The following is a 72,089-nucleotide window of genomic DNA, read 5'->3' as shown; positions in this document are numbered from 1 at the left end:
ATAATAATAGGAAAAGAACAATGTAGAATTGTCGTTTTGTTCAAATTTGTAACGTACCAAAAATTCCCGAACACAAAAATGGTTCAGCTGTAAAAATCCTGACAAAATGTTCCACTATTATACGTTAAAAGAATAGTATTTTAACTTATTGCACAACTTATTACTATCGTATTGAGACTTAGAGAGAATTTGTTAACTTTCAATATGTGGATAAATTCAACATTCAGCGGTGTTAGCCCATAACCATTGCCTTTGTGGCGAAAGTCTTGTGTTTAATAAACAAACAACGTGCACAAGTTGCTAATTTTTAAGCAGTTTATCCTGTTAAGATATCTGCAGCGGTAAATCTCTGCAGTTACTGTATTCTAGTGCTAGATGTAGCGATATTCCTTTGAGTGAAACATCTTCAAATTCCAGGAGATTCTCTTCCTTAAGTTGATGATTAATATTTCTGCCTTTGCATTTCTACTCATCGATATAATCCTCTAAATTACGCGCCGAGTGATGAAATCCGAATAGATTCGATTCCTACGTAACCTTCTGATGCAAGAAGAGGCTACAGCTGTGTGAAATGACGTAAGCGCGGTGAAAATTATAATTGGCGTGATAAGGGGTGATGTAGCCGTGTAGGGATATAGCATTATATTTTACCAACTTCTCGTGGAACGTTGACATACTTTTCTTTGGTGGAAACTTGGTTCAAGATGAAGATGTAACCGCCAATGTCTGTCTGTCAGATTCAATAGGGCAAAGACTAAAGAATACTAATCGCGAAGATGTGTATGAGTGATGATATGATGAAATTGATGAAATCGTAGCGCGCTGTTCTAACACCACTTCACCGCAGAGGTCGACACCATCACTTCACGCGTAATATTTATTTATTATAAAGTAAAGTAGGGATGTGAAGAAGCTGAAAATTTACCGATGCCGATGTACTCACCGATAATTTTTAGAACCGATGCCGATGCTGATATTTAATCGATTCCGATACATAAGATTATGAAACAAAAATGGAATGTTATTTTCAGCATGACAAAAATAAATTTCCTATGTACATTTCTATTGTTTGTCATATGTATATATACATATATATTCTCAAGAGATGCAAATGTACATTTGCATCTACAAAAAGTGGTTATGTGAACCTTTAAGAAGAACATGCATACTCAAGAGATTTAACATTAGTACACAAGCAGTTCTTTGAAATGCAAAATTAATTCCTGTTCTCAATGTTGGAAATTTACTGCTGCCAGATTCAACTTCAGAAACACGAGTTTTGGAAGCACTTCAGGAAGTAACCTACTTCTTCTCTTATCGCAAATCTGTTCAGCAACACTGAACACTCATTCACTGAATACTGTTGCAGCAGGTATGCCCAAGTATTTTCTCAGCACTTGCTTCAGGATTGAATACTCTTTTTGAATGTTCAATACAACTGCAGATCCTGGTCACGTGGACTAGTTGGTTCAGCAATGTACTGTTTTATTTCGGATTTTGAGTTAGGTTGATCCTCTGAATGAGTTTGCAATAATTTTATTACAAAAACTCTACAATGATGAAGAATCATAACCTAATTTTCAAAATATCTTACAAAACTAAAATATAAAACTTATTAGGAGGTAAAACTCTAGTATAATCTGTATCGGTTTAAATATCGGATTTTTGCCGATGCCGATGCCGATATGGCAATTTCTGCCGATTTTCATACATCTGTAATCGGCTTCGGCACATCCCTAAAGTAAAGCTTAAATAGAGAAAGAAGTCTGCGTCATTTTCACCAACAGAACGCATTTGTGAAGTTAGTTCTTCAATCTTTGATCTTCTTAAAAGTTGGTTCACTAGAAAATTAACTGTGACTAGAGCAACCAACTTATTTCAAGATGGTGACGGCGGTCACTAACTACACATGTGAGTGGTGTAGATTGAGTGTGAAACGTTTGGTGTTTAAATCCCGTTAAAATTCTCTTCGGATCTTCTGTTTGGAGCAACAAAACGAATTGATATAGCATTCAGATATTATCTATTTGGATAATTATAAACCTTTTCGAGCAGGCCTGATCTCCAGGAAGGTATCAACTCGGGGCAAGCCCCAGCACCTAGCGACCTGTTGGGTGAGATGAGTCAAGACAAATGGATAATAAACCTTTTCCTTCTTCCACAAAAATAGGCAATAATTAGGCTGGAGAGTTCAAATGAACTAACCGATCTCTAACTACACACTGGTTAAACAATTTGCCTCAAACCTCTTTATATTCAAGCAATGGATGATAAAAACATCATTAATACTTCTAAACTGTTAACAAGAATTTTACCTTTGTAGTTAACAATCCTCCACAGTTTGAAGTAAGTTTTCTTGAACCTATAATTACGCTTATATAAGGAAAGTTTTCATCGAGAAACCTGCATAGTTTTTAAATAACTTTTGAAAGTACTAAGAAACTAAGGTCAGAGTCCTCTGTTGATCATTTTGTCAACCATTTCGGCAGGGTTCATTGCCATCAAATGAAGATGTTCAAGACCAGCAGTTCGATTGATATCTACACAGAACGATTATGTCTATAAACATAAAATCTTTGGCGCTTTCCAAGATTCCATTCGCAGAACAGACACAATGTTGTTCATATATGCCTTTCAGTTACGTTTGAGTTCACGTTCGCTTCTCTGCAAGAGAAATGATGATATCTTGGTTTCAAACGGTCGATGGGGACGAGATTATCTGTCTTTCTGCGGTTGAGCAGCGTGTCTGGAAAGTTTCGCTCAAGGTCAAGGGAAAAAAGGAACCTCCCTTTCATCTCAAAGTGAGTAAGAAAGTCAGCGTTCATTTTTATATATTTGTCCAATAAATTTTTCTCTCCCGTTTGCAGCTTCATTGAATCAACATCGTGGAAAGGTCGCGATGAAAAGCCAAGTAAAATCCCTTTTGAATAAGTGCGTCCGTAAGAAAAGGAGGGGGGGATTCTTGCTACTTCTTCCTCTATGATGAACAAGAGAATTGATCATTTTGGGGGGGAAGGGGAGAACCTATTGCAATTCGCTTCGGCATTATTAAAATGAAAAACTTGGAAAAACTTTCATTTCCAAGAACCACAATTTACCAATTACTCAGTGGCGTCCTGTGGCCTCAAATTTGGCCGGGGCTTATTTTTTAAAGAATTTAAAATATAATGACAATTCACATGAATTACAAAAAATAGGTATTTTTCTTCTTTTAGACTACAAAACTGGACTTATTTTTAAAAAAATGTATGTAAAAGGTAATAACAATTCATATGAATTATAAAAGAGCGTGATTGTAATTTGTGTTTTTGTATGAATGTAACACTCGGATGGTCAGGACCTAATTGTTTAACAACAAGTTTTTCTTGGTCATTCAATGTCTGAAATGGTGTTGCCAACAAGAAATCCACTTTGTTCATAGCGAATAAAAGCCACCACAACGCTACAGTACAACACGCGGTATCGAACGAACGCGACTTGACGGAACTAGCCCCGAATCAACACCCAAACCCATTGCACTCCCCCCTTCGCTCTCTCTGCTAGCACGTGACCTTCACTGTAGCGTGTAGCGTAGACCACGCCTTCCTCTGCGACGAGCCCCGAGACCGATAACTGACATCAATGCCGCTAGGAGCGCTGTCGTATCCATTGCAGCAGACGATGAACTTACGTGGGTAAAAATCGCCTTTTATAAGATTGTGTGATGTTATGTATTATGGTGATTGAAAATTACGTCAATACGTCCGTTTTTCTTTAGGGGCTAAGCCCCGGAAGCCCCAAGGGACGAGACGCCACTTGAATTACTTATGCCCTCTCAAGAAAGCAACCGAAAATGTATTGTCTCGTTCATGTTTAGCGTTATACCACGGTCATTTTTTTCCAATAGATTACGGAATGGGAAAAGAATGTAAATAACACACAAAAAGTAAACAGAACTCATTACCAACGGAACTACAGTGTGGCCCAAATAAATGTAACCGAAAGTGTTGTTATCAAAGTATTTTTGTTACCTTTTTGGCCCATCCTGTATTTATACACAGACAATAAAGTTTGTATTTTAAATTGCCTAAATTCCTTTTAAGGGTTAAATCTCCTTTTTCTATTGATTTTGATAGTCCAATTGTGCTTTTCCAAGTCTTAAATATTTTTTTATTGTGATTTCAGGGCTTATTTTAACCTTTTTATTTCAAGGATACCACCTATATACTTTACATTACATTTTTACAGAATTTAACTTTCATGTCTTTATCCATTTTGTTCTTTGTAGTTTAATGTCTTATATACCTCTTCAGTTTAAGGTAACATGCAATTAGAAAAATTAGTTGTTTGTTTCCATCTGCTTAAAAACGGATTTTTTTATTCTAAGTAAATTACGCGTAATTTACGTAAAAAACGTAACGAGTTAAATTACATTTCCAACCCTGCCCAGGATACAGTTGAAACCTTATATGGATTAAAATTCTACTCTTCTACTCTCCAGAGTCTGAGATCACCTGATTGACGTAAGGTCTTAATAAGAGAAATGCATATAACAGTATAAATAAGATTATAACTTCATTTTCAGTAGCGAGTACATTGATGGCAAGGGTAGGCAAGAGAGGGCGGCACATGCACAAATATTTATGTAAAGTATTGACGAGTTAAATAACTATTTTTCTACGATATTGTTAAGGAGGTAATGTGAACTTAAAGTGTTTATCAAGATTTTTAAGAACAGAATGTCTTGTATAAGTGCATATGTGCAATTTTGGGTAACAGTTTCATACATCGGAGACACATTTCTTCAATTTTACACAAGAAACTACTTACGGAAATGCGTTTCTCCAAGGTTTACAACCTTCAACGATATATATTCTTCCTAAAACTTCATCGTACAATGCAGCAGAACAATAAATAATCACTTTTCATGTAATAATATTGCGCATTTTGTGAAAATCGACATCATGCCGTTGTTTCCAAGATGTACCTGCAGATGGCTCTAGCGTCGGAAGTCACGCGATCTCGCTAGTGGAATCAGGGTTTCCAAACGTGCAATTTTTTTCGAGAAACACGCATTTTTTTAATTATTTTTTTCGAGAAACGCGCGGTTTTTTGTCGAGAAAGGAAAATGGTTTTTCGATGACTTTAGGGCTGAAATGAGTGCTAATGGAACCTAACCTAACAGGCCTAACCTAATCTCGTGTGAATGGTTCGTGGGGCTACCCGTGGATGGTTTTTGGGGCTAACGTCAATGGTTTGTGGGGCTACCCGTGGATGGTTTTTGGGGCTAACGAACAATGTTTCATGAAAATGTACAATTTCCAGACATGACCCCCGGTTTTTTACAACTTTCATGCACAATAGAGTTGGAAATTCGAAAACAAAAGAAGTGTTATCATTTGCAAACCAAGCGATATCGCACCGTGACGTGCTTTCCGTAGCATTAAGGAAAATGGTTTATTTTAGCAGAAAAAGTGTTTGTTTTCGTGCAAAAAGCATAATGGCACCTTCCACTATGCTCCGCAATACATAATTGGTAAGTACTAACCACGAGAAAGACAAAATATCCGATTTAAATGTGTCTCCGATGTATGAAACTGTTACCCAATTTTGAAACTACGTGTTTCCTTTTGTAAATCAAGTGTTGAAGTTCGTTCAATATCAGCCCGACCCTGTGGCCGAGTGGTTAGCACATCGCGCTGCGACGCCAAGGGTCCCGGGTTCGAATCCCGGTCGGGCTTGGTTGTTTGTGAATGTCCATTCATCAATTTCATCATTTCATCACTCATCCCCATCTTCGCAAATTAGCCAAGAGGCACAAAACGCGAAGTAAAATAAACTATATCAAATCAAAAAAAAAAAATCGTTCAATATCAAACAAGAACGGATATGTTGGCTAAGGTCTAAATTCCACTGAAAGCACGGTTCCCTAGTTGGAACTATTATTCAGAGCAGCGTATGTTGACGTGTGACAAATGTTTGGACAAGTATACTGCGACGATTTCATTCCAATTATGAGTGGACTTTGGGAGACCTACGACATGGACAAGTTTCAATTGAGTCTGTAGCAATTCACACGTATTCACATTAGATAATTGTCACATTAACCAAACAGACTGCGAGTATAAATTTTAGGCAGTAAATCTAATTATTGAAGTTCTTGCACAAAGATCTTGTAGGCAGTTCATTTATCATCATGCCTGCCAGCAAGCATCCTGCTACCCTATTCTACGCATGCTGTCCTACCCAACTCCTACTGTAACATTTCTAGCTGTGCGTAGCCTATAGATATATTCCTCACACGTGTATTAAGTTCTTAGTGTGTCACCGTTCATGTCACATTAGTTTTATATATACGAGGGTGAATCAATAATCGTATGAAGTGCTGTTAATTGAGTTTTGATGGCGGCACTGTCGTTTTTTTACGGCGTTGGTTCTGCCACTTAGGCAGTTTGAGTGCGCATTCTCGCTGCCTATCTATTGTCCTTGCACTTTCTTTTTGCACCAGAGAAGATCCCTTTTTGTGGATTGAAGATGTATCAGGGAGCCGAAATTAACCGAAGACTTTCAGCACACAATGGGAACAACGTTCTGCTGCGACGAAGTGTGTACTAACAAAGAGAAAAGTTCAAAAATGGTTGCACAAGTGTTACGCATGGAGAAGGAGACTGACGCAGTGATGTGCGTCTACGTGTAAACAACGATAGTCTACATTCTACACGTAGACTAACTATTTTATGCACGTAGAGTACGTAATCTATGTAAACAACATGGCGAAAGGTGAGAACTTAGGAAAGGGCGCCGTGGAATTAAAAGAAAATTATACTGCGTATCAGTTGCTGATGTGTGAGGAGAACTTTTCATACTCTTTCTTCCAAATTCGAACAATTTCTCACCTAGGAAGAAAACTAATATAGGAAATATTCTAGTGTTGTATGGGTAAAATAACACTTTTGCCTCACGACTGCCATCTGTTGTTGTTTTTTGCATATTATTTATCTTCTTCCATAGTTGATAATAGAAAAGAAGATAAATTTTGTTGTAAATAGGATTCTTTTCATGTCGTTAGAAGCCAATATAGTTGAAAATGTCACTTTCCTTTCGTGAAAACCTTGCAAATTATTTCTAATGGACTTTAGATTGTCTACGTAGTCTATGTAAACTACAACTCAATGTAATTTACGCGTAGATTAATTGTAGACAACGCATGTAGACGTAAACTTATAGTCTACGGCACATCGCTGGACTGACGTCATCCACAATCACCAATCATAAACAGGATCAGATATTTGGCGGCAGGCTGAAGCAAAATGTCCCAATATGACTCGCTTTGCCAAGTTCCTTTACGTTTAGGTGAGTATGAACAATAAAATTGCTTACCTTAACGTGGATTCCAACCTATGACCCCTGGCATCTTAGCGTGTTGACTCTGCCACAAATTCCTGGAATTAAATAACAATTAGTTACAAGATGGTCTCAGAAGTAATAAAAAGCAATTAATATATAAAACAAATATTTTTTTTTGTTTGGAATAGCCATTGTTTGGGAGTTCACATCATGAAACAAATTCTCTTTTGGAAAGGGCACAGCTGAAAGAGTGCACTTTGAGGAAAAAATTCTCATTCCCCCTTTCCTTTGATAGGATTTACTGATCTAACTAATTGGAGTTTCAATACTCTGTATAAGCTGATCATTAATTTCATAATGAGATTCGTATGATAGGGGACTCCCCTACTCGGCATTAATATTTTCCCGTTCACTCTTGACCAATTAATTCATGTATCACGAAAGAAACATCAAAGTGATTTATCATATTACTTCAGGATTCAGTCAGATCAAGGCTACTATTGGTAACTCTAGACGACTCAGTGGCCGACTCGGCACCGAGGTTCCAGGTTCGAGCTCTGACCTGCACATGGGTGTTCATTGTGACTATAGCTTCATAAATCTGAGCTAACTATCACTCATCGTCGCGGTTAGCCAAAGGTAGAAGGAAAGCGACGTTAAATAACAATAACACGAAATACAAATATAAGTCTATTTTGTAATTAATGGAGTGGTAGTCCCTTCAACTCAAATATGATGTACAGTCGCGGTCATTTATGAGTTGTAACGACTCCATTGAAAGTCAATGGGGGTATAATAACGCAGGCTGGTGCGCGACTGTACCATGTAACGTTAATGCAATAATTATAAATATGATATATATACACCTAAGGACTGTATTTTGCAGTAGCGAGTCTCTGGCGTATGGGCTCACAACCAGTACAATTTTCTGTGGGGTTCCTGTTGTGTCGTCCGCGTATGTTTGTGATTGTCCCTTCATGCATCTTATCATCACTCATCCTCATCGTTGCGATTAGCCACAAATAAACAAATTAAATCAAGTTAGAAACCAAAATGTGTTAATTGACACAAACATGCCGACTCCAGCAACACATTGGGCCTCACCGATGGTGTAGGGGTAAAAGTAGTCGCGTTGTAATCTAGATGTCCTGGGTGGTTCGGATACCACACTAAACTGCAGATGCAGTCCCGATTAGCCAATCTGTGCATAAAGTGAACTTAAAACACACAACTCGAACTCCAGTAAAGAGCATAACTTGCTACTCATGCACTTTTTATGCATCAAAATACAAACATAAATGAATATTTTCTTTCAGTTACTAAAATGCACCAATTGAGATTATTTCAAAGAAACCAGATTTACACGTTGAACTGTGTCAATTGAAGCTCCAAATGTACATCAGCATTGATTTGACCAATTTCGATCCCTGTGTATACAAGCTAGCTGTACATTAATTACTGATAGTGTTGGAGGAGTGTGCATTTTTGATAGCGGGAATCCTCTCTGCACCACTTAGCCTAATGGATCTGAAAACTTCCGTTCCCTAGCAACTCTTACCAAATTGCCACCCCCACGACACTCGCACCAGGCATTTTGGTAATTGGTGCATGGCGCAAAATTAAATTGGTCTGTTCCGAAAAAGTACAAGAAAGGAAAAAACATTGGAGAACAGATTAAGTGATGTAACGGTTCTCTTCTCCTGATCTCTTCTTTCTCTTGACTTTGGCGACACACCTTCTGGAAATATTTGTTTAGTGGAGTGATTGCTTAGACTCTGCCGCGTCAGCATTTTCGAACAGCAACTTTGGAAGAGGCAAATGTGGATATATCTTCTCAGTCTTCCTTAATCGAGACGCCATGTTGAAGTAACTTAATTTGTCTCAGCGATTTCCTTCTGCTGCTCAAGGGTTTTACCCTTCGAAGTTCATCCGGAAAGTGTGGAAGAACTTGCAATTGAGGTATTTTCTTACTTAGCTTGAAGATACTATTTCGTTTTTTAATTTCAAGCAGTAAAGAGGAACTAAATTGAAACTCCAAATCTCTACTCGGGCGTCGGTATGGGAGGGGGTGGGGGGAAGTCGAACCTGTCCGACGAAACCCCCTTTGGAAATTGGGATCGTTCATTTCTAGTTACAAATAAGAAACAGAGCTTGTTATTTTTATCGTTAATAACATAAATAAAGATGAATTAGTATTCGAACAGAAATACTACGAGGTGCATTCAAGTTCTAAGGCCTTATAAATTATTTTGAAAAATATACTCACCTCAGAAATCTTAAACTGCCATCACTTCTCAACATAATCACCGTCTAGACGTTCACATTTTTCACAACGCTGACGTCACGATAGCATGGCCGCAGCAAACGCTTTTTTTAGGAGTCTGTTTTGTATACTGAATAATCGCTGATGCAAGAGAGGAACTACTGGAAAATGTGCGACCACGGAGACAGTGCTTGAGCGTTTGAAAGAGCCAAAAATTGCTAGGTGCAAGGTCAGGTGAGTATGGACGGAGCATGTGATTCACTTTAAATTTGTTTTCCATGAAGAGCGTCTGAGCAATGGCCGCCTGATGAGGAGGTGCGTTGTCCTGATGAAAGAACACAGCTGCAGCCATTTCCGGTCGTTTCTTTCGCAATGCTGGAAGCAACTTGGTCCTCAAATCAGTTTCATAGCTTGTACCCATCATTGTGGTACCCTTAGGATAGCAATGCGCGAGTATAACGCCTTCGCTGTCCCAAAACATCACTTTTCTTAGCAATGGAGTAACTGGCGGCTGGATCGTGGGCGAGGCTCCTTTGGTTTGTTTTCATACGACGTTCGACATTCCTTGAACTATCAGACCCACGAACGCACATTGCTCACGTCCATGACACCACCAGAGCATGTCTCAGTCAATTTAAGATGAATATCGATGGGTGTTACTCCACGCAGGTGAATAAAATGGATAACAACACGCTGTTCTTTTGATGTAAATTATGTCATTCCCAGTATCAAAAACATGTCTGTCGTTAGATGACTCCACTAGCTTCCTATGGGCCGTATCGCGCTGTAATCTGACCTCGTCAACCTTCAAGAATGGATGTACTACAAAATTGCAGTACTCGCCTCAGTAGATCTCAATGTGAGATCCTTTGGTGGCTCGACAGACATCAAGCTGGTACTCATACTCAATCCATACGTTACACAACGTTTGACGTGTCACAGACGCACATGCATTGATAATTCTTTCTCATAGATCGTCCAACCCTTGCACAGGTGTTCGGTAGAAAATAGTCTTGACGTTTCCCCACAGAAAAAGTCCAGAAGAGGCAAGTCGGGTGACCTTGGAGGCCATTTAAGAGGACCCCCTCCCAATCCAATTGTCAGAGAAGTGGTTATGAAGGAAGTTCTTGACACAACGGGCATAATGGGGTGGGGGGGGCGTCTTGTTGGAACATGTATCCATGAGGTATACAAGGTATAGCATACTGTGCTAACATTTCAAGGCAACTTGCTTCCGTAACTGTAGCCCTTTCAAAGAAGAAAGGTCCAATTACAGAATCTCGTGTCAAAGCACACCACTCATTTAACTTTGGGCTGTCGCGTTCATGTTCAATAACTGCATGTGGATTTTGGGTATGGCAAGACTATTGTCTACCGAACACCTGTGCAAGGGTTGGACGATCTATGAGAAAGAATTATCAATGCATGTGCGTCTGTGACACGTAAAACGTTGCGCAACGTAAGGATTGAGGTTGAGTACCGACTTGATGTTTGTCGAGCCACCAAAGGATCTCACATTGAGATCTACTGAGGTGAGTACTGCAATTTTCTTTTGCTTATCATAAAATTATATGATTCCCTCTTCCAAATAAACGTAACCCTAAATTTATATCACTAAAGGTTGCCGAGTTCTTCAAATTTCTTACTGGTATATTTTCAACCGGACACACTGTATTTCCATATTCTACTATTTAATTCAAGGATCAAATAGTTACACAGTTTTCCAAATTCTAAAAAGTAGAGTCTTGCATGAGAGGTCACATAATATAAATATTAGGACTAAAATTTACCCCCTAACTGTTGTGTGGAAATGTTAGTAACAAAATAAAATAACTATCCATTTCAATACACTAACTATATGAAATGTACATATTTAAAAGAAAACGAAAAACGTTTGTGCTAGATATTCTCATCTAGTGGATCTAGGAAAATTCTTCTCAGGGATATAATATTGTTTTATTCTTATTAGTATATAATAGTTATTATTGTGTAATAATAATAATAATAATAATAATAATAACAACAACAACAATTAATATTATTTATGCTATTCAAGTTTTATCAATAGTTTGATTCCCCTTACAAAAAATTCCTTGCATCACCCATGTTTATGAATCATATCAGCTTCAGCTATGCCTGTTAATGACGATGTGGGTGTTTTTGATCCTGAATTGACGTACAAGTTGGCAACTTTCGAAATGTGGAAATTCACTTCCTGCATCCTTTTGAAAATTAAATTCCTAGTAGTAGAAAGTAAACAAACTATACTGATCTAGCAAGAGTAAATAAACAACTGCTTATAAGATGTAGACAAATGCTGCGGTCAGTAGTTTAAAAAATTACTCGCTCGTTTATTTCCTGAGACCTCTTACCTAGAATACGTAACAACTATGAATAATTTAATTGTTAGCTGAAAGAGAAACTCAATGTGTTCGTAGCACCATCCACAAGCAAGAAGGGAACAGTTCTTATACCACAGTGTTTGAGCATTCGTAGAAATCTTTCGAATGTCCATTTCTTTCTCGATTACGAAACCTTAAGCTCCGTGCTCTCATATATATCAATCTTCAAAGCTGAAGGGAGATTTTTCTGTCACCAACACGTGGAAAAACTCGGTATTCTAAATTCTCAACACATCAGGCATGTATCTCCCGTAAAGGTTTAAGGTGAGGGATGGTTTCAATTCTTGCATCAAGGTCAGCATTGTAAACCATGGTTCTTGAAATACAATATTTATTGAAGCGAGCCGCCACGGGTGTCGCCACTGACACTACGAGGGTAAGGATTACTTCACAATCAAAGAGTGTGATAAAATTTCAGATATGGCTTACAACTATTTAATAATTACAAAATGAATACTCTTGAGTGGCGAAGCGGAACCTTGGAATAATATTTCTCATAACTAGGCTAGGATTTTGATGACTTTAAAATTGCCAAAAAATGGTCTTTAAAAGATGCATTTATGACCTAATACATGCAATAAAATGAACTATAAATTTAGAAAAATGACCTAATAATTCTGAAAGACTTGTAAAAGAAATTTATAAACTACTAAGATAAATTCAAATTACAAATTAACGTTACAATATCTATCACATGTTCATTGCATATGGTACTACAAGTAAGAAAGTTCACTTTTTGTCATATTTTACACTTTAAGCAATAAGTTGCAGTACACAACAAAAATCATATGCAAATTTTCAAAAGTGAATGATTGTCGGTTTTCTGACAAGAGAGCCTTGTACACGGGATAATTTCTCTCGACTTCCACTGACACAAAAGGAGCGTACTTGAAATGAACAATAGCACTTGCTGTTAAGTCAATTTCAATTCCATAGAGTGCAAATTGCTTCCCTGACAAAATATCCGATACAGAGCACAAAACTTTGTACCTCTTGTTTTTTAACAATAATCCGTCTGGCGACAATATATTTACTGATAGAGGGGGAAATCACATTGTTTGAGCTGAATTGTTACACAACAGCTTGTATCAACAATACTGCACAGAATTTCTTTGTTTCTTCAAACACAGTCGTTCAGAACTGCGCTGAAGGCACTGAGATGAGAGTCGGGAACCTCTCTCCTTCAAAGGGTTACATTTGCATGTAAAATGCCCCTTCTTTCACCAAAATGTAGAAAAATTCATAAAATGACTTTTAAAAGGCCGAAAAATTACTCCAACGGTTTAAAACGTTTAAAAAATTACCTTCACTCCAAAAAGGGTAAAAAATGCAAAAGAATGCCCTAACAAAGGCATGCCAATTAATTCACTTACGTGTAAAACACATTTCAATCTACTTATGTAATGTTTCTGCCTTACCAAAAAAAAGGCATTTGCATCAAAATCCTAGCCCTACTCATAACATTGCACCCTACTGCTTTCTTTGCCGTAAGCAGAGAGGAGCTGATGAAGCCACTCCTGAAACCTTGAGAAAATCAAAATTTTGAAATGAAAATCAGTAAAGAACTCGAAGATACCAAAGGTATAAGTGCCAACCCCACTTGAAATTACCTGGATTACCACTTTTGTCTTCAAGTAAAATTTTAATGCAGGCCCATTCCACGAAAAGTGGTCCTGCTACATGTATATAACAAAATTAAATAATCTAAAAATTGTTAGTGTTTTTAATTGCATTAAGTTTTAAATGTTTGTGAATGCATATAATTTGCATATTTCACCGACAAAAGTTATTAGCATCTGTAGCATATATGCTTCACAGACAAATGAAGTCAACTTTGCTACATTTCTAAATCGTCGCACTCGTAACACATTTTCATTAATGCATTTCATGCATTCATCTCATGTCATTATACTCAAATTGGTTTCATTTGTTAGCAGAAAACTATAACCTACTTCATAATTCTACAAAATCACTTAATTATGAATATTTTAATCCAATCTCGTGCCTGGAACCTTACATTTTGTGTGTCTAATGTCACACACGTAACACTGGAATGCCCCTGCAGTGTAGCTCCGAATATACGAAATATTTTTTATGTCCCCACCCCCCTCATCTTTACAATTCGAGCTTCTCCCGAAACAAATCCTAGGTGCGCCAGTGCTTCGTTGATATTTGTGGTAGGTGGTCAGAAACACTATTTTGCAAGATGGCCGGAAGGTACATGGCATGGTAAGTTGATTGTGCATCTTAACGGTTCATGAACTCGCTGTATGTGTCAAGAAAGAACTAATATGGTAGTATGGTAAGATTAACATGCCCCAGAAGAACTAATTTGTGTATTTCACTATGATATTCTGTGTATGTAAAGTGAGACATACACGTCTTTTAATAGGTAAGGCAAAATGGCAATTCCGTCACAATTTTTCAAGTTGTTTTGGCATAAAACGTAAGTTGTTGATACACGGAAGTAAAACTTTTCCTGAAAAGGTATGTTTTGGTACTACTCACATGTGTAATACTTTCGTGTCCAGCAATGTTCATGGAAACACAGTACAACACTGTGACGGAATTACCGTCTGTGTGAGATGGAATTACCAGTGATATCTGCAAATTGCTCCAAATGGTGTTTGTGATGTATCATAATGTTACATCATTATTGGTATATTGCTAACTCATTTTCAGGTAAATCTGTAACGTTACTGCAGTATAATGGCTAAAACAGCAGTTGAACGTCAATGCAAAGTTAGGCAGAGAAAAAAGAAAAGAGGTTTCTATGATTAAATGAAAGAAAAGAACCATGTACAGAAGCGATTGAAGATGTAGGACATGAATTTGCGACAACTGATAAGATAAGGGGAACAGAACTGAATGGGATTAAGATGCTTCGGGCACTCCAAGCATCAAGGTTATATCGCCATACAACATTCGTCAAAATCTTATCAAACCATCCGCCGTGTCCAACGAAGTCTTCTCAAAAGTCCTCGAAAGTTACACAAAATTGTGCAGTGCCTTCAAGATCAGTTCAATGCTTCATCAGGTAGTTTTTCATCAAAATGTAATGATTTGATTGAGATTGTGCTTCATTTCTTCAATGAAGATGGCATATGTTGGATGCCACCAGGGGGAAAAGATTATGTGGTGATTTTGTAAATCAAATTATGAAAACATCCGGAATCAGAAGCGTTATAGCTTTTCAATTCTTCAGAGAAAAAGCATCCTCATATAAAATGTGGCCTGTCCAAATGCTGTTGCCTGCGTCCATCATATGTCAAATGCTTGACTGATGCTCTTCATGCAACTTGTTTGTGCAGATACGTATTACGTATGAAAATAAGTAGTGGCTACTGAAGGCTATTCCGAAGTCTGGAGATCAGGCACGGCCTGTGCCTTCTCAATTTCATGTGTTTTGGATGCAGTCACGTGTAGTCAAGATAATGTATCATGCATGTTTAATAGTCCTTATGCAGAGTGCGCAATTAAATTTCCTGACCATTCATGTTCTTTATTTCCTACTGTAGACATGGAAGTTACCTGGGAACAATGGGAATGTATTGGCAACAAGGGAACTAAGAAAACCTTTGAAGATACTATTAAAGGGGCTTAAAGATTCTCGAAAAGCAATTACCATATTTCATTCAATTAATACACGTTCATACGGAAGCATTTTATCATAAGGCTAATTGTGATGCAGAAAACTTCACAACTATCAACCAGGACGAAATCCAATAACAAGTTACCCTATTTATATCATTCATTTGGACTGATTTTCCTAACGATTCTTTTGAGATAGTTTAAGACAAACTGAATCATGACAAATTAGCTATCGATTGATTCTTATTTTTGAAGTTGATATTGCAGGAAGTGTTTACATTGTGCCCTGCAATCCACTGTTAAATACTTCTCAGCGAACTATTTCAAAGAAAGATACCCGTTTGAAAATAAAGTATACTTAAACATTATTTATCTAGACTCACATGGAATGGGATTTCTTTGCCTGTTGACTGAAGTAGATCATGTAATGGATGTCCGCAGGATTTTTTCCTGGAAGGGGTAAGCAAAGTATTTTTTTTTCCAGAGGGTGGACAAGCAAAACATATTTTCCCCATAATAACATTGTCCCCTTAAAAATAACTTATTCAGTTTGAAGTTATCAATTTCCTGCAACGCCCTTGCAATAATTAACAGATATTACTGTCACTGAAATTAAATTATATGTGTGACATATGTACTTTTTGGTTGACTTTCATATTCCTTGGGGAAAGCGTGGTTCCCCCTTGCCCCCGCCCCTTCCGGACGCCCATGCCAACAGCCAGTACTGTTTTCTTCTGAACAGCGTGTTTACATGTTTTGGACAGTCCAGTACATGCAACATAGGACCAGCCAAATAATTATCCAATACAATATCCAAATATGTAGATTTCATTTCGAAAAAGTGACGATTTCGTTTTACATTTTGGCTTTCTCACCTCATACTAAATATTTTTGTCATATTGTTATTGTATTGTTCATAAGACGAATACTGTTTTGCATGTCGATCAATAAAACAAATTTTCAGTTGGGCTGCATCATATTATTTTGAAAACAACATGACAATTAAATATGTATAGCGTATTTGGACAAATGGTAATTCCGTATACAAAATAAGTATCAGAATACAAAAAAGAATTCAGGTGTCGTGTCCTGGCATGATGAGCATGCTTTGAACTATTTATCCTAATATTAATATTTCGGACAAAAATTCATAATTCACAGAAATCGGAAAATGCCAATATGCACCTGCTAAGAAGGTTTCCATGAAGGTAATTCCGTCACACGGATTATAGACACAATATCTGGTCTAGTACATCCAGTTAATTTACATGAGTTTGCACGCTTCGAGTTGTACCACATTGAATCATTACATATAGCATGAAAATACACATATTGTACAACTAAATAATTACATATTTCCCTCAAATACTTACATATAGTAAGTATATGAGGGAAATATGTAATTATTTAGTTGTCCAAAAGGTAATTCCGTCACATATGGAATTGCCCTAATTCCATTATGATTATGTGATTTTTTTTATTATAAGTGTATGAGCAATGATGGTTGAGTAAACATTGTGTTTATTGAAATGCCTTTGTTTCACATTTTGTACCTGGAAAATTTCCCCGTAAATGCGATTTGTAAAGTAAACCTACAACACGGTATGTATGCGAAAGTTTTGAATCTGGAAACATTACATACAGCTATAAATACGGTAATTGCAAATGAATCTTTACTATCCCTCTTTCCATGTGCATTTCAAAATATTGCGTTTACTATTAGTTTTGAACGCATACTCTTGAACTCTAATTGAAAACAGCTACGTCGCATTTCTTCATGTCATGTTTTATACTGTTCACATATATCGCATTTTAAGAATCCTCGTAAATATTGAGTTTTGAGGCAAACGGCTAACTGGCATCCTCAGAACATACTGATTCCAGTTTAACTGATATTTTTAAATTTCTTCCACCATTGCTTCGACCTTCCATTTATTTTGGATATCAAAGGCCAAAGGTTTGACTAGGTCTCAGGGTTTTTACAATGCCTATAAGTAAAATCCGAAAATTCTAAGCAAAGCCACAGCTTAAAGAATCAGCTGCTGTCAACATGGGATTTACAGAGCTGTCCTGTCATGGCTCTATGAGCGTCCCACAATCGGCAGAAGTGGGGTATGGCTGGTGGACTCAATGTGATCCTCCCAGCTAGATCCGAGGGATCCGCTGACCAACGACAAGTGCGGTCTTCCATTCATATTGGGGGTTAGGCGTAGAGCTGACAACTCTGCACTGTAAGAAGACATGTCAAGAAACAGCAATATAAGGCCATGGATGTTCCCAAGGTAAAATATTCCGGAGGTAAAATAGTCCCCCGTTCGGATCTCCGGGTGGGGACTACTTTAGGAGGTTCCTGGACTAAGGATAAGATCTACTTTAGGAATAAGGATATTAAATTAGGCACCTGGAATGTTCTGAGCCTTTACCGGCCTGGGACATTTCAGTGCACAGTTAATGAGATAGTTAAGTATAAATTAGATGTAGTAGCTGTCCAGGAAGTTAGGTGGCCAGGAGAAGGGAATTGTAAAACTAAAAATTATACTTTTTTCTATGGTGATACTGAAAATCATAATTTTGGAACAGGCTTTTTCATAAATAATAGAATTATCTCGGCTCTTAAAACAGTAGAATTTATTAATGATAGGATATCATATGCAGTTTTACAGGGTAGGTGGTGTAAAATTATTTTAATAAACATACATGCTCCAACGGAAGATAAAGATGATAATACTAAAGATGATTTTTATGCAGAGTTAGAAAAGGTCTTTGATAAATTTTCTCAGTATGATATGAAAATTCTGTTAGGTGACTGTAATGCACAGATTGGCAAATAAGAGACATTTAAACCCACGATTGGTAAAGAAAGTCTTCATGAATTAAGTAATGATAATGGTATAAGATTGATTACTTTTGCAACCTCAAAGAATTTAATTGTGAAAAAGTACCACTTTTAAACATAAAGATATCCATAAATATACCTGGTCTTCTCCAGATGGTAAAACTCATAATCAGATAGGTCATATTCTCATTGATAAGAGAAGGCATACTAGCATAATTGACGTTCGTACACATAGAGGTGCTGACTGTGCCAGTGGCCATTATTTAGTAATTGCTAAATTAAGAGAAAGACTCGAAGTGATGAATCATAAGCAACAAAATCTAAAAGTTCTAAAATTTAATACAGGAAAATTTGCTGATGAAAGAATTAAGAAAGATTACCAAATTAAACTGACACATAGATTTAATGCTTTGCAGGATTTAAATCATGATGAAAATATAAATGAAACAGATGTAAATAAGAATTGGGAGCACATACGTAATGCAATAGAATCAGCAGCTAAAGAAAGTATAGGATACCATAAACCAAGAAAAAGTAAGCCATGGTTTGATAATGAATGTCATAATATAATAGAAATAAGGAATCAGGCTAGACTTAGGTGGTTAAATACCTCTGATGATACAAATCTAAGCAATTATAATAGAATAAAGCGAGAAGTTAACCACACGTTTAGAAGTATAAAAAGAGATTACTTGAAAAGTAAAATTAACGAAATTGAAACAAACAGCAAAAACAAAAATATCAGAGATTTATATAAAGGTGTAAATGAATTTAGACAAGGGTGGCAACCTAAAGTAAACTTGATAAAAGATAAAGACGGTGATTTTCTAGCTGACCAAGTGATATTCTAAATAGATGGAAGAACTACTTTAATGACCTTTTAAATGTTCATGTAGGATATTAATCAGAAGTAAATGAAGTGCACACAGCAGAACCTTTAGTTCCAGAACCTAACTTAACTGAAGTTAAAGATGCTATTAAAAGGCTAAAGAATAACAAAGCACCTGGCATTGATTTAATACCAGCTGAGTTAATTAAATATGGTGGATATTCGTTAATATGTCAAATTCATAAATTAATTTGTTTAATATGGAATAAAGAAGAAATACCTCAACAGTGGAAAGAATCCATAATTGTTCCTGTGTTTAAAAAAGGTGATAAAATGAACTGCAATAATTACCGTGGAATTTCTCCACTCTGAACAACATATGAAATATTATCTAACATTATTTTAACAAGACTAACCCCATATGATAATGAAATTATAGGTGATTATCAATGTGGATTTAAACGTAACAGATCAACTACAGATCAAATTTTTCACATCAGACAGACACTTGAAAAAAAGTGGGAATATAATCAAAATGTCCATCAGCTATTCATTGATTTCAAAAAAGCATATGATTCTGTCAAAAGAGATGAATTATATAATATATTAGTCGAGTTTGGAATACCTAAGAAGCTTGTTAGTATGATAAAAGTATGCACCAGTGAAACAGAAAGTAAAATTCGTGTGGGTATTAATGTGTCTGACAGATTTACAATTCATGATGGGTTAAAACAAGGAGATGCATTATCTCCATTGCTCTTTAATTTTGCCTTAGAATATGCTGTTAGGAAGGTAAAAGAAACTAACGAAGTTCTAAAATTAAATGGTATGACTCAGTTGTTAGCATATGCAGATGATATAGACTTATTAGGGGATGATATAAATACAATTAAGAATAATGCTAAAATATTTTTCAAAACTGCTAAGGAGATAGGTTTGGATGTTAACAAAGAAAACTAAATATATGCTTACAGGCCGAAACCAAGTGTTAGGTAATAATCAAAATCTAATTATTGATAACAACTCGTTTGAACCAGTTTCCAAATTCAAATACTTAGGAGTAATATTAACAAATGAAAATTATATTAAAGAGGAAATAAAAAGTAGGCTTAATTCAGGAAATGCATGTTACTTCTCTCTTCATAAACTTCTGTCTTCTCGTTTAATATCTAAGAAACTAAAAGTTAAAACATACAAAACAGTAATTTTGCCTGTAGTATTATATGGGTGTGAAACTTGGTCCCTTACATTGAAAGAGGAACATAAATTGAGAGTATTTGAAAATAAGATCCTTAGGAAAATCTTTGGACCTAAAAGGGATGAGGAAACAGGTGAGTGGAGAAGGTTACATAATTTAGAACTACATAATTTGTATTCATGTTCAGATATTATTAGAATAATTAAATCAAGAAGACTTAGGTGAGCAGGCCATGTGGCACGAATGGGAGAGGAAAGAGGAGTTTACAGGATTCTTGTTGGGAAACCTGATGGTAAGAGACATATAGGAAGGCCAAGACTAAGATGGAGGGACAACGTTGAGATGGACCTAAAGGAAATTGGTAGGGATAGAAAAGATTATATAGATCTTGCTCAAGATAGGGACAGATGGAAGGCATGTGTTGCTGCAGCCATGAACCTTCGGGTGTTACGTTCCCTTTCAGGGCTGCCAATATTCCTATCAGCACATATCAACAAGTGAATGACTATGAAGAGCGACGCATAGCGTTACGCCAAATTAGGAAGGAAAACATAACAGCTGATGAGGGAAAACGCTCAAAATCAAAATAAAACAAATAATATCTTTTTAAAATCATTATTGCTTAGCTGCATGGCTGGGGAGAGACCTGCGCTCGATCGCCAGCTCTAAACTTCGAAGGAGACGAAGAAAGTGAGCGGAAACATCCATCGCGACACTTTAGGCTGCTCTCATACTGAACTAGGCTTCGTGGCGGTTCCTCTCTCGAACCTTTAGGCCACCCTCTGTCGTCAGCGTCCTCGAGCATAAATCGCCTTCGAAAAACTATACAATCGCAGCTATTACATTTAAAAAAATGACGAAGACAAAGCGTCCATCCTCATCTTTACCTTCCTATTTCTTCAATCACCTTTCAATATCCTATGTCATCTGTTTCTTCACCTCGGCTAAAACTCAGTGGGCTAATGGGATACTCTGACCCCTCTCAGGTACGGGTATAGTAGTAGAAATACGTGGGATATGAAGCTTCGACTGTTATGTACTAAATCATTTGACAGGCTATGGAAAAGGGAGATTTTATAAATGAATAACATCTGTTTCCGAAGAAAGGTCTGCGTCTTCAGTAGGCTTCTTTATGGGCAATTATTTTCCTGAAGATGGTTTATTTTCAAGATACTTTTATAAATTTACATCTTAGTTACAGATCTCCATAAATAAAGGACAGAACAGATTTCCTTCTTATAATTAAATCTACCCGACTTTTGCAGTTTATTTACATAATATGGATCAAGCTGTCATATCAGTTATATAAAGACGACCAGGCGCTTGCTTGGAACTTTATGAACGCTCCTTGACATAATGAAGCATAACTTAGTAGTGGTGGTGGGGGAGTTCTGGAACCGAAAATGAGGCTCGGTGAGGCTCGCCTTAATGGATTTCTCTCGTAAGGCATGAGCCTCATTTTCTGGCAGTGTTGCCAGCTCCTCACTCGAAAAAATCACCAAGGTTTTTTTTTGGGTCTAACCTAGCCTAAAGCAAGGAGCTGGCAATCTTGCTTGAGGCTCGCCTTAATGGTTTGCTCTTGTAAGGCATAAGCTCTATTTTCTCGCAGTGTTGCCAATATTTTACTCGAAAAAATCACCAAGGTTTTTTTTTGGGTCTAACCTAGCCTCAAGCAAGGAGCTGGCAATCTTGCTTGAGGCTCGCCTTAATAGTTTGCTCTTGTAAGGCATAAGCTCTATTTTCTCGCAGTGTTGCCAATATTTTACTCGAAAAAATCACCAAGGTTTTTTTTCTTGGTCTAACCTAACCTAAAACAAGGAGCTGGCAACCTTGCTTGAGGCTTGCCTTACAGTGCATAAAGCAAGGAGCTGGCAACCTTGCTTGAGGCTTGCCTTACAGTGCATAAAGCAAGGAGCTGGCAACCTACTGGTATTTTTGCCATAGCCTTTTACAAAAAAGAGAAAGGAGAGAGAGAGGAAAGAGAGAGGGAAGAGTTAAACAACCGACAGCTGCCAACACCCACCTACAGCTTTTTTTTCTTGGTCTAACCTAACCTAAAGCAAGGAGCTGGCAATCTTACTTAAGACTTGCCTTACAGTGCATAAAGCAAGGTTGCCAACCTACTGGTATTTTTGCCATAACCTTTTACAAAAAAGAGAGAGAAGAGAGAGAGGGAAGAGTTAAACAACCGACAGCTGCCAACACCCACCTACAGCTTTTTTTTCTTGGTCTAACCTAACCTAAAGCAAGGAGCTGGCAATCTTACTTAAGACTTGCCTTACAGTGCATAAAGCAAGGTTGCCAACCTACTGGTATTTTTGCCATAACCTTTTACAAAAAAGAGAGAGGAGAGAGAGAGGGAAGAGTTAAACAACCGGCAGCTGCCAACACTCACCTACACCCCTTTTTTTTTCTTGGTCTAACCTAGCCTAAAGCAAGGAGCTGGCAACTTTGCTTGAGGCTTGCCTTACAGTGCATAAAGCAATTTTTGCCAACCTACACACACTAAACAAGGAGAGCCGGCAACAAACACGCACTGTCGTAAAAGAGAGAGAGATGGGTGGATGGTAATATAGTATGTGTGTGCGTGTGTGCGTATAATATGTAGCATTATTAACTAGAGTGTGTTGGCAATTTACTTACAACTAAAAAAAAATAGAGATGCCAACTTTGCTGTGAGATGAAGAGAGAGAGAGATTTATGGCTGGCAACAGTGGTGAGCGATGTCCTCTTATTGTAAATCTTTTCCAAGTCCCAAAAAAAAAAAAAAAGAGAGGCCAATGTTTATATATCGTGACTTTTGTAAACCTCTCTCGGGGGAACGATGTGCCACACACGCGCGCACGCGTATGTATTGTGACGCAAACAAACAAACAAAATAATAATTGTTGTTTTTTAGGATACCTGGCCCCTATAACCTCGCCAGGGTGCGTGGTGCCCAGCCAAAAAAGTAAAGGTTTTCTAACGGCTGCGGTTATCTACAACCGCACCTCTGTAGAGTTTCACGTGTTTTTTTTTCTCAAACTTCCATGAAACTCTACAGAGGACCTCCGTAATGCATGCAACGTGTACTAACGACTCTAGTGTTATTTGATGTTGTGATATTTTTGGATATAGAGTTTTATTGTGAGATATAGATAAAAATAATTATGTTTATTATAATATTTTCTTGATGAAGATGGAGAATATGTGTGTGTTACAAATAAAGTTGCATGCTTTTTTTTTCTAGTGTGTGTATGTGTTTTTGATGTTTCGACAGCATCTGAAACGATAAAAAAAGAAATTTTATTGTTAATTTTCACGTGTAAAAACAACAACAAATTTTTTTGTGCAAATTTTCTGATTGTCTCGTGCTATAGTGCAAAAAAAAGATATTGTAACTGATAACTAATGAAATTGACATTTGTAACTGATCTGAACTAGTGAAATTCGTATTGTGCTATTGTAACTGATTGTGCTAGTACAAAAAATTTCTTATTGTGCAAGAAAAGATGTTAAAAACTTGTTAAAACTGCTCTGTGACCCTCTCGTTCTTCACGTCGTAGGCGAAGGACTTCTCTGCAATCAGGATGACACTGCATAGGGTATCCTCGGGCAAGGCATCGTGGAACTCACAGACGACCTTGATGTTGGTTCGATCGTTGACCACAACCTTCTTTCTCTTAGATGTGTTGATGACGGTCATGGGTCTCCGTGCTTTGAACTCGCTGGGCGTGTAGTACATGTCCACGCTTCCCTCGGTCACGCGTTTGTAAGCCGAAAACGCTTCGTAAAGTTTGAGGTAATCGTTTTTGGTCACGTCGAGGTTGTAATTCTCGCGCGGGAACACTTCGTTCCTACCGTTCTTCAGATAAACGTTCTTGATCTTGCAGTCGTCGAACTTGCTGGAATCTTTTTCCTGATTCTTGTCCCTCCCGGTCTGAAAAAGCACTACGACGAAATCTGGCATGTCGAACTGTATGTTGTTGAACTGCGTCGTCACGTCGAATTCCATGTGACTTCCCGACGCCATTTTCTGTACGCACTGGTAACCGTGAAAGTGAATCGGCACCTGCGGACTTTTCAAGATCTCCGCTTTGTACTTGAGGGCGTAGTTCGTTTCGTATTCCACCACAGGCATTCTCAATTCCATGCTCCGGATGACGCATTTTGCTGCTTCGGGTAAAGTGTTGGCTATCGGCGTGGTGCCGTCCGGACCCAAAGTAGCGTATCGCATCAGTGCGTCGTTGTCGTTGGCCGCTCTTCGAAACGTGACCCTCAGTCCTCCCTTCCACATGATCTCCTTGTAGTCCGAGAAGAAACCAGGCAGCAGACGCATGGGAAAGAGCACCGTGTGACTTCTCGTCGATATTTTGGTCCCGGCTTCGAATCCCCCGGCCTGGTAGTACGCTGCGTCCGTTTTGGATAATTTCAACGTTCCCACTGCCGTCGACGTGATGCCTGGATAATCTATTCTGTCGATGACGGTGTTGTGTTTCCTCACCTCCACCTGCGGGAACAGGTGAGGCACGAAGTTGTCCACGAGTATCAAGTTTGCTGCTGCGGGAAACGCGTCTCCGCTTTCTTTCTTCACCACGTCGAATTGAAGGTAGAGGTCCGCTCTGTGAGGATGAACGAACCCATCGCCTACGTCCACGTCGTATTCGATCTCCCTGTTGGCCTCGTTGAGATTGGCGAACGTGCGACGGTTGGGAGGGAAAGATTGCAATTCGTAACTTTCGATTTGCTCCATTTTACATGTATGGTTATTTATTATATGTTGATCTCCACGATGGCCGTCGTAGTGGCACCTGCGAAATCCACCACGTCTCCTTTCTCGTTCGTCACCACCAACTCTATGTCGTCTATGCGGTTGCGACATACTGGAAAATAGATCGGCGAAGAGGGCGTGTAGATGATCGGTTCCATGAACTCGGAACTTGGTTTGAAAGTGGCTATGATTCCCGTCTGCTTGTGACTTCCTAACAATCCGTCCGAAGATTTCGTGATCATACCTTCCGCCACGTTGCAGTGTACGTTCAGAGTCTCTATGGCCAAGAATTTAGGAATGTTGGTTGCTACGTGCTTGATGCCAGCTTCGAGTTTGGTGTCGTTCTCGAAACCTAAAAGTTCTCCCATGGTGCCCAGGTCCACGGTCTCCGTCGCGGATAGGATTTCCACTCTGTGCGTGACCGAATTTTGAGAAAGGTATGTGCCTTTGGGTAATTGAGCTTGCAAAGTGGAAAGATTGTATTGACCTGGCGTGACGACGATGTGTTCGCTTCCGACGCTAATTTTGTTGTTGTGCTGCGTAACATTAGGTATGAGGTACATGCTGTAGAATGCACGCAGAGCCACGGATTTAGGATAGACGATGTCGTCGTGCAGCGTGAGTTTCAAGATTGAAGATTCGCTCGTGAGATGGAACACGCCCATCCTAGTGATGCTGTTTGAGGTTCCACAATGCTTTCTGGAAATCCTCGAAGGTAGGGTTATTTATTTCAGAGAGAAACGCGAGCACGGAGAGGCAGAGATGACCGCAGTTCACGTCTCCGAAATTTTGAATGCGTTCGTCGTTGTAGTATATAGAGGTTTTGCTCGTTTTCAGATAATGAATTAAATTTGTAGGTGGAACACCTCCGAAAGAATCGAAAACGAATGCTTTATCATTGTTTTTGTGGTAACATATCCAATGCGTGCCTGGATTTTTTTGATTGTCCAAGTTGACTACTCCGCATTCTCTTCTTTTGACGGTTGAAGGTAACGAGTCGGACATGAAAACTCCTCTGAAGTGTTTGATTCGTAACGGTTCGATCAGAGATTCAATGTCTCGGTTGGTGAGTGCTGTTGTTTCTTTTTTTTAAATTTTCTCATCACGCCCTTTCCTCCTTTCTTCTCCATGGCCAGGTTGTGACGTTTCTGTTCTTCCAATTCCGCCTTGTTCTTCTTCGAGTCGATGACGGTTTTTGCGATGGCGGCACTTCCGCCGGCCAAACTTCCAACGGCCCCCAATGCTGCCAGGATGGCCGGGATGCTGAATATGAAACCTCCGATCTTTTGCTGTTTCCGCGAACGCTGCAATCTTTTCAATTGAGGTGTGCTGAGCAGTAATTTCATTCCGTGTCCTTTCGACAAGCAAGAACGTTTCTTCTCGCGTTGTTTCTTGGTGAGTAACCCATCGAAAGCACCTAGATTTTTTAGATTGGAGTATGGTATCTGGTACACGACACCCTTGGGCTTCATGTTGATGCTCTATGTGTTATTTTCACGGTATGTTATTTATATATAAATGTTCTGAGATTTTTTCTTGTGTAGTTTTTTTACGGTATGTTATTTATATACCCCACCCCAATTTTTGTTTCGTGTTCATGGCGATGGTGGTACCCAGTGCGGCGACCCGTTCACCCAGCGATGCGTCTCTGCTCACGAACCTTTCGAAAGCTGCGTGCTCTAACTTTCTGTCTGCTTCGTGACGTGCGTCCAGATCCGTCTGCGTGGTGTTGTAGGCGATGTCGTGATCTTTGCATGCCGCGTCCAACGGATTCACACCCTTGTCTCCTCTCTCCAATCTTTTCTCGAGTTTGGTACCCGGTCCGCAGTACTGGTAGCCAGGTAGATGCATCTCGAAAGGTAACTTGTTGATAATATCGTTCACGAGTTCTTTTCCTTCGGCCACGTTCCAGAATTTCGGAGGCAGCGGGTTGATGATTTTGATCAGGTAACCTATGCCCTTGTCGTCGTTCACGATGAAGTTGGAAAGTTTCGTGCTGATCATGTCCACGATGCCAACCTTCTCGTTGTAGAAATTACGATTGCCTGCATTCTCTTCGCCGGCTATCACCAACAATCGGTCCACGAGTTTCCTAACGTCGTCCACCCAAACGAATTCTTTGGGTAACGTGTTGTAGCGTTTGACGCCGCTGCCTGTTTTGACCTGGTTCCAAATCGGTTTGATGAGATTCCTGTACTTCTCGCCGCTGCTCGATTTCACCCTATTCTGCGAGGCGTCGTTGTTCTGGTACAAGGCATCCGTCATGATCAGAATTTCCTTGTAACTTTGGTAATCTTCGTCGGTGTAATCTTTCGGCTGCTTTTTGGCAACGAGTTCCCACAGTCCCACCGTACCCAGATAACTGTTCCAACTATCCTTGTCGCCTAAATTGACTTTAATGTCGTTGCCTTCGAAGGTCACCTTCGATTTCCCAATCTTCCACACCACACCGCCGCCTTCGCTGGTTTCCATGCTGGGATACAATCCGAACACTTCATCCTTGTCGAATTTCCCCGTGCTCAGGTAGTCTCGTGCCAAAGGTCCCAACTCGATTTTATCCGAAGACGTGCTGCCTATGGCTCGACGTCGTGCCGGTGCATCCTTCAGTTCGAACGGCGTCGAAGGAATGCTCGAAATGGGCGTGGGTACGGCGTAACTTTTAGCTGCGAGCGGTACGAGTTCGTTGATCAAATTTTTATTTTGTTCCGTGACAATTTTAATTTCTTTACCTAGACCGCTGATGGCATCGATCACGGGTTGATCCTGACGTTTCTTCTCTTCGTAGAATCCACGATTCTCGGATTTCCAACCTTTGAAGCGTTTCGCGAGGTAATCGCGAAGCTTGAGATTTTCGTCTTCGATTTTTCGTTTCGTCATGATGTTATTTATACACATCGTTTCTCACAACGTTGCAACGTTTAGAAAATCGTTGATTTTGTTTCTGTATTTTCCGTCGTTGGGTTTCCTCGTCATGTCGATCGTCGCGAATCCGAAATCGTCACCGTTCCAGCAAGTAGAGCAGCAGCCTTCCGAAAATTGATTGTAGTTCATGTCTCCGCCTACGTAGTCATCGTACGCATGCTTGAGGTTGGTGTGATCTTGACGAAACAAACATATGAAATTAGCGTTGTCGCGTACTAACTGTTTTGGAATTTTGGAAAACGTTTGAGCTAGGTAGAAGCAATCCATTCCTTTGTGACGACCTTGCGTGAAAAAGTTGCGAATTTCATTTTGATTTTCCAGGATGGCGTCGTCGAACACAACGACTGAATTTTCACGACAATCGTCGAGTGGTTTTATTTCCGAGGCGAACGTTGCAATGTCCAGACCATCGTACAGTTTCATCAGTTGCTGGTATTTGGATTGCTCCAAACTTTTCGAGAACACGTACAGGTGCCTGTTCTTCCAATCTAACCAATTCGGTGCGAGGAGAAAATTGTCCACGAGCAGTGTCGTTTTCCCACACCCCGAAGGACCTACGATCAGACAGCGGATGCTGTCGGGAAGCAACTTGCCGTTCTTTTTTTTCTCGTTTGACTTTCCGGATCCGGTAGACGCTTCACCACGTTCCACGTACTCACAAGATCACTTCGTCCGCGTCGATCCAACTCTTTTCCGGAAGTCCCAGCCATTTGACAAACAGTTTGTCACTTTTCCTACGCAATACTTTCTCGATGAGGTACGTGTCGGGGTGTTTTGTTTTAGAGAGTTCCTCTTCGTAAAATCTTCCTTTCAAAATCTCGCCGCTACTATCTTTTATTATATACGTGTGTCGGTTTCCGGGTAGAACTCGAACCACCGTAAAAAGTACCGTGCTCCAATTTTTTGTGAATCCCTTCTCGAAGGTGCGTTTGAATTTGCTGATCCTCACCTGGTCTCCAATTTTGTATTTAGCTTTTTTGTCGTGGGTGTGTACTTTGGACAGTAAACTGTAGAAATTAAACGCTGCTCGTCGGACTTGGTAACGTCGGCTGGCTTCATGCCTATTGTTCTGTGTACCGTATCATTATAGGTGTCGACGAGTTCCGGCAGGATGTCGACCCATTTGTAATTTCCCCGAAGCGTGAATCGTTTCCACATGTGTGTTTTCAAGGTTCGATTGAATCTTTCCACGATGCTGGCTTTGATGTGACTGAAGGTCGAATAATGTTGAATCTTGTGTTTTTTAATAAATTTTTGGAATACAGCGTTATAAAATTCCTTCCCCTTGTCTGTTTGCAGAAACCGTGGTCGTCTGCCACCGCTTTCGCGAAAAATTGTCTTGAATGCTTCCGTGACGCATGTTCCCGTTTTGGCTTTCAAGGGTAGAGCCCATGCGAATTTCGAAAACGTGTCTATGACGGTGAGAAGGTACTTGTTGCCCTTGTTCAATTTATGTATGTTTTTCAAATTGCCGCTACTCATCTCCACGAGGTCACTTTGCCAGAGGTCATCGATGCCCTTGGTTACCACAGCCAAACGTTCGTAGTTGCGGCGTGCAGGTTTATGCAATTCTTCGACGATGGCTTGCCTAGACATTTTTTTAGAGATTACGTTTCAAGAGAAGCACAAGCGTGATGGGATTCAAAGAGGGTGGCACCTCGCTCGTGTTTTGAATGATCAGCTTATCGCCGGCACTCACGTCGAAAACGGTAAGATCTTCGTCTTCGTGTATTTCATATATGTTGCGCGTTTCGTTCCAACGTGCCAGAGGAATGTTTCCTGCTTTCTGGACACCACGATTCGATATCAAAGTCATGGTGGGAACGCTAGCTTTTCTACCGTGAGACCAGTACGAAAATTCGTTTATCTGAATCGTGCCATCGAGGAGAAACTTGTAGTACGAATGATAAGGATGCAACATGTACAGTTTGTTACCTTCGACAAACGTGGAGATTCTCTGTTGATTGGGAACGCTGTTGATTTCGATGGCTTGCAAGGTGAACAATTTGGCGAATTTAGTGTCGACGCCGAGCAGATTACTGTGAACGTGTCCGAGTTTATTTTCGATGGGCAGCAAATGCTCGATTATGGTATCCGTTACGGCAGAAAACGACGGTTTGATTTTCACTTCCACGTTCAACTGCTTGTAGTTTTCGTTGAGTTCTTGCAACTTGGCACCGAAAGAGGCCAGCGTCGATTCCTGCGTGGATTCCAGCACTCCAACTTGATCTCTGATGTTGACGACAATGTTCTGAAGGTTCTCGACTTGATTCAATTTCGAGCTCTTCTCGGTAAGATCGTTCACGATCCTTCGCATCTCTGTAAACTGCGTGTGAAGGTCGGCGACGCTCTGCGAAGTGGGCAGCGTCGACACTAGCGAACTAATTTCGTCTCGAATCTGTTCCACGTTCGCCGTTTCCGTTTCTAGTCGTTTCAGCATTCGAGATATGTTTCTTTTCAAAGCGTGCAATTCTTTGGAGGTGGGGAGATTGGCCACCCTACTCTCGAGATCGCTCAATGAGCTTTTGATGTCGGTCGAATCGGATAGTGCCGTCACCGCCGTTTTCAATTTTTCCAAATCTTCGCTCGAAGGCACGCTCGTCCGTAACGATTCCAAGTCACCCTGTATGTTGTCGAGTACGTGATGAAAATGAGCGAGATTCGTTTCGACGTTCAAATTTTCTAAATATTCGATCTTTTGCTGAACCGTGCTTAACGTGTCTTGAATGCTCGTCAACGCTCTTGCTTCAGCGTGAATATTTTTAATTTCTTCGTTGATCAATTCCAAGGACGCCTGAAGCGTAGCGATGGTGGTTTGAATGTGTTCGAAATCTTGATAGGCCTCCAATTGAATTTTTATGTTCGCGACGCTTTTACCGATGACCTGCAGTTCGTCCGACGATGGTAGGTTCGTCATTGTATCTTCCAAAGTCTGCAACTTGGATTTAATTTCTTCCAACGTGCTGGTGAATTCTTCTTGTAATTTGGAAACGACGACATGCAAGCGTTCTGCGTCTATATTGTTCACCACGGTTTGAAGTTCGGAGAAATTCTTTTCGATTGCGGAAGTTCGTTCTTCGATTTCGAGTTTCAATTTTTCCAAATCTTCATTTTTCGATTGAAATTGCTGTAATTTGGCCAAAGCATTTTGAAGCGAATCCACGCTCAACTGTATATTTTGAACGTTGTCGTAAGAAGGTACGTCGACATAATTTTTTATCAGCGTCTTCAGTTCGGAATCGATTTTCAGAATGGGGTCGAGACATTGCGTTTGGAGCGTAGCGATTTCCGACTCTAAACTTTTGTTTAAGGTCTCCTGTAAAGCAATCAAATCGGTCCTCAACTTCTTAACTCGAATGTCCAACATGAGAATCTCTTCTGCGTGGTCTACACGCTTGGTGTTGCCGAAAATGTCGTTAGGCATTTTTGGTTAACGGTTATTTATAATAGGATAGACGATTCGTAATTCTACGAAGAGAGGAATAAGTTTGTCGTAATCTCCGAGGAGTTCCATGTAAAAATAATCTCCTGCAGACACATCGTACGTAATGTTAGAAAGCATCTTGTCGTGCTTGATTCGAAAAATGTTTTTGCCGGTAGAAATTTTGATTTCACCTGCGTTTTCCGGATTCACGGTGATTTGAAGTTTCCCGTCGATCGGAATTTCGTAGAAATGTAAATTGTTATTAAAAACATAAAACATCTTGCCCACATCGTCATTCAGTTTCGTCCAAATGCTGTTGAGGTGAATGATCAACAGACCGTTGAGTTTAGGTAACACGGAAGGTAAGACTTCATGATCTGGTATGGTTTCCATAATAATCTGTTTTTTGAAACCGAACAAATTCATAGGCATGCTGGTTATTTAAGAATACGGTCAAAGTTTTTTTTGTAATGACAGTCAAAATGTTTTTTTTTTGTTTTGTTTTGTTTTTATGAATCTTCTGTTGAAGATGGACATATGTTGCAGGTTTTGCTTTCTGCTAAGCGATAGTGCCCCCACGGCAATGTGTGAATACCACACTCGAGGACGCACCTCTTATCGTCATCAGGATCCAGCGCAATTTTTCTAACTTTGTTTGTGGTCAACACATGGTCGACGCTCTGGATGCGCTGTTCTGCTCTTAGAACCGACGACCTGGTCTTGAGGCAATCGACGAAGTCCTCGAATGTGAGATGCTCCCGAACCACCTGTCTGCCGACACCCTTGGCCTTCTTGGTAACGCTGCCCTCGGCTTTGATGGCATAGGCCTTGGCGCGAGGACCTGCAAACTCGAGAATTACATCACCGTCCTTCTCGTCTTTGAGTTTGCCAGGCACCTTCTTGTTGCGGGGCAGGATACCGTACTTGTTTTGCTGGGCATAGCCCGAGGTGTCGAAAAGGTTAACCAAAGATGGAACTGTGGCTATATCCCCGTACGCGTCGTCCGTGCGAACGTGGTACACCAAGCTGTCCGTGTCCGTGTAGAGTAGGCTAATATTGTTGTTATAGTGCTGGCGTAGTTTCCCATAATATATTTGAAACATGTGCAGCTTGCTCAGGTCTAATACTGAGGCGCCAACATAAATTGGCTTGTTGAGCTTCACCTCGCTCTTCCTCATATGCACCAGAGCAAGCTGTTCGTTATAAATGGTCCTCGATTTGAATAACGGGTTTGCTACGAGCCTGCGACATTGTGCTTTGTTTGATATTAGCCTCACATCTACACGATTCCGTACATTCTCCATGGTTTTCCCGAACACTGCATTGTTCATAAGCTTGAAGAAATCCTTATCAAGCTCGGACGTGGCTGCGGTGCGGTGTTTGGTGTTGACTTCAATATATGGACGCAGCCACGGAGAATGCTCGAACTTGAGGATGCGCTGAACTGCGTGGACCGCGACCCCTCGCTGCATCAACCACCGGAGATTCTGGTAGTGCAGGACGTAATTCTTCTTGGGCTCGAAATCCATGACGAGCTTCTTCTGGTTGGAATCGGGTGGACACTTGAACTCGGGTGCAGGGGGAAGATCGCTGAACAAATCCTGCAGCTTCTCGGAGAATTGCAGATCAACCTCGGCAAAAAACCCATGTTCTGAATCGTCGAAGTTTTCGATGTCGAAGTTGGAGGGGTCAGCCCACTCGAAGCCTCTAAAGGGGAGTGGCTGCATCATGGAGTATCCGTAGAGGTTATTGACGTCCGTGTACATGATGTAGCTGGACGGTTGTGAGGGGTCGTAGCCGGTGGCCATGTGGTGATTGTTGGCGTGCGAGTGTCTCTGCGACACCTGGACCATTCCACCCCGCACGGCACGTTCCACAAACAGCACCATGTCCACGTCCGAAAGAAGCTCCAGCTCGATCTTCGTCACCAGAAACATGGCTGACCACGCCAGTCCGGGGAGACTGTAGAAGTAGGCAGGATCCAGCTGGTAGATCTTCATTGCGGTCGCACGGAACGTCTGGAACACGTCGGCGAGGAGCGTCACATCAAGTCTGAGGTAGACGTCGTGGTAGTCCCCGAGAGTTCGACAGCCCAGCTCGCGCCACATGGACTGGGCGTGGTGATATTCCTCGTCGGTGATGTTCGAGCCTCGCAGCTTGCTATAGAACTTCGCCTGGGGAGGTAGCGACGTCTCTGCGAACTTGGAAGGGTCTGTGATGTATTCGTAGGGATAGACCCCCTTACGCTTGAAGAGGCCGGCGTCCAAGTTCGGAAAGTTTCCGGAGGTGATGAGCATTTGCTCGTCGCTAAGCTTCCCTGCGAGAGCATCGAGGCTTGCTGGGAGGAACCTCAGGGAGTCGAGGAAACGAAGCTCGACGGTAGAGCATAATTCTGGGATCGACACTCGTTTGCTCACACTGATGTAACGCTCCTCGTTCTGCGCCAGGACGCTGATTCCCTCGTTGTCGTACCCAAGATGCTTGACGAGGTGGTGGAAGTCGTATCCCGAGCCATTATGAAAAAACACAGGGGTGAAGCGCGGGTCCCGGGCCATGAGGTTGCATCCGTTGCACCAAGGACCAACATACCTACCGTTAAAGTGATCGTGGTGTTGGACTTTAAGGTTGTTGGCGGTGTACTCCTTGACGCAGACAGGGCAAGCGATAGCCTCGTCGTGTCTACGTTGATCGTCGGGGGACAGTGGGAGCATAGACTTGGGGGTAAACAGTACCTTCCCTATCTCGTTGGCCTCGACAACCATCCTCTCGAGGAAGTGTTTGGCTGCGTCGGGGCCACGGTACACGTAGGGCTCGGGGGCGATGTGCTGGTCACGTCGCACCACAACGTATCCGGAACATAGTTCAGTGGCAGCCAAATGCTTGCCTGGCACGCAGGTACGACAATGTCTTGCAAAATTTTTGCTTGATTTGCTTGTTTTGCACACAGGGCAACTTTTCATGGAGCGCATTTTTTTGGGGGGTATGTTTATTTATATGTGATCTGTTGGTGGTAGAGTGTTTACAAAAAAAATGCCTTACGAGAAAAATTTTGTAGGCTAATTCTAATTAGTGTTAGTTTGAGGGGTTTATTTATATATGGGTGGCGTTGTTTTCCTCAAATATGTGTTTTAATAAACCCTGTAAAAAAATTTTAAAAAATATATAAGAAAAATATGATTGTAGATAGAAAAAAGCACAATAAATATTGTATGCATGTGTAATTCTATTTAGTTTATTTTTTGCAAGACACGAATCTTCTTCAGATTTTATTGCCCATTAGTATATTTTTCTACTAATCTAGTAGAGGTATGAAACTATGAAAATGTACTTGTTTATATATATTCTATTGTTTCGGCTGATATAATAGCAAATATATATATAGCTATTTTGAAATTCTAAAATTTTCAGGTATACTTATTTTTACATGCAAACATACATCATAAAAAATTACACAATCGTATTTTTTTTCCATACACACATTTTTTATTTTCAGAAAACAAAGTTATTTTCGATTTTTTTAAAATCAAACAATAAACATTATTTGTGTTTATAGTATTTGTCGGGCAATAGCAGATAAAACAAGAATGGGTTTTCTACGACCCCTAGTTTACGAGTTACAAAACAACTTAGAAATCACATCTTGAAATTTAAATTTAAAATAACTCGAAAACAGTAAGCACTAATCATTATGTTTCCAATAGGTTGTAGAGTACATTCAATTTTTATCAAATATCATTAAAATTTTCGAAATAGGGTAAAAACTAAGCCAGCAAATCAAGTTTCTCAAAAAATAAAAAAAATTGTCTATATTTTCGAAACTTGAGGGGGTGGAATCGATTTTATTTGCTAGTCGTATAGTTTTCGTCAAATCCTATCCAACAAACCTAAAATCATCATCCTAGGTCATTTAGGAACCAAGAAAATCAATGTCTTGGAAAACATCTTAAGACAAATATCTTAAGAAAATTTTCTTGACAGACCGGAAGTAACATCTTGACAGACCGGAAGTCGACTTTCTTAAAGATTAAGACAAATATCTTAAGATGTTTTTCCAAGATATTGATTTTCTTGGTTCCTATGGGGCCTAGAACCACGCAACTTTGGATTATGTATATACCGTTGTTTTTTCCTACATATTCACTAGGGCTCGAAAGTGCGGTGGTTGTGTTGTTGCCTTGTAATCAAGAGGTCCTAGGTTCGAACCCGATAAAAGTACATAGTGGTTCGGATCCTATTTTAAAAAACTAAAGGCCTAGTCCCGATTAGCCTTACTGTGCATATGTGAATATAGGAAAATACAATGCAAAGTCAGCAATGTGTGATGTGGTCAGCACCAAATATTTTAATTTTATATGTATATTTAAGTTCCATGCATAAACATGGCAGTCTTCCTATATGCTTTTATGGTATGGTGCTATGCACAAAAGGGCACTTTATTTAAGCATATTTAACTTCTCTTTCCATCTCTCAATCTATTCATATTTGACACGGTCATTGCAAGTCGGCCATTTTGTTTACGTAGCAATTAGGCTTAAAAAAACTTTGACACACTCATTGCAAGTCGGCCATTTTGTTTACGTAGCAATTACGTTAAAAAACTTTAAACCACATTATTGTTATTTTTTTGTGAATGCTTGTTGTGATAAAAAAAAACATAATTAGATATATTTAATTTAATTTTATGTTTAATATCTTTTCTGTGTATAAAACTAAATAATAATAAAATTCGAAACACTATGTACCTCCACTAAATATCAAACGCACAAAAAAAAAACAGGCTAACACACGCAAAATTATACTGGTCTGCCAGACGCCAGAGCCTCGTTACTCTACAGTCCAGGGTGTACTACGTGGAAGTGAGGTTAACTGTTGGGCGTCTTACCAGAAAATCGTCCTCTTACACCCCGCATATTGCTATTTTGCATATGCCTGATGTATATAGTAATATGTAATAAATATATATATATAAAAAAAGTAAGAAAAAAAGAAGAGAGATACATGCAACACACTTAAAACTTGTATACTTTCTCTCTCTTCTTTTTGCGTGCTTTGCGAGTATATATTCCTTCCACAATATGCTTAACCCTTATGCACACGCGCCGGGGCGGAATCCACCCCAGACAGTCTCTCTTCTTTACTACGTTTAAAAGTGTTTTGTTTCTGTTGGTGGCCTTCCAGGTACCTTTCCGTTGTTTGCCCTTCTAGTCATTGACTCAAGGTCAATCAGTTTGCGCGCCGCTGTCACTCAGTGAACATCGTCAAACCTTTTTTACTCATACATTTGTAAATAAACTGCAATATAAAATGTGGGGTGGAAAACACCCCATGCGTGTGGTTGTGTCACAAATATTCACGCGTGTCCATAAGAGTTAAGAATTGTTTGGCTTTTGTAGAGAGTTTTACTTTTTATCTACAATTCCTTTACATTTGTTTGGCTATTACAGAATCAACTCACAGAAGCAACACTACCTATTTATATAACACAAAGCCAACTCATGCAAGCTAACAAACAAATTTACTCACGTTAGTTAATTTCAATCACAATCACAATATTCTTCTTGCAGCTCACAATATTCTCCTTGCAGCTCACAGAGTAGAATGATGCTTTATTAGTCAGAATAGAGGAAGCTCGCTTGTGTGATCTCCCGTTACATGTCCGCCTCCCGCCCCACTTCCCCCTAGTTGTTATAAAATGGCGACGGAAGCGTGTACATGTCTCTCTTCTCCCCGTCTTTTTTTTTTTTTGGTTTATGAATAGAAGCAGGAAACTTGGTTCTGGCGGCATCAGTGATGGGTAATGTGAAAGTCTGTGACGGTCTAATGTTAATGCCCTCGAGCTTTTAGTTTTATTAGTCGAGGAGTAATATGTAGGTTAACAACCTGGACTAGTAGAAATCCGCTCTGTCAACATGAAATTCCATCATTATTGTTAGCTTTTGAAAAAAACAGGAAGTACATCCGCCACTGTGAATAGTCAGAAATGCTGCCCCTCCCAGTCATCCATCTCTCTTACAATAGCGTGTGTGTGTTGGCAACTCTCTCTAGTTGCAGGTTTTTTTTAGTTAACTCGTAACCCCCGTCAAAAACTACAGTAACATCATAATATCATATTGCACAGAAGAGGGAGGACATCGCCCACCACTGTTGCCAGCCATAAATCTCTCTCTCTCTTCATCTCACAGCAAAGTTGGCATCTCTATTTTTTTTTAGTTGTAAGTAAATTGCCAACACACTCTAGTTAATAATGCTACATATTATACGCACACACGCACACACATACTATATTACCATCCACCCATCTCTCTCTCTTTTACGACAGTGCGTGTTTGTTGCCGGCTCTCCTTGTTTAGTGTGTGTAGGTTGGCAAAAATTGCTTTATGCACTGTAAGGCAAGCCTCAAGCAAAGTTGCCAGCTCCTTGCTTGAGGCTAGGTTAGACCAAGAAAAAAAAAGGGGTGTAGGTGAGTGTTGGCAGCTGCCGGTTGTTTAACTCTTCCCTCTCTCTCTTCTCTCTCTTTTTTGTAAAAGATTATGGCAAAAATACCAGTAGGTTGGCAAAAATTGCTTTATGCACTGTAAGGCAAGCCTCAAGCAAAATTGCCAGCTCCTTGCTTTAGGTTAGGTTAGACCAAGAAAAAAAAAGCTGTAGGTGGGTGTTGGCAGCTGTCGGTTGTTTAACTCTTCCCTCTCTCTCTCCTCTCTCTTTTTTGTAAAAGGCTATGGCAAAAGTACCAGTAGGTTGGCAACTTTGCTTTATGCACTGTAAAGCAAGCCTCAAGCAAGGTTGCCAGCTCCTTGCTTTATGCACTGTAAGGCAAGCCTCAAGCAAGGTTGCCAGCTCCTTGCTTTAGGCTAGGTTAGACCCAAAAAAAAACCTTGGTGATTTTTTCGAGTAAAATATTGGCAAGACTGCAAGAAAATAGAGCTTATGCCTTAAAAGAGCAAACTATTAAGGCGAGCCTCAAGCAAGATTGCCAGCTCCTTGCTTTAGGCTAGGTTATACCCAAAAAAAAAACCTTGGTGATTTTTTCGAGTAAAATATTGGCAACACTACCAGAAAATAGAGCTTATGCCTTACAAGAGCAAACTATTAAGGGGAGCCTCAAGCAAGATTGCCAGCTCCTTGCTTTAGGCTAGGTTAGACCCAAAAAAAAACCTTGGTGATTTTTTCGAGTGAGGAGCTGGCAACACTGCCAGAAAATGAGGCTCATGCCTTACGAGAGAAATCCATTAAGGCGAGCCTCACCGAGCCTCATTTTCGGTTCCAGAACTCCCCCACCACCACTACTTAACTTCGACGTGACTGGCGAAGGTTTTAAGTATTGACTCCGATTTTAATATAAATTGGACATTATGGTCTGGCTTCAAGATATATGCAGAAATACAAACTGCTATAATTCGTAAAATATTAGAGACATCGACTTGATTTCGGGTATGGCAACATGTTAGCATGTTCACAGGGCGAAACCTAACCATGCCAGATATCAATAATAAATAACCTGATCAATAAATAATAATCATGGAGACGAAATAATCTGAACTTATTCTTCCGTATGATGGCATGTTAGCATGCCCACAGGGCGAACCTACTCATACGGCAGAATAACATTAAGTCCTGTTGCATAATGCATATATTACGTATAAGTTTCGAAGAGATGAAACTGAACTATCACAAAGGTTGAAAGAAATCGTAAATTAACTTATTCTCACGCATGGTGACATGTTAGCATGTCCACAGGGCGAACCTACCCATGCGTCAGAATAACAGTAATTTCTGAGTCGAAATTTAACATTATTTTGTGAAGATTTTATTTAAAATTTCAGAAAACTTCAAAATAAAGTTGAAATGAACTTATTCTTTAGTATGGTGACATGTTAGCATGTCCACAGGGCGAACCTACCCATACGACAGAATAACTATGTCTCTAAGCTAATTTGGGAACGAAGACTGAGGTCTTGAACCCTCCCATAAATGGAGCTGAGTATTTAAGATGTTAATCCATCGGAGTCGGTGATGAAAATGCCCCAGAATTAGGTGCCGAAGCTGTATTTATACCCCCGCATGTCAAGCAGAGCGCCTCAAGTGACACAAAAGATAAACATAGCTACAGCTGTGATATGCAGAACTAATTTGTGTATAATGGCAATATTCTAAAGATTAAACAGTATGTTCCATAAGGTTCATTTTTCTATGTCTAAAACAACAGTTATGATCCTTAAAGTTTCTATAATATTCTCTACTATAAAGTTGTCACATTCTTAAAAACTTCTTCCCAATGTCCATAAGGCTTATATTACTAATAACTCCAACTGAAATTTAGCTCTTATGGCTTTCATAATAGTTTGATTCTAAAACTGAGAACACATATTTTTGACTAATTGTCAACAATGAAAGATTTTGCTTTCAAGAAGCTTGCAAATAACAAATTCTAAACTTCTCGAATGACAGAATTAGGTCATTAGTTCAACTATTAAATATCTCATCTTTCATAACGTTTTTTATAGTGAATATAAAAAGTAAAATAATTAAGAATAATATTAAATATGACCGAATCTTTGATATGGTTTTGGGAGGATCATATCACGGGTTTAAGAAGGCTAGAGAGTTAGATAGTTAGTTCGTAAATAGTGAGAATGCAATTCACAGCTGGCAGTTAAAAAAGTAAAATTGCTACATTGCAATGATGTCAACATTGAGATTGCAAATGTTTTAATTCGTTTTAATATTTACTAACACAAAGCCACTTAGTAAATACCAAAAGTAAAACGCTCGCACATTGCAATATCTAATTATATTACAGTAAGAAAATTAAAATTTAATACGTACATAGTAGGAAATCTTCTATGCCTCATTAAAGAAACTTGTGTTGCATCCAGGCCCGTAGCTAGAGGGGGGGCAACTGCCCCCCCTGAGAGCCTGCTATGCCTCCCCTGTGAAAAATACAGAACACATTCCTACCTGGAATTCTCACTAATCTTTACAATTATATCATGTATTACTCGAGCAACATAACAAAGACATTTATTGATTTTATGATTTATGAAGGTGTGTGGGATTCCATATAATGTCCTATCAGGACTGGGGGGAAAAATTCCCTTCCAGATTCAGACTTCGTGAAATGATTTCGCAATTTTCAGTATCTAGAACAGTTGTGACATTTTGAGTAGTCTTGTATTAAAGGTGCCTAATGTGTTCGGATGTTTTTCTTGGATGTGTTGTTATGAAGTTTGAACTGCATAATTTTTTGTTTCCCAAGTCTACCTTTTGGTAATAGCGATTCATGTGATAGAGAGAGGGAGTGGATATTTTATTTTTGTTACTTATCGTTGCTTTTCTGCCACATCTAGCTAATCGTGACAATGAGTGGCCACAGGGGCCAGGGGCATTGCACCCCCCCCCCCCCCAATCTTGGACTGAAACATGACTAGCTGAATCTAAGAATAGCAGGACAAATGGATACTCAAGATGGAATTAGTTTTCAAGTGTTTCCTGCATTTTTCTTCCAGACGGCTAAGGGCACTTGCAGGGGGCACAGAGGAGCAATTGTCCCTCGATTTCAACTTTTATAGAAATAAAAGTACATTTCGTAAAATTTTCTTGCTCGCTTCGCTCGCATACACAAATAAGATAAGCAACATAGGTGTGTGTTATGATATCCATTTTATAAAGGAAAAGTTAAGTCTTAACCCTGACTGTTTCTATGATATCGTTTCCATAGCATCTTATATATTGCTCTCAGAATTTTAAACGGCAGTAAAAATAAATGACATTTGCAACTGCGAAGCTATCAATAGGATTGCATACATTAAGGACAGAAGATGCCATATTTCGATTGCTTGTAACCTCGAAAGAAGAATTGGACGAGCAAATAGTGACTGAGAAAAGTTGCTTGCCTTGATGTCCTGTACATGCTGTGAAAGTTGTCGGTGCTATCAGGCGGCACCCTATGCATATAGGCTCAAGAAAATGACAGACAATACATTGTGCCTGTAGCAGACGTCTGTTAAAGTACTCAGACACAACCTAATTTTTTGACAAATAATTATGGCAACTCTTCTGCTATGGAGTGGATTCTCCTAATTTTATTCATATATCTTAAGCAATTCTGTGACTGGCAGAAATCAGTATCAGCATAAAAGAAGCCCTGATATTTGGGGTTTGTACGCTTCTGCTCAAAAAAGTGATGGCGATAAGTGGCCCAGAGACCTCGTGCCGCGGAAATGGGGTAAGGCGAAGGAGGCCTCTTATCTCGTTCCGTTTCGTACCTTAGTCATTAAGGAAGGTATTTTTCATAATGTAAAGAGGATACATCATTTCCCTCTATAAAACTTGATATGAAATATTAATGATGACACTGTAATCCAAGAAGTCATCAATCAAGGGATTCCTATTTGTTTTTCGGGTGTCAAAGAGATGTATTTCAACAACAAAATATTTTGCAAAATTATAACACTATTAAGCCTTGTTTCCATGATTATGAAAAAATATAAATATGCTGACCAAGGCAGTAATTTATTTTATTAAAAACAAACTAAACGTAACGTTTCAACCTTCTAGCAAGGTCTTCATCAGACTCTGCATCAAGTACAAAAGTAACAAGATACCAAAAACAGGGCATTATATATACACAAAACATTACTCCCTCCAGACTATTAGAAAGTTGTTTTGGAACTTTCTAGCAGGTTGCTTTCAGTTGTGAACTGAACTTTCACCTAAAAGGCAAAAAATATATGCTTCCATATAGAATGTGGTTGGGCTTTATATCTCACGCTCTTTTTCCTTAATTCTCTTCCTTCTCCTCTCCTCTTTCTCTCTTGTCCTTTCCACTCTTTCTAACACTTTCTTCCATTCTTTATGTAACTTCAGTCCCCCATTCCAGTTCATTGTGTCTTCTTCACCTTTCTTCTCTATTTCCTTGGCTTCCTTCCATTTTATCACTAGTATTCTCTTCTCCCTTCCTATCTGCTTAGCCTCATCCCACTCTATGTCATGTCCTGTTTCTCTCGTGTGTTTAAATATCGCATTTCTCTCTCTCTTAAGTCGTACCTCATCCCTATGTTGTTTCAACCTATCTTTCAGTCTCTTTTTCGTTTCTCCTATGTACACACTCTGACATTCTTTACATTTTACTTCGTAGATAATCCCTTCCTCTTCCTCTTCTCTGTTTTCCTTTTTCTTGTTTGCATTCTTCGCTATTCCTAAGATGCTTCTTCCTCCCTTCCTGTAAGTTTTAATGCCCGCTTTCCTAAGCACTTTGCATATCTTTTCTGTGGTCTTCCCCATACTCCTTATTCCAAACCTTCTCTCTTTTTCTTTCTCTTCCTCTTTTTCTTTCTCTTCCAATTCTCCCCTTCCTCTTTTCATCCTTCTTCTGTTTATGTCCAGTCTATCCTGCTTCTCATAGCCATTCTTTTCCAGCTGTTTCCATAGGCTATTTATTTTGCATTCTTTTTCACATTCCTTCATGCATACTTTCGTTATGCTGTCCTCCATATTCTTTATGAAATTTCTTTTTGTCACCTCACTTACATCACTTCTTTTGTGGCAGAATACTCCTGCTGCACACTTCTTCTGATGCCAAGCGGTTTCAATTTCTTCTCCTCTCTTCCTTTTCATCAATATATCAAGGTAGCTTAACTTACCTTCTTCTTCTATTTCAAGTTCCAATAATATCCCTCCTTCTTCATCTTGTATTTCTTTGGCAAAAATGTCGAGCTGCCTCTTCGTTCCCTTCCATATGCCGAAACAATCGTCCACATATCTGCAAAACAGAATTATTTTGTCACCTCCTTTTTCTATCACTTTCTTTTCCCATTCATTCATAACTAATTCAGCCAATGCTGGGCTTAGGCTAGAACCTATATTCAGTCCTTCACTCATTAACATTATTTTATCTCCCATTTTACTGTAACCGTTATTCCAAATGGTTTCCAGCTCCTTCACTACCCTTTCACTATCCCATTCTCCTATAATTTCCTTTCCCATTCTCTTTTTAATAATGTCCAAAACGTGACCCCTCTTGATGCTTGGGAACATACTTTTTACATCTAAGCTAAACATTGTCGTCTTCATCTCATTTAACTTAAGTCCTTTTATGAGGTCTACTACTTGCTCACTGTTCTTAACTGCTCTGCTTTCTTGCTGTGTTACTAACACTTCAATAACTTTCTTTAATTTCTTTTCCAAGGGTTCCAAAATATTGTTTCTGCAATTCATTACTGGTCTTAACTTTATCTCCTCTTTGTGTATCTTTGGGAAGCCCTTCAAACTTGGTAGTCTTCCTGTCTCCTTTATGCATTTCTTGAATCCACTCCTCCTACAGTCTTGTATGGCCCTTTCTTTTATAGTTTGTTCTTCTTCTGTTCCACAAATCTCCTCATATCCGTTTTCTTTTAGGTCTTCAAACTTCCTCTCGTACCATTCTCTTTCCATCACCAAAATTGCTCCTCCTTTATCTGCCTGCTCTATAACCACATCATTTCTTTTCTTGATTTTCTTCATCCCTTCCCTTTCTTTTTGACTCAAGAGAGAAAGAGGAAAGGAGAAGAAAGAAAATGAAGGAAAAAGAGTGTGAGATATAAAGCCCAACCACATTCTATATGGAAGCATATATTTTTAGCCTTTTAGGTGAAAGTTCAGTTCACAACTGAAAGCAACCTGCTAAAAGTTCCAAAACAACTTTCTAATAGTCTGGAGGGAGTAATGTTTTGTGTATATATAATGCCCTGTTTTTGGTATCTTGTTACTTTTGTACTTGATACAGAGTCTGATGAAGACCTTGCTAGAAGGTTGAAACGTTACGTTTAGTTTATGTTTTTAATAAAAAAAATTACTGCCTTGGTCAGCATATTTATATTTTTTGCAAAATGATTAACGTAACAAGTAGGAAAACATTGTCTGTATTGATGTAAGAGTCTTTCATTTGAAGCAAATAGAATCCTTGGTGGAGTAAGGGACCCATGTTTTAATGTTTTAGTAAGTAGGCCTACAAAAAATTTATTACAATTTTTTTTACAATTCACGAAAGTGTAGATAATATGTACCCATTATTATTTAATTAATTTAATTTTTCTTGCATAACACAACACAATGGTGTTGTTGGATTCTCGTTATTCCTTTGTGCGTAAAAATCTTTCATACTGGAAACTATAGAGGGAATCATTATGAAGCATGATTTATAAAGGCCCCCCTTAATCAGTTCTGCAGAGAGGCCAAAAGCTGTTAGTACTATTAATCGTCTATTAACTTTATCGACCTGTAAATATCAAGTAGATACAGTCCCTATTAGCCTATTTATGTTAAACTTTATATTCTTTGACAATCTGGAAAGGTCATTATCGAAATATTGCTATTTGATGTAGCTCGAAGTTTTTTTTTGTTCGTTGGAGCTTCAAGATATCATCCGTTTTCTGTTACTTATCTCTTTTGGGGGAGGGGCAAGTGCCTCTGTGTACTCTGCTATATCTGGCAATGCGACACAATATATTAAAAATTTGCCCCCTCTAGGATTGACTTCGCCCCCCCTACAAAGAATTCCTGGCTACGGGCCTGGTTATATCACCTTATTTGCAATTTACACGAGTATAAAATCGTAATAAATATACCAGACATGATTTAGTAAATTAGAATATGTTTTTAGTAATCACGAGTAGTGTGATTTGTGGTACTACTGGCGCGAGAAAGTATGAGCCCCCCTCTGGCAGATTTGCCTACACTTAAAACTAGCTCAACATGCCCATATGAGCTTTTTGCTCAAGTGTGGAACCCTGTCTAATCCAAGATTTTTGTAAAAATGCCCTCGGGAATTTCCTGAGAAAGTATGACCCCCCTCAGATTGATTTGTCTACACTTACAAAAGGCACTTCTGTGAGATTGTTGTCCATAAACCTGTCAAAAATATGCCCCTCTTGATATTTTTTTTGCCCACACCTAAAACTACGCCAAACGTATTAACACACACACACACACACACACACACACATACACACACACACACACACACACACACACACACACACACATATTTACTTCCGGTTTAAGTTTAATTGGGCACCAGGCTCAACTTGTATATCTAGTATTAAGATAATGTAAATCTTCTAGAATTGCTCTGTGACTCTCTCATTTCTTACATCATAAACATATGATTTTTCACCTATGAGAATAACACTACATATAGTGTCATCAGGGAGTGTATTGTGGAATTCACAGATAATTTTAATGTTTGTCCTGTCATTAACCACAACTTGTTTCCTTTTTGAAGTGTTGATGACAAACATGGGTCTCTGTGCTTTGAATTCGTCTGGTGTGTAATACATGTCAGTATTGCCAGTAGTGACCCTTTTGTATGCTGTAAATGCTTCATATAATTTAAGGAAATCATCCTTGGACATGTCTAAATTATAATTTTCTCTAGGGAATACCTCATTTCTGCCATTTTTAAGATATATGTTCTTGATGTTGCAGTTATCAAATCTACTTGAATTTTTTTCCTGATTATTGTGTCTTCCAGTCTGAAACAGTACCACCACAAAATCCGGCATGTCGTATTGTATACTGGAGAATGAATTTGTAGCATCAAACTCATAATAAGTACCAGCGGCAGGCTTCTGTACACATTGATATGTATAAAATTGTAAAGGCACCTGTGGATTTTTTATTATATCTGCTTTGTATTTAAGAGCATAACTGGCTTCATATTCAACAACCGGGATTCTTAGCTCCATAGTCTGAATAATGCATTTGCCCTCATCAGGTAGGGTATTGGGCAGAGCTTCCCCTGTAGAGTTTAATGTACTGTACCTCATCAAAGCATTATTATCATTGGCAGCTCTTCTAAATGTGATTCTTAAACTACCCTTCCACATAATATCTTTGTAATCTGAGAAGAATTATGGCAACAGGCGCATAGGGAACAGCATTGTGTGGCTCTTAGATATAATTTTATCACCAGCCTCAAATCCACCTATTTTGTAGTAAGAAGCCTCGGTTTTGGATAATTTTAGTGTGGCCAAAGCTGTGGAGGTAATGCCGGGATAATCCACTCTGTTTATAACAACACCATGCTTTCTGATCTCAATTTCAGACAACAGATGCGGCACAAAATTATCTACCAATCTTATATTTGAATTTGCCGGATAATCTGTTCCATCGAGCTTTACAACATCAAATTTGATGTATAGATCTGCTCTGTGGGGGTGTATAAAGCCATCCCCTACATCAAGATCAACCTCAATCTCTGTGTTGGGTTGATTTAAATTTGCAAATGTCCTCCTGTTTGGGGGGAATGATTGTAGCTCATAACTCTCAATATTTTCCTTTTTTTTGTATGTATTTTTATTTAAATATTAATCTCTATGATTGCAGTTGTTGTGGCTCCAGCAAAATCAACTAATTCTTCTTTTTCATTAGTGACCATTAACTCAATGTTATCTATTCTATTATGGCACACAGGAAAATATAATGTTGGGGATGGAGTGTAGATGATTGGCTCCATAAATTCTGAATTAGGTTTAAATGTTGCAATGATGCCAGTTTGTTTGTGAGTGCCTATGCCATTTGATTTGGTGATCATACCCTCAGCCACATTACAGTGAATATTCAGAGTCTCTATGGCTAAGAATTTAGGTATATTAATAGGGGTCTGTAAAATCCTCTAACTCTACACTGGTGATTTTTGCTTTGTTATCAGCATTTGTTATTGATAAGGTAGGGTAGTGGTGTGCCTGTGGTTGAAGCCAATATTTGATCTTCATTGGTCTAAGTGTGCCCCCAACAAAAAACTGGTAATAAAATTGTGCAGGGGACAGCATATATATTTTGCCACCTGGTGTAAATGGTGAATCATATTCTGTGTTGGGGATACTGTACAATTCAAGAATTACTGTATGTTTTGGATTCTCGATTATGCCGGTTATTTCTTTTTCTGCTGTAAGCAATCTGCTTGTTACAGATTCAAGGTGCTCATTGATGGTCCTAACAACATCATCATGGCCTGGCTTGATTTTTATGTCCACAACAAGTTTCTTGTATTGTTGCACAATCTCTTGAAGCTGGGTGGCAAAAACAGACAGAGCATTTGCTTGATTGGATTCCATGGTCCCTAGCTGTTGCTTGATATTAGCTACAATTTTTTGCAAATTTTCAATAACTGCCAATTTTGAATTTTGAGCAGTAAGATCATGGACCTGTTTTCTGATATCCTCAAACAGGGCATGCAGTTCATTAATATGTTGATTAGTTGGTAGAGTGGCCACTGTTTGAGTGAGTTGTTTGATCTCTGTCTGGATATTCTTGATATCTTCTGATTTCAATATGCGATTCACTGCTCTTTTAATATTTTTAAGTTCCTGTGATGTAGGCAGATTTGATACAGTATTTTGCAAAGATTCAAGTGCCAATTTCACATTATTTAATTCAGAAGCATCAGCCACATTTTGCATAGCATTTTGGAGCAGGGCTATATCTGCCTGAGTGGGTGTTGATTGTTGTAAAATTTCAAGTTTTGTTTGGATATCATCGATCAAGTGATGAAAATGAGATAGCTCAGATTCAGTGTTGAGGTTTTCAAGCTTTGTGATCTGTTGCTGGACACTGACAAGTGTGTCTACAATACCAGGCAGGCGGGATTCTAGAGATTCTTGTACATTTGTCAAATCACTTTGCACTGCTGCTATTGTACCCTCAAGATGGGTTATGGTACTTTGAATTTTTCCAAAATCTTCATATGTTTCAAGTTGCAGCTTAATGTTGGCAACACTCCGAGTTATTGCACTCAAAGCATCAGAAGATGGCAAGTTGTTCATAAAATTTTCAAGTGTCTCAATTTTTTCTTTAACCTCGGCTATGGCATTGTTCAGAGGGTCCAGATTAGGTATCTGGAGTGATTGAATCTGTTCCTTTAGAGTGGAAATCACTAGATCAAAATCTTCTTGTGATTTTATGCTTTTGACAATTGTTTGGAGCTGTGCCTGGACATTATTTATCTGCTCTTCCAATTGCTGTTTCAATTGCTCAGAGTTGGTGGCCTGGGTCTTAAATTTGGCTTGAAGAGCTGCTACAGCTTCTTCTAAACTTTGAAAATTATCTAATGTGGCCAAATCAGTATATTTCTGAAACAATAATTTGAGTTCAGAATCAATTTTAAGAAGAGGGTCTATGCATTGTGATTGTAAATTTGTAATTTCTAGTTGAAGACTGGCATTGAGTGTGGTTTGTAAAGCTTGTAAATCACTTCTTAATTTCTTGACTCTGACATCAAGCATCAGAATCTCATCACTGTGATCTTCATGTCTTGTATGGCCAAATATATCATTTGGCATTTTTTTAGTGGTTATTTATTATTGAATATCTGATTCTTAATTCTATAAAAAAAGGTATAAGCTTGTCATATGATCCCGGGACCTCAATATATAAGCAGTCACCAGCAGAAACAGTATATACAGTGCCAGAAACCATGTTTGAGTGCTTAATTCTATAAATATTTCTCCCTACTGAAATCTTGACATTACCCTCAGGGGTTGTAATAAATTGCAATTGACCACCTACAGGTAATTGGTAATGATTTAAATTATTGTTAAATATGTACAATATTTTACCTGTTTCATCATCAACATCTGTAAGTATGCTGTTCAGATGAATAATTAACAAAGCACTTAGTTTAGATATTATATCAGAAGAGGGTTGTGGTGTTGGCAGGTCCATAATAGCCTGTTTTTTGAACCCAAATAAGTTCATAGGCATGTTTATTTATTTCAAATCATGCTCTGTAATTGGGCATTGATTACCACTTTTCAAATCACAATGACCCCAAGGTAGAGTATGTATGCCACATGATAAAATGCATCTCTTATCATCATGTGGGTCCAGAGCCACTTTTCTTACAATATTTGTAGTCAACAAATGATCCACACTCTGAATTCTATTTTCTGATGTTCTGATTGTGCTACATAATTTGAGGCATTTTTGTAATCTTCAAATTCAAGCTCTTTGTCTACAGTCACTTTGCCAATGCCCTTGGCCTTTTTGGCAACAGCGCCACTACATGTTTCAAAACTGTACATCTTGGCTCTTAACCCAGCAAATGCCACAATAACATCACCAAGTGTCTCATCTTTTAACTTGCCAGGCACCTTTTTCTTGTGGTGTTTAATTTTTGAATGTTCAGTGGTATCAAAATATTTAAACAATTCAGGCTGTGCTATATCTTGATAAACATCTTCTGTTTGAATATCAAGAACAAAACTATCTGTGTCCATGTACATGAGTTTTACACGATCCTTATAAAAAGGCTTCAACACATCATAATACAATTTTAACATGTGTAATTTGGCCAATTCCAATATCACAGCCCCTACATAAATAGGCTTATCAAACTTAATCTTTGTTTTTTTCATGTTGAAAAGTGCCATATTTTCATCATAAATTCTTCTGTAATTGAAGTTGGGCTTTGCTATCAATTTTTTGCTCCGGCTGGGGTCAGTAATTATTTTAACATCAATATGTTTTCTGACATTTTCAATTGTTTTGCCATACACTGAATTGACCATCAATTTAAACAAGGTCTTATCAAATTGGCTCATTGCAGATGTTCGAAGCTCTGTGTTTGTATCAATATATGGTTTCAACCATCTTGAGTGCCTGAACCTCAAAACTTTTCCAATTTTGGTCACTTGAACACCATGTTTCATCAGGAACTGGAGGTTTTTGTAATATATGACATAATCCTGTTTCGGCTCTAGAGTCATCATCAATTTCTTCTGTTTAGAGCCAGGTGAGCACTCAACCTCAGGAATTGGGGGCAGATCAGAAAATGTGTTGTGTAAATTATCTGGAATTGTCAGATCAACCTCTAAGAACAGGCCATAGTTACTGTCATCAAAATCCTTAAGATCTTCAATATTGAAATCTTCGACCCACTCAAGCCCTGCATATGGCAGTTTTTTCATCATGGCATAACCATAGAGGCTGTTGGCATCTACATAAAGTATATAATTTGATGGCAGTGCTGGATCATAATCAGGAATATATTTGTTATTTGCTCTGGCATATCTCTGAGAACATTGCACCATGCCTCCTCTTATACATTGTTCCATAAACAGATACATGTCCTGATCCTGGATCAGATCCAATTGCATTTTAGTGTTTAAAAACATTGCAGACCATGCTAGGCCCGGAGCACTGTAAAAATACATTGGATCCAGCTTATAATTTTGCATGGAAGATTTTCTGAATGCCTGCAGTATATCAGCTAAGAGGGTCACATCAAGTTTTAAATAAGCCTTGTGATAATCACCAAATGTCTTGCATTTTAAATTGTTCCACATCAATTGGGCATGGTGATAATCTTCATCAGTGATTCCAGATCCTCTGATTTTGCTGTAAAACTCTTGTTGTGGTGGCAGAGAACACTCATCAAATTTAGAAAAATCTGTAACATAATCATATGGATATACACCCTTCCGCCTAATTAATTTCAGGTCCTGATTTGGAAACAAAGCACATGTGATTTTGAATTGATCATCAGATAATTGAGTGGCCAGTGTAGCCAGGCTAGCAGACAGAATTCTGTATGAATCAAGAAATCTTAAGTGAATAGAAACACCATTAACTTTAATTATTTTGCTAATGGCAATATATTTTTCATTATTTTCAGCTAAAATATTTAAATTCTGCTTGTCAAACCCCTCGTACCTGATCAAATGATGAAAATCATAATTGGATGCACCATGGCAAAATATAGGGACAAATTTTGGTCTCTGGATCTTAATATTACAGCTATTACACAGGGCCATTTTGAATTTACCATCTGTATGAGAATGGTGTTTCACCTTGATATTTGTATCTGAAAATTCAGAATCACATACCGGGCATTTTTCTGCATTGTTGAAATCTTCAATCTGATCCTTTGTTAAAGGCAACATAGGTTTTGATTTTAATAAGACATTAGATGCTATGCAACGGCACTCATTTTCTATTCTATGTGCAAATTCTTTGATGGCATCTGCTCCCATGTATAAATCTTCTTTACTAACAACCCCATCCTGTACAACCACATAATAAAAACTAGAAGGTTCATGTAGCTGGTATGATGTAATTGAAGATTCATCAGGATCTGGGCTACAGAATGCAAGAGTTTTGAGGTTTGATTCAAAATCACAGACTATATATGCTGGGTGTTCCAACAAGGCTTCAAATTTTTTGAATTTTGCATTTTCACTTGGATTAGGCATAAGCATATGAACAGGTTTATGGTTGCCACAGTATTTCAGATGCTCAATTAACTTGTTTTTAGCAATTTCTGCATTCACTTCCCGAACCCCATTTATTATTTTTTTACCATCAAATACAGACAAACATCTTCTGCACAACTTGAATATTTTATGAGTTTTGTCTAGTTGTGTTCTGACTAAAGCTTCAAGATTATGTATCAGAGTGTAATGATATGTGCGATCCTCTTCAATTAAGAGCAGATCAATCGGAACAGCAGAATCATCGTCAAGTGTACTTATTCTGAGAGGATCTATCAAGCAATTGCCACGGCCAGTAGAACAAGTAAATACATTAATAGATAATTGTTTACCATTGATATTCCTGGCCTTTTTTTCAAATTTATCAATATTCTGAACAGACATTGGATATTCTAAGCCCTTCATTGCTTCATTAAAAATATGTTCATGCTGTTTATAATAACTTATTCTCTCAGGATTCCTTAAAACTGGAAACAAAGCAGCTAAAATACACCACAAAAAGCATTTCTGGTCGGTATTTTCTATGTTAACCACGGCTCTTTTGTTTTTAATATTGGCAGGTAATGGCAGATATGTAGATCCTTGTAATGGGCTGAATTCAGAAATATTAACATATAACTTGTGTGGAGATCCGCATAGGCTCCATCCTGACTCTTTTCCAGCAAATTCAGAGTGTTTAATATTCAATTGATCTATCAAACTGCTTATTATTTTGTCTGAATTTGCATTTGAATATACGGTACAGTTTCTGTTATGTGGGGCTGTGTAAATTTTGTGCCATTTGGCTTCTTATATTGTGTAAACAATTTGAGGGACAGCTTATAAGAGCCATTTTTGCATTTAGAATTGCCTGCACATCTGGATTTATACTGTTCAAAAAATTCTTAATGTCACATCTTGGCTCTGATACAAAACGGTGATCTCTAAGTTGGCCGTTAAAACTGCTATGAATGGGTGCATAGCGTGGCTGCTTTGCTGCTCTAGCATTAACAGGTGCTTCATGCTTCCTTTTCAGACCAGATGTAGATGGTTGAGGGGGCAATGTTGATGACTGTGCAGAGCAAGTACCTTTATGTTTATATGTGAAATATTCCATGCTATATTTTCTATGGCATTTAGGACATATTTTTGTGGGAGTTCTGCATTTGTCTGGATTACAATTCCTTTGATGCCTGGCCCAATTGGGGCTGGTTATATTCTTATTGCATTGATTACAATATTTTTGATTTGGCATTTTTGTTGTTGTTTATTATATAAGATTTCCTGGGGTCCAAATCAAAATTCTATGCTTAATAAAAAATATCAGTTGGGTTCAGCAGTGTGTTTTGTATATTTAGTGTGTGTGTGTATGTGTGTATGTGTGTTAATATTTTTGGCTTTGGTATTTATATAAAATTTCTTGGGGTTCAAATCAAAACTCTATACTTAATAAACCTATGACAGGTTGTCAAAAATTCTGTCTATTAAATCAAATAGATTTGTAATTCAATTTATATAAATTTGCAATATTTTTGTGTTTAAAAAAATATGAGCAGCACTGCAACAACACACCCTTACTCTTCAACAACTCTCACAATACTGGCTGATATGCAATGCAAAATCTCTTTATATAGCCTAAGCACAGACCGCATTGAAAGCATCTGAAACAATAAGCCAATCAGAATATAACACATCATCACATTATGTCATAACCAACCAATCAGAAAACAACACATGTCTAATAATTTGTTGCAAAACATGATGCAATATAAATAAACCAGAAATAGGCCACAAGTGGACCGGAAGTAGGCAAACCGGAAGTGGACCGGAAGTGAACCGGAAGTGGACCGGAAGTGGACCGGAAGTAAATATGTGTGGGTGTGGGTGGGTGTGTGTGTGGGTGTGTGTGTGTTAATACGTTTGCCCTAGTTTTAAGTGTAGCCAAAAAAAATATCAAGAGGGGCATATTTTTAACAAATTTATGGACAACAATCTCACAGAAGTGCCTTTTATAAGTGTAGGCAAATCAATCTGAGGGGGGTCATACTTTCACAGGAACTTCCCGAGGGCATTTTTACAAAAATCTTGGATTAGACGGGGTTCCACACTTGAGCAAAAAGCTCATATAAGCATGTTGAGCAAGTTTTAAGTGTAGCCAAATCTGCTTGAGGGGGGCTCATCATTTCTCGAGTTTATAGTATATACTTTTATACTATCACGTCTTATTCTCTGTAGTCTAGTTTCTCCCTCTGTGGCCATTTACGTCCTTGCACTTATACAATATTAAAACGTTTTAATATTTGTTCGATACCGGTATATGTTCAAAAGTAACAGCTTCACTAGTGAAATGACGATGATCTTATATCTTGTAAAAATATAAATAATGTAAGATTTAGCATTATTTTAAAATTCTAGCAACTAGGCTACATTATTTATGCAAATACTCACCTAAGCTGCAGAACTTGCAAATCCAACGAAAATGTAGTTGTAATTATATAAGCTACAAGCAGTAAACACACCTTGGTACTACTTTACTATACCGGAGACACCTATCAATGATTTATTTCGCAATTTTTTACATTGCTAACGTACTATTCTGCATTGCGGAACATTTCTTTAGGTGAAATAATGAATTTCTAACGAAAATAATGTCTATTTCTTACATTAACGAGTACTTACTGTTGTTCGTTATTTCCCACAAACCATCCACGGGTAGCGCCAAAACCATTGACGTTAGCCCAAAAATTCACGATAGCCCCACAAACCATCACGGGGACGAGGTATGCCTACTAGGTTAGGTTAGGCCTGTTAGGTTAGGTTCCATTAGCACTCCTTTCGTTCAATTTAACATATACGGACAATACGAGAGCGTAATGTGCTCTCATGCAGAAAGCAAATGGCAGCAGCAGCAATAGCGCGTCGGGAATAGATTTTCGTAGAAAACCACATGCATTCGCATTAAAATGGATCAAAACTATATTCCCGAACATCAACAACGCTACAGAAAATGATTTGCGTAAGTACTTTCTCCTGTAAATTTGAAGAAATCCGTCTCCGGTATAGTAAAGTGTTACCCACACCTTTTCTCAACAAGAACAAGTCTGTTCTTGTTCTGTCAGGAACAAAACGAGACCACAATTAGGTCATCTGGGCTAGACCTCATAATAAATGTGACCTATCTGAGAGGCTGTCAGGTTTCAGAGATGGCGCTAGTTACTGACACTCGGGGAAAGTATAACTGTGAATTCGTTAGTTGCTTGTAAAATAGTGACTTACAGCACGTAAAGTACAGAATTATATTATTTTTAAATTGAAGGAAAAGGTGATATATATATATATATATATATATATATATATATATATATATATATATATATATTAGCATGTAAGACTAACTAACTAACTCTCTAGCCTGCTTAAAGCCGTAGGTTCATGGCTGCAGCAACACAGGCCTCCCATCTATCCCTATCTTGAGCAAGATCTATATAATATTTTCTATCCCTACCGATTTCCTTTAGGTCCATCTCAACATTATTCTTCCATCTTCGTCTTGGTCTTCCTACCGGTCTCTTACCATCCCGTTTCCCAACAAGAATCCTGTAAACTCCTCTTTCTTCTCTTATTCGTGTCACATGGCCTGCCCACCTAAGTCTTCTTGATTTAATTATGCTAATAATATCTGGACATGAATACAAATTATGTAGTTCTAAATTATGTAACCTTCTCCACTCACCTGTCTCCTCATCCCTTTTAGGTCCAAATATTTTCCTAAGGATCTTATTTTCAAATACTGTCAATTTATGTTCCTCTTTCAATGTAAGGGACCAAGTTTCGCATCCATATAATACTACAGGCAAAATTACTGTTTTGTATGTTTTAACTTTTAGTTTCTCAGATATTAAACGAGAAGACAAAAGTTTATGAAGATAGAAGTAACAAGCATTTAAGATTAGCATGTAAGACTTTATTCTTAATTGTAGCCGACTGTCTTTTGAAAGAAATATAAATTACAGTAATTTTCTTGGGTGTATTAATGATTTTGTATCCTGAAAATTTTCCCTGGTTTACTGCAAAAATTCTGCAGTAGTGGAAATTTTCTTCTTATTTGTCGTATAATGTGGCGACAAGAAGAAGTGTTTCTTCACTGATGATGGATGGCTTCGTTTTACTTAAGTAATACAAGTTTCGATTAATGTTATAGTGCATATAAATTTATCTGTGACATTGGAGAAGTAATCTAATCAGTATATTTATATTTTATGCGTTCAAATGTTTAAGAGCTTCTCATGCAAGGTCCTAATATTACCTTTAATTCACATATATCCAGAGAATAATTTCTGGTAATGTGAAGCCAAAATATAAGTAAATATATTACCGTTATGTATATCAAAACGCATGTCTGGAAATACTCATGGAGAATGAGCCAGACAATGACGAAAATAGTTCAGTAAATCAGGGTTGAATATCTAATATCGCACTTACAAAGTACGTTCTAGAGCAAAGTTGAATTAATTGGACTTATAATTTCTAAACTTTTTGTTTCAGATACATGTATGTATAGGCTACTAACGGAAACTTATGGTTGTAACAATATCATTAAGTTTCAGTGGGATAATTACACTCAAGAACTGTACAATTCATTAAGTCGAATTTATGCACAGACAGGCTAATCTGGACTGGACCCCTTGATTACAAGGTGACGACGTAACCACGTCTCCTACGTCACCAAGGTGGCCTGTAGAGTGGAACTTCACAGCACAGCTGGCAAGAAAATTGTCGTTTATCATGCTTATTATCTTTGTTTTACGCAAGGAGAGCATAAAATAAATTTAAAAACAAAACTTCTAACAACACCTGCACCACCATACATAAAAATTCTAGTCCTTGAAAACACGTAGGATGCAACAGAAAAACTTATGAAAATGCCAAGCAATATTTGAGCATCCCACTGTACTACAGGGATTAATTTTATTTGTGGAAGGTGAAAACCATGTATTAATGAGCAAGAGCGTTTTGAATTTAGAGTCTCTGGCATTATACCCATTAAGGCTACAAATACTGAACTGTGTAATTTTAGGTTTTCAGTGGGGCTGAAGTCAGTGTCAAAATTATAATTCATGTGGATTGCTATTTGAAACTATGAATGCGAAAGAGCGTTCACGTGTGTACGTGTCGACTGCGGAGCGGGCAGCGATACTGTAGCATTGTAAGAGGGGCTGAACGGAGGAAGTGAGCGAGGCAGCAGGAGGCTTAGTCGGTTGCGTCCATTCATGATCTGATTCGGGAGTAACAGTGCAGTGGAATCATGACAGCAGAAAAAGCATTTGGAGTCCGTAAAACGGGGGTGTCTACCCCCCAGACCCAACGCACTCCCCTCCCCACCCTTGCTCTGCTGCTTACTGGCCTCGAGTGTGCAGGCGGGAATCTCGCACCGCACTCAGCGCCTCAAGTCTGTAGTATATCCTCGCACTAACTATTAATTTATGAAATTCGTTTCTAATTTCCGCTTCATTAATTCCCCTTGAGTTTGAGTTTCTTTTGTTTTAAGTCCACTTTACGCATAGTTAGGCTAATCGGGGCTGGACCTACAGTTTTTATAGTAGGATCCGAACCACTATGTGCTTCCACCGGGCATCGAACCCAGAACCCCTTGATTACAAGGCGACTACCTTACAACTACGCCATCTGTGAGGGTCATGATTAATTACGTTGAATGTATTGGCGATCGCGTGATATTATAATACAATTTCTAGAATGGAGAATCATCAAGTACTTTCCATGTAATGCACTTCGTAGCATGTTGATGAATTTAAAATTGTAGGCCTTAAATATTGGGTACAATAATCACATTATTCTTGTGCAACATCATGTTTCGATTAAGCCTACATCACAATTTTCGCTTTATTCGTAAACTTCAAATGAGACAGTTAATTCAAATGAGCTTTATACAATTTCCATACATAAGGACGTGCATAATTCCGACTTTGATTCTGCATTCTGTTTTGGAGTACATGAACGACATATTCTGTCAAACTAAATATATTCCATGAAACAGGAAACCGTTCATAGCTATACGTACATCTAAACAAACGAACATAAAAACAATAAAAATTCGTAAGCTAAAATTGTACACTAATTGTATTCTCCTACAAAAGAATTAGAATTATTGTGTTTTCTCCAACTGTTATTAGCGCTATATTGTAGCATGTGTTAAAATATATAAGAAACAATAGGCGTTGTGGTCTTAAAGCCTTTACTGATGAAGAAAATTTATAGCCTGTAAACTACACGAGCTAGGAACATGAGCTTGCCACAAAATGTAACGACATGGATGCTCATTTTTATTTCTGCCATCTAGGGACCGTAAAACTAATCATTAGTATCAGTAATTGTCCTGCCTGGTCAGTGTTTTGGAAGAATAAATACAGTGCATTAAAAGCCACAAAGTCTCAGTCTCACGTGCAATTAAACGTTGACCTTGATTGCCCAACAGTAGTAACAGTAGAAAAGGTTTTAAATTGTAATGCAAATTGTATAAATGTAAATATGTTTTTTGCAGCCACAACAACGATTTACAACGTCGCAACTGGGCTAAGCGTCTCAGAATAGAAGCGAGGTTAAGATTTGAGAAACAAGAGAATGAGCCAATGGATAGGATTTCTGAATCTCTCTCTCTCTCTCTCTCTCTCTCTCTTTTTCTGTCTTATTGATCGTTTCTAATGTTCCAGGGGTGTCCGATGGCACAGTGGTATCATATTCGCCTTGTAATCCAGGGATACCGGGTTGCACAGTGATCCGGATCCCACTTTAAACTGTAGGTCCAGTCCCGATTAGCCTTTCTGTGCACAAAGTGGACTAAAGACTCAAATCAATCAATCAATCTAATGTTCCTATCCCTCTTTCTACATCAAGTTCTTTGTCTCACTTCAGGGCTCGACTGTGTTCGATACTCGGCGGAAGCACATGTGGTTACGATCTTACTTTAAACTGTAGTCCCAGTTCCGATTAGCCTATCTGTGTTTAACGTAGACTTCAAATAAACTTCCTTCTGTAATTGGAGGTTCAATCCTCTGTAGGAGTGCAAAAAATAAATTAATTAATAAATAAACGTCTCTGTCGTTATTTGCTGATACTTTTTTCTCGACGATTTTCTTTTACTTCTTGTTGATTTTTCATTTTTTAATTCTCTTTCTCTCTCTCTCTCTCTATCTCTGTCTGCTTTACATCTTCTCTGTAATTTTGTGCCTCTAATATTCCCCTTCTAATTTCTGTATCACCCTCTTTCTTTATTTGTCCGTTTTTTTGTTTCTCTATCTCCACCTTACCTCTTATTTCCTTCTCTCTCTCTCTCTGTCTCTCTCTCTCTCTCTCTCTCTTTATCTGTCATCCTTACTCTATTTTTCATGTCTTTCTTATCTATCACTCTACAATGTTTCTTGTCCGTTTCCTACTTACCTTTCTCTATATATCCGTATTGCTCCATTTCTTCTTCCTCTTGCTCTGTTTCTCCCTTCCAATCTCTCTGTCCTATTCCTTACTTGTGCTTATCTCCCTCTCTTTCCTGTTGTCTCACTTTTGTCTCCCTCTTTCCAATTTCTGCCTCTTTCACTCTTCACTTTTCCCTCTCAATTTCAATTTTTTTGTAAAGGTCTGAAGGAATGAAGATAAACTTCCTGTAACATCGCCAAGGATCACGCCGCAACGACTCAATTCAAAGTAAGCAACTGTTAAATTAATCAATGCTTTTCCTGTTAGAGGTTAGAGTTTAAGAACAGGATTCGGAAACACTGCTTTTTTCCGGCAGATAAGGTGGAAGAAAAACTGCTATTATTGGATTTCAAATATTTCTGCCTCTTGCGAGAAAATTTAACTAAATTTGGAATCAAACAGAGTAGATCTTCTCTCAGTTTAATCAAACGTGCAACATTGATGGAATAAAACGGAAATCCGGAGCAGGTTCCGTGACACGAGGAAAATATGATGTCGCTCTTCCTCTTGAGATAAAGGGCAACCCCCTTTCACCTCTTTCACCTCACCCCCTTTATTGATTTCATTGACTTGTTTTGGGAACCGAAAAACCAACTTTCGCGTTCTAGTTGTCCTAAGACAAAGGATTTGACAGGAAGTGTCCCAGACTGCTCTTAATAGGATTAAAACTTTGGAAGTTACTCGACAGAGGAGAACTGCTGGAATTCGATGCTACTCTTCAAATTATAAGTTGCTTGTGTGTGTGTCTTTTATCATAGCGTCAGTGTCGTATGCCTGAAAAGTGGCCTCAGTATGGCTTTTAAAAGGACGGAGTTAATTTGTAAAACAATTTTTTTTTCGAAAAGTTGCTTTTCCCCAATCATTCTGTTAATCCCCCAACTTAATTCAATGATGCGACATTTAAAAAATAAATTATGAAGCAATTCTGTAATTCTGTCGAATGGTTATTGACTAACATCAATGCAGCCGATGTATTCCTCCTCCTCTTCTCTCCTTTCCCTTTTATTTGCATCTCCTTGTTTGTTTTTGCTCTTCTTCTTGTCCCTTAACTCTCTGTCTCCCCTTGTGTCTTCTTCCCTCTTCTTCTCTTCTTTTCATTTCTTTTTCCATCTCTAATCATCTCTTCCATTCTTTCCACTTTCATTTCTTTCTATTCTATCTATTTCCTTGTTCTCCCCCTCTCTTCACTCAGTTTAGCTTTTTTCTTGTATTCCCTCCGTTCTCATTCTCATCGTTTATCTTCCCTCATCTACTCCCTCTTTTTATCTTTTGTTATATTTCATCTTCTTCACTCCTTGCTTCTACATTTTTCGCTTTCTTTCCCGTATTTTATAATATCGTCTCTCTTTCCCTCAGATTCTCTTGTTTTTCTCCCTTCCTTCTCCTGTTTTTCTTAAAATCTCTACACTTCTCTGATATTTGCTCCTTTCCTTTCTTTACCTCTCCTCTCTTCTTCCCTCTCCCTCCTTTTTTCGTTCTCCTTTTCTCTCTACATTTTGCTTCTCTCCTCTCCTTTCTACTTCTCCCTTGTCTCTTCTCCTATGTTCTTCCCTCTCTTCTCTTGTCTCTCCTCCCCTTCTCCTCTCATCTCCTCTCCTTTCTTCCCTCTACTGTTCGCTGCTTGCCTACCCTTCCACCTCGACTCTTCTCCTTCTCTCCTTTTCCTTCTCCACTTCTCTTCATTCGCTTCTCTCCTCTCCTCTCTTTTCCTTTTCTCTCCTTCTCCTTTCCTCACCTACCTTCTCCCCTGTTCTCTTCTCTTCTTTACTCCACTCATCTCTTCTCCTCTCCATTTTAGCTAATTTCCTATCTACTTTGCTTCCTTTCATTTCTCTTGTTTCCCTTGTGATCTACTACCTCTTCTTTCTTATATCCAAGTAAAAATTTGCCCTGTATCCCAATCTCCTTCTCCTGTATTGTTATTCCTTCAAAAATGACTTCCTCTTTTACTTGCTAACGTATTCATGACTAACTTGCCAAGTTCTAGGATGAAGGCTGCCGGATTTTCTTTGGGACAGGCCGGAGCCTGAAAGCTGGGTACCAAAGGGAAGCTTTGTCCTACATCCATGGAAAGAGAACGAAGGGAACAGGATGTGCACGAGTCGTCTCAAATGGCATTCGTGTCACGTCTCGACAGCGGAACGCCACCTTAGCGAGGAATGTGTGCGGACGAGAATAGAGGATTCCTTTCCCCCTCTTTTGTACCCATAATTCCTTTGGAGTTGGGAATCTTGGAATTGAAGTCGTATTTTTCTTTTCTGACCCTGTTTTGCTGGAAGATGGGACATCGTTATGCTTGTACAAGCCGAGTGACTTTGTAGGATTGTCAAATGTTCTTGAACGGTTAACATGTAGCCTACAGTAGACGCAGAAAATGGATTGCACCAAGACTGAGAAAGTTCTTTAAAGGAAGTCAGATGATTGGTTGATTGGTTGGTTGATTTGGTGTTTTAAGTCCACTTTATGCACAGTAAGGCTAATTGGGACTGGACCTACAGTTTAAAGTGGGATCCGAACCACTTGTGCCTCCACCGGGTATCGAACGGAAGTCAGATGAGAATGCCTCTTTATACAGGGGTGATTACAGTGATTTTTAATGGTAGCCATTTGTTACGCCCCCATGTGATACGATCAGGGTGCGAATTAACGGGGGTGCCGGGGAAGCCCCCCCATAGAATAATTTATCCCCGGAAATAGACATCATTTTTATCTCTTCCAGGGATGTTTTTATCCTCACTCAAAGAAAATGGAAGAAGAAGAAGCATATGAGGCGTTACGGATACGAAGGGCGAACTCAACAAATGTGCATTGTGAGGGAAATGCGTTTCAAGTTGTCAGGCACAATAAGGGGGGAACCCCCGAATACAACCAAACCTCCACCCGTATGCATTCGAGGGCATACGCTTGTCCCAGTGCCTCTGCAATAAACTGGGACGTCTTTTGCTCGAATTACGGTTCCCCCGTTATCGTTGTGCACTATTATTTTATTGATAATTGCAGATACATAAGACTGAAAATAAAAAGAAAACAATACAAGATTAAATAACATAGTTAATAAATTGAGTTACATTACATTACATTTGTATACAGTACAATGCTATACATTTTTCCACGTGAATAAGTATCTTCCGTTACATATTGTTTGTATTACAATTTTAAGTTTTTGGAGCTCGCACGCCCTATACATTACATAATATTGTTTATTGATGCATCTTGCATCAGGAGCCGGCAACCGAAAGCGGATGAGCTCTTGGTTTAAGACCATTTATTTTTACGTTTTGCAATTATTGTTGTCAAAGAATGCTCCACCCCAGAGGCTAGGTGTTCCGCTGTCGGTGTCCAGCCCCCGTCTGTACAAGAGTTTGGGATTTGGAGTTCGTAAAGAGTGATTATAGCGCGCGCGAGTTTCCTTAGAACGGGTATGTGTGGTTTCTTAATGCTTTGAGATAAAAATTATATGTGAGATAATAATAGATATAAAAATTTAAAAGAAACATAATAAAAAAGAAGAAGAAGAAAAATATTTTAAACACTGGAGTTCCAGCGTAGTGAAAACATGGTACTGAAAGTGTAGATATATGGTGCTAAATATGAAACTGAAATATAAGACACTGGAGTACCAGTGCAGGGATAAAATGTGTAAAGTGCACTTTAGCATGGCAATTTAAAGATATGTGTTTTGTTTGCGTCTGATGAGGATATTTATATGAGTTAGAGGATTAATTTAGATGTTTGATGTTCTGGATGCAGCCACCCTTATAAGGTAGTCTTTATGTTTCTCACCAGGCATTCTGATTGGACGAATTCTCCTACGCTCCTCAGCTTCCTGCCTTCCCAGTAAGACAGCGAAGAATCTTCTTCTAGAAGCATTTTCCGGAGCTTCCTCCACTTCTTACACTTCGTCTCCTTCTGCCTCCTGTTCGTCCAGCCGAGCCGGTGCGGGAGGCACATTCCTGGTGTGTGAATTCCTTGCCGGTTGAAACCTGATATTCCTTACTTCTTCATTGTGTCTTGCCGGGATGGGCGCTTCCGGTTGGGGATTTTGGAGCCGAGTATTACATTTTCTTTGTTCATCTAATGATACTGCGTTCGCCAGGGCTCTAAGCTTGTCCAACTGCTGAGGACATAAGAGTGTTTTGATGTCAGTGGTTGGTAGTTCCCGTCTTAGTCGTTTGATCTCTTCACCAGCTGCCTGGCAGAAGAAGACTTTGTGTTCTGGCGTATCTCTTATCACACCACATGCGCTGCACGCAGGTGTGGGTCTGCTGCCTATTCGGCAGAGATGCGTACCATATGGGCCATGGCCTGTCAGAAGATGTACGAGTCCTCTTGAATATTGATTGCTGGCTAGTTTATTGTATCTGATGTTTTGCACAAAGCTATATACTCTTCTTCCATTCTCAGCAGTTTCCCACTCCATTTGCCATTCATTTGTCAATCTTGCTCTTATATCGTGTAGGGTAGGGAGGAAGATTCCAACACATTTCGTCAATTCCTGTTCATCTCCTTTCCTGAACTGGTATTTGGCTGCTCGCCATCTCACTTCCTTATCTAGTGGTATGTTACCAGTTACAGCAAGGAGTGCCTCCGTGGAGGTCGTGCCAAATGCTCCCGTCACTCTCAGGAGTATTCTCCTTTGTGAGGATCGAAGTACCCTAACATTCTTCTTATTTTTGAGTCCACCCACCCAGACCGAGGACGCATATGTGGTAATCTGTTCATATATGGACTTTATGTATGTATCCATGATGCCTCGTGGCAGATTATAGTTTTGGGCTGCCAGTCTCGTTAACTTGCTCATGGTATTTTCGCCTTTTTGGGTAATTTTGCGAATGTGAGCCCCAAATCTCATCCCTTCCTCCAGTGTCACACCCAAGTATTCAAATTCTTTTGTCCTTTTCACTGTTGAGCCAGATATTTTAATGCTAGGATTCCTCTTATGACTTAGATGTCCTTTGGCAATAAGGTATTTCGTCTTAGATGACGAAAGTTCTAATTTTGCGCCTCTGCACCACTCTGCCAACGTTCTCAATGCTTGATTTGCTTTATTCTCGATTTGAGCTCTCGAGTTGCCCGAACACACCACCGCTACATCATCGGCATAAGCAATAACTTGGTCAATGTTTTCGTCATTTTCTAGCGCTCGAAGACAGGGTTCAAGGTTTACATTCCATAGATGCGGGCCCAATACCGAGCCCTGTGGACAGCCCTTTGTAGTTATTTTTAATACCTTTACTCCATTTAAGTCGAGGTGAACTCGTCTGTCTTTGAAGTAATTTTCCAACAATCTGAGAAGTGTAACCGGGCAGTTTATTTTCCTGAGGGTGTAGAAGAGGTGGGGCCACCACAAATTGTCGAAAGCCCCGCTAATGTCCGCGAAAACGATTACGACGAGCTTCGTTTCTGATTTTTCCACAACCTGTTTTAGCTTATTTATAGCGTCCTCCGTAGAACGACCCTTTGTGAAGCCATACTGGTTGTCATTTTTTCCTACCATGGCGAGGAATTCCTGCAGACGCTTGTTTATAAGTTTTTCAAAAAGCTTCCCCATAGTATTTAGCAGGCAGATGGGTCTGTACGATTTTAAGCTCGCAGCATCTTCTTTTCCTTCCTTCCTGATTACTACTAGGCGTCCCTCCTTCCATGCCCTGGGGAATTCCTTTCCTATAATACATTGGTTGAAGAGGGCTGTAATGAAAGGTAGTGTTTTTGGAAGCGTTTGCTTGATTACTCCAGCTGGTATGCCGTCTGGGCCTGGCGCCTTGTTACTTTTCATTGATGTCAGCTCTCGGACAATTTCTTCAGATGTGAATGGGGCTATGGGAGTGTTGTTAGGATAGCGTCCACGTTCCCTCCTTATCGCGGCATTTTCCTCGTTGTCCGTTTGTTCTTCATCATCTGGGAGGAGTCCATGCAGCATCAGTTCCGCAGTTTCCCTTGCGTTATTGGTTAGGGTTCCATCAGATCTTTTTAGGGTTGTTGTCACCTCTCTCTGTTTAGTTTTGCTCGTGATAATTTTATACGACAGACTCCATTTATCCTTATTAAGATATCTATTTACGAAATTATGCCACCTTTTCAATTTGAAGCTTTTCAACTCTTCTGCATATTTAGACTTTGCTCTTCTATAGTCTTCTAGATAAGTTGCTCTTATGTCAGGAATGTTTGGTTTTTGGTATAGTTTTTGGCATGTTGTTCCTAAGCCTTGTCAATTTGTTTGACCATGGTTTAGGAGGTCTGTCCATATCGTGCCTAGGCGTGGATGCCTCTATGGCTGCTTGAAGCTGTTTCGTGAGCAATTCTGCCAAATCATTAGCGTTATTTGCAGATCTAGAGCATTCTGGCAGATCGATGTTGTTTAGCAGAGCAGTCTTGTCCGTTTTTGCCCAGTTGTAGGTAGGTGGTCTCATCGTGTGGGTTTTTGGAGCACCTTCCAGGTTGACATAAAACTCAATGACGTTGTGGTCACTGGTTGTTACCATGTCCAGGACTTTCCATCCCTCTATAAGAGGGCTCATGCGGTTGTTGGATAGAGTTAGATCAATATTACTGCTCGCCCCCGCTCTACCCCGGTAAGTTGGTGGGTTACCCGGTTGATTTTCTACATTTAAGTTTAATTCAGCTAGAAGGTTCATCATTTTTTCGCCATTGGAATCCATATCCCTGCCAAACCAGAGGGGTGAGGAAGAGTTGCTGTCTAGAGTCACCAGAATCTTGTTGTATGAATAGGCCCTGCAGGCTTTTCTGATGTGGTCTATATATTGTCAGGCACAGTGTGAACTCCACAAAAACTTGGTAATAGTAGATAGGAATGTTTCATGCGTGATTTCCAAAGTTTCTTGCACGTTTGTTGAGTTCGCCCTTTGTATCCGCAACGCCTTGTATATAGTATGTTATTTCTTAATTATAAAAAAAACACAATTGAAAAATCATTCGTGTCCATTAATGGTCAAGTCATCAAAGATATCCCTACTGAAAAGTATGCAGCCTTGTGGATTAAAGGACACCATTCTGCAAGTGGCCAATCTAACGGAGCCAACAGCAGGCTGTTTTCCACTTAAGTTTTCATGGTCATGACAATTGCGATGGCGGACAATTGCGATGACGGACAATTGCTATGAACACAGTTAGAAGTGAATGGGCGGGTGGATAATTGCGATAACATTTTACATTTCTATCAAATTGAAGGGTGACTAAATACCTCTTACAAGAGAATTATGTGAAATATTGATATTTTCGGCTGCGAATTTGGTTCAATCGAGTTTTTGAACATGGGCTAGAGCCAACAGACCACCTTTTGAAGTGGCCCGTTTCCTCATATGTGCGAATACACTTCTAAACACTCTCGTCGATTTTAATGTCACACTACTTCCTTTTCTGACCTTCTAGATTAGGTTCCATCCACATGTACTTGATGTTGGTGTCTTCTGCTTGGCTCTTGAGGCAGGCCAGAACGTCATGAATTTTTGGATGCGGTCTTCCAAGCCACCTATTTATTTTGTTGTCCCAACATTTTCCAATATGGCGGCCTTACCTACCATCTGCAGAATACTTGAATAAGTTGTAAATGGTTTTACTAGTGTTATAAGAAAGATGTATATCAAAATCAAAGTTATTGTCAATTATACCTGCCGCGAGATTAGTTTGGTATTGACGCTTGGGAAGCACGTGAAGAAACCGGGTCTACGTCACTGCGGGAGGGTGGATTGCTGGCTTGCGAGCCAATCAAAATCTTCCCAGTGCTTCACCCAAGCCCTAGTTACCTAGCAACAGAAAACGTTTATCACGGTGTTGCCGCTTATCGGGCGATTCTTCCTGCGATCAGTTTTCATGTTGTTGGGAGAGGACGTGTTGTTGTTGTGTAAGGTGCTGCCACCTAGGCAAACAAAGCTGCACTATGCCAGTGCCTGGGGCAGTACGTCCTCCGAGCCTCACCGATATACCTCTCTTATCTCTTGCTCCGGCTAGCACGACTAACACTACATGGTGGCAGCGGTGGGATCCGAATTCGGTCGAATGGAAGAGTGGAATAGCTAACATGGGATCCAGATATCGTGGCTCTACTAGACTTTTTTGAGGACAGAAAACAAGGTACGTGAGTCTTAAACATGCCTAACAATAGTGATTCGTCGGTAACCGGCAACGTTTTGCATTCACTAGTGAATGTGAATCCTCCTGAACAATTTGACTTTGTTCGACCAGAACTGTGGCCATTATGGAGAAAAAGGTTTGAACGTTATCTAAGTGTTTCGGGCCTGGTTAACAAAACTGAGGATGAAAAAATCAACCTACTTCTATATGTAATGGGTTCACAAAGCGAGGAATATTTGTTGCGTTTCCCGGAACCACGTTCAGTGAGCGACTTGATGAACAAGTTCGATTCTGTGTTTCTGCCACATCGTAACATAAGTTTTGAACGATATAAGTTTAATACCAGAGTGCAAAATGTGGGGGAACCAGCTCACGTGTTTATCACGGATCTGCATAGACTGGCTGAACATTGCGAGTTTGGTAATCTCAAGGACGACATGATTCGAGACAGTATCGTCGTCGGTGTAGCGGATAAACGTGTGTCCGACAAACTACAGATGCAGCGAGAATTGACGCTTGCCGAGGCAGTTAATTGGGTTAAGCAGTACGAACAACAAAAGAAGAATTCACATGAAATTGCCGACCAAGGACAGGAACAGACGACCGGGAAGGACTACGCTAGTAGAACCGGGACCGGAAGTGCAACGTACAGGGGAGGTAATTCTCGACCACCAGCTTCGAGTAAGTACAACACAAACTTAGAGAAACCGAAGTATTGTCCCTTCTGTGGAGGACCATTTCACCCGAAATTAAAGGATTGCCCAGCTAGAACAGTGGCGTGCAGGTACTGTAAAAAAGTAGGACATTTTTTTCGAGTTTGTAGGAAGAGAAACACGAAAACAATCAATCATTTTGAATTTGGTAATGTGAATGAACAAAACACTAACGAAAAATCGAGTGTGTAAGATAATTTTGTAGGAAATATTGAAGGATCTACTTCTAATTCAGAATTCAGTTGGTATCGTTCAATTTTCATTAAGGAACTTGGCGATAATGTTAATTTTTTGATCGATACAGGTGCTGATTGTGTATGTGTACCTGATAAAGTGTTATTTCCAAACATGTTGTGTAATTTAAATGCAAAGCAATCTGGTCTTAAAGGACCCGATGGTACACAATTAAAGGTGTTAGGTACTACGAATTTTACATTATGCTTTAAAGGGAAGGAATTTTGTACAAGAGTATATGTAGTAGAAGGGTTGCAAAAACCATTGCTTGGTCGAAATGCAGTCACTGCTCTGGAAATGCTAAATGTAAATAATCTGCAAAAAGACCTACGATCTTTCACAAAAGTTGATATTAATTCACCAGAATATTGTAAATTGTTTCAAAACATTGGAGAATTTAAGAAAACAGTTTCTATTACTATGAAACCTAATGCAAAACCATATGTACAGGTTGTACCAAGAGTAGTACCCATACCAATGTTGAAAAAACTAGAAGTAGAGATTAACCGTTTGAAAAATCTGAAAATAATTGAACCGGTAGAAGAAGTAACAGACTGGGTTAGTCCTATTGTGTGTGTGCCTAAAGGTAATGAGGTTAGGCTATGTTGTGATTATACAAAGTTAAATGAGTGGGTGTTAAGGCCACATTTCCCTATGCCAAAAGTAGAATCGACTCTCGCACAATTAAAGGGAGCAAGGTATTTCAGTAAAATTGATCTAAATACCTCCTTTATCAAGTAAAATTAGATGAAAACAGTCAACTGTTAACTACCTTCATTTGTCCATTTGGAAGATTTAAATTTTTACGTATGCCATTTGGGATTTCTTGTGCTCCAGAGTGTTTCACAACACAAATTTCCATGTTATTGCAAGGTGAAAAAAATGTAATTTTTCATGTAGGTGACATATTGTGCTTTGGGAGTACTATAGAAGAACATGATGAAGCTCTTAAAAGAGTCTTAAATAAACTGAAAGCAGAAGGTATTACTATTAACAAAAGCAAAAGTATCTTTGGTGTAACTAAAGTTAAGTATTTGGGTCATATCCTGTCTGAGAAAGGTATTTCGATAGACCCGGAGAGGGTAAAATCTATTGTAAACATGGAAAGACCTACTTGCAAATCTGAGCTTCAAACATACTTGGGTATGGTTAACTATGCAGGAAAATTTATTCCAAATAAATCAGATATTTTAGCACCTTTAACTGGTTTGCTTAAAGATGGTGTAGAATTTAATTGGGGTGCGGAACAAGAATGTAGTTACAAAATGCTACAGCAAGCTCTAACTACAACCCCAACCTTAGCATATTTTGATCCTAGTAAACAGTGCATTGTTAGTGCAGATTCACCTTCATGTGGCATAGGTGCTGTGTTATTTCAAATGAAAGGTGCAAAAAGAGAAATCGTTGCTTATGTTTCTAGAAAATTAACACCTACAGAGCAAAGGTATGCACAGATTGAAAAGGAAGCTTTAGCTTTAACGTGGGCTATGGAAAAATTTTCAGAATATGTTTCAGGTCTAAAAGTGAATTTGGAAACTGATCATAAACCATTAATTCAGATATTGGGTTCTAAGAACATTGATGAGTTAACTCCAAGATTGCAAAGATTTAGAATAAGGTTAATGAGGTATGACTATACAGTTAATTATGTACCAGGCCGTGAACTTATATTAGCAGATTTTCTGTCCAGAAATCCTATTGATGGCTGGGAGAGAGAGGAATTAGGTGAAGAAGTTCATGCTTTTGTAAATTTTGTTATTCAACACTGTCCTGTGAAAGATTATTACTTGGACAAAATTAAACAGAGTCAAGTAAATGATAACATATGCAAGAAACTTAGGTACTATACTTTGAATGGTTGGCCTGATAAAAGTAAAATTGCAGTTGAACTGTTACCTTACTATCAATATAAATTAGATTTCTCAATAATACATGATATATTGTTAAAAGGTTCTCGTATTGTAATACCAGGTTTGCTACAAAAGGAGGTTTTAAAATTCATACACCAAGGTCATCAGGGTATAACGAAATGTAGACGTCGAGCACAGATGTCAGTATGGTGGATAGGACTTAGTTCACAACTTGATGATTTAGTGAAAAACTGCTCTCAATGTATTGAAATGAGATGTAACTGTAAAGAACCATTTTTAATGGAAAGTGTACCTGATGGACCATGGCAACAGGTGGGAATAGATTTGTTTAAATGTAAAGGTGTATGGTACCTTATTGCCACAGATTACTACTCAAAGTTTTTTGAGATATTTCCGTTGAAACAAATGACAGAAGATTTGATAATCACAAAATTGAAGCAAATGTTTGCTAGATATGGTGTTTGTAATGTAATTAGATCTGATAATGGACCGCAGTTTCAGTACAAATTTCGCTGTTTTGCTAAGGAGTATAACTTTATTCATCAGACAGGTTCGCCATATCATAGTCAGTCTCAAGGACAGGTAGAAGCTACTGTTAAAATTGCTAAACATTTGTTAATGAAGAATGATGACATATATAAAGGTTTGCTTGCCTATAGAAATACTCCATTAGCGAATGGTTATTCTCCTGCAGAATTATTTCTGAACAGGAAGTTAAGATCAGATTTACCGATGTTACCTGTAAAATTACTACCTAAAGTGTTGAATCGTAGCCAAATTTTGTACAGGAACAAGAATTTAAAGAACAAACAAGCTGACAATTACAACAAAAGGCACAGAGTTAGACATTTAAGAGACCTAAAGGTAGGTGAGAGGATCTGGGTCAAGGATTTAAAACAATATGGTACAGTTAAAACTAAATTGAAATATCCTAGATCATACTTAATACAAACGAATACAGGTACTTATCGTCGAAACAGATGGCTCCTCATCCCTGCTCCTCAGGTAATGAACAGGGATGATATTACATTTCCTGAAAGGGCTCCGCCCAGAGTAACTCCAACTACACCAGGACGAGATAATAATAAAGATAATAAGTTAGAAGAAGCTGAAAGTTTGGTGTATATGCATCCTCGAAGGGAAAGAAACCCTCCAGGATGGATGAAGGATTACGTAGGTTAAGATATTATTTGTGTTTTTGTTAATAGGTATGGTGGTTATGGATAAAGTTGTTAAATGTGTCATTTTTATGTTTTGGTTAAAACATTACTGTTCGTCAATTTGAGTTAAGAGACAGAAACTTTGTTTAAAATGTTTTGTAATAAGATGTAAGATTTATGTGGCATATGTAAACAAACATAGCTTCTTCAATAAAGAAGGGGGATGTTGTGTAAGGTGCTGCCACCTAGGCAAACAAAGCTGCACTATGCCAGTGCCTGGGGCAGTACGTCCTCCGAGCCTCACCGATATACCTCGCTTATCTCTTGCTCCGGCTAGCACGACTAACACTACAGTTTGTTTGTTGCGTTGCGTTGCTGTGATGTTTTAACCGATCCGTTTGTTTACTAAATTTAGCGTATTCTTTGTTGTATGTAGCGCGTTGTTTTAGTGTATTATTTTTTTGGTACATAATTTTCTGTGTTCTGCTTGTGTGTGTCCGTGAGCTTGTGAGAAGAATGTCAAACACAGGAGACAATACTCGAGATGACAATGTACCAAAGAGGCCATTCACTTAAAGAAAGAAAGCCTTCGGTATAGGAATTCCTCTCAAAGGCTAAACGCGGGAGATGGTTTATTCTTAGCGCAAATATTTTGAGCAGGAGAAAAACAATGGGGGGTCCAATCATTTCTGTAAATAAAGTTCTGGACAGGACTGCTGCTGCTGTCGGCGTGTCTAAGAACATAGGGGAAAAAATGTGGTGGAAA

Source organism: Lepisma saccharinum, chromosome 12 (genome assembly GCF_977018435.1).
Source record: "Lepisma saccharinum chromosome 12, izLepSacc3.1, whole genome shotgun sequence".
NCBI lineage: Eukaryota > Metazoa > Arthropoda > Insecta > Zygentoma > Lepismatidae > Lepisma > Lepisma saccharinum.
Note: the sequence above shows the minus strand (reverse complement) of the source record.